The sequence below is a fragment of the Carettochelys insculpta genome, chromosome 5 (assembly GCF_033958435.1).
Source record: "Carettochelys insculpta isolate YL-2023 chromosome 5, ASM3395843v1, whole genome shotgun sequence".
In the NCBI taxonomy this organism is placed as follows: Eukaryota; Metazoa; Chordata; order Testudines; family Carettochelyidae; genus Carettochelys; species Carettochelys insculpta.
This window is the reverse complement of record NC_134141.1, coordinates 1,411,305-1,482,297: the sequence shown is the minus strand read 5'-3', so window position 1 is coordinate 1,482,297 and position 70,993 is coordinate 1,411,305.

Below are 70,993 nucleotides of genomic sequence, written 5' to 3'. Positions count from 1 at the left end.
GCAGCCATGTCCGTCTGTGTCTTTGAGATCAACAAGAAGTCCTGTGGCACCTTATAGACTAACAGCTATTTTGGAGCATAAGCTTTCGTGGGCACAGACCTGCTTCATCATCTGACGAAGTGGGTCTTTGCCCACAAAAGCTCATGCTCCAAAATATGTTAGTCTGTAAGGTGCCACAGGACTTCTTGTTATCCTAGCATGGAAACCTGCTGTAACACCCTACTCCTGCCTCGCCAGCTTGCGTGCTGATCTCTCCAGCTGTTCCCTGTCCCTGATGTCTGCCTGCTTGTCTGCTCTTCTGTCTGGGATAAGACGCTACGCTCCTGGGCGGAACTGCCCCTTCCTGAAGGAGGAGGAAATGCTTAGCAAATTGCAGGGGCTCCCATCTACTCTGACTCCTGCCGAACGAGGCGCTGGCTTCATTCAGAGACCTGCCGCAGCGATTTAACACCCAGGGGCCCGGCTGTTGGGTCACAAATGAGTTTTCTTAGTGACAGAATTTGCCTGCGCTGCAGAGACCAAGTTTTCCCTTGCGAGGTCACAGCCAAGGCTCCTTTTGGGAGGGGCTGCATGGAGGGAAGGAGCAAGCAAGGGCCAGCAAGTGCACTGAATGACTCCCCTTTCCCATGCCCTAGCCTGCACGCATGAGGCAAAGGGGCCAGTTAGGTCTGGGATGTGTCTGAAGGGCAGCACGGCGCATCAGACAGCGCAGCATCTCCTGCTCCGCCCTCCTCCTTATTCTGCAGCGGGAAACAAGCGCCAGCCCCAGGGCAACGGGGAAGGGGAGTGACCTGGGGGCAAGCACTGCCCTGTGTGCAACGATAATGAGCCTGCCAGTCCAGTCAGTCGAATGGAGGCCAATTTTCCCTTCCCACGACTGCGGCTGCAGTGCCGAGTGGGCTCTCTCCCTCCACAGTGCCCACTCGTCTCAGCTGCTTCAGAAGACAGTAGGTCCCCACCCCTGACTGACAGCAGCTCCTTCACGCAGGGGCTCTCAGAGAGGAGACACCCAGGCTGCCCACTCCCGCTGTCCTGCGTGCCGCGAGGTGCCGGCCTGTGGTGCTCGCACGTCTCTGCCGTGCTGCGTAGCCTACGCCTCCCAGCGCAGAAACTCGCCGCTCCCCGGAGCACCCGGCAGTGCAGGGAGTCCTTTGTTCCAGCCCCTCATCAGCCCAGTACTTTGTTAGAGTCCCTCTGCACGTGCCCAGCCTGCACGCCACATGTGTGTAATTGTGGTCTCTTGCTCCTGAGCTCCCAGGAAGATGAGCTCTTCGGGTCATACGCTGTTCCAAACGCATACATTCATGTCCACAGGCTGAGACAGTTCCAGCCCTGCCAGCAAGGAACTGGCATCGCACAGCCACAACTCAGGAATAAGTGCACCGCCCTCTTGTAAGGCAGTGCTCCCTGTGAGCCCAGCGCTTGGGCAGTGCCCAGGAGGGACTCAGGTGCTGCCCAGCTGACTAGCAGAGCGCCCACAGCCGGCACGGTGTGTGTCTATTGGTGGTGCATGGCTGCACAGGCCTCCGTGCACAGAACCAAATTTATTCCGCCCTGGGTGGAGAAAAATTAGCGAGAACCCTGGGAACCAAGACGGGCTGCGTTTCGCCTGCGCGTGGGAGGAATTGATTTCTCGGGGCTTTCCTACGTTGGCGAGCACAGTAGTGATCCCCAGCTAGGCTGGAGCCCCACTGCACACTGGGAATACTCCCTGAGGGGCCTGGCCTGTGTGACAGATGGCTCAGACCACAGTGGTTATCCTGGGTGGTGAGGACTTGGTCTCCTGAGCCGTAAGAGCAAGAGGCAGATAATGGCCAACAAGGTTATAGCGTGAGAATGGATTGCAGAGCTGCTCAGCAGTACGGCAGTGGGCAGCTAACCAGTGCCACCACAGGCCGACGCCAGAGCAAAGGTACTCCCTGGCACTTGTATCAGTCCCCTCAGGGACCCGGGGGGCCAGTTTTTCTCCTCCTCCTCCTCCTCCTCGTCCCCCGGCGTCACCACCAGCAGGGCACCCTCTAATTTTTTCCATCCATTTTGTTCTGTGCTCCAAGGCACGGGTGGCCGTGCACCACCAATAGATGCACACGCCGGCTGCCGGCTGCTGGCTGCGGGCGTGCTGCTAATCAGCTGGGCAGCGCCTGAATCTCTCCTGGGCACTGCCCCAGCGCTCAGCTCACAGGGAGTGCTGGTTGTCACCCTGGTGTGTCCCACGGCATGCAGGCCAGCCAACGTCTCAGGCCAACCTGCTAGTGCCCCTTGTACTCATTCACATTTACACACCTACTTGGGCTTAGCACGTTGCGGACACCCTGTGTCTGCCAAAGTCCCAGAAACACGTGTATCAGCCTTCCCTGGCACACCGCGAGACGTTCTCTAAACACCAGCGCCTAGCACATCCATTCACTGCAGCCCAAGGGTTACAGGCGCCGGATATGTATCAGCCAGCCACTCATGTCCCCCTCGCTCCAGTCTCAGGCCCTGCTTGCCTAGGCTCACTATTTCACAGGTCTGGTGCCTACAGGACTTAATCCATACCAGCATTTTACCCGCGGGCCTGCAATCAGCAAAGACGCCCTTGTCAGTGCAGCCGCCCAGTACAGCTATCCGAGTCTCACCCTAGAGCTGTTTTAAAATTAGCTCCTAGTCCCAGTCAAGTCCCAGGCTTGTGTCATTCAGACTGACGCAGGATGCAGAGCTGCTTGTGTGGTGTTCCCGCAGCGGGGCTATTAGCGCCCCTGCTCCTGAGCAGAAACAGCTCGGTTCAAGCCCATTCTGTCTGCCTGGGGGAGCCTGAAAGGTCGCGTCTTTGTGGCCCTGTGGGATGAAAAGGAAGGAAACAACCCTGGGAGCGGCTGTGAAATCGCACTGCCCTCCTGCCACTGGCTCTAGGAGCCAGCTCACTGGGGAAGGAGCTTCTCGGGTGCCCAGTGCCCTGGGAGGTTCTGTTGAATTACCAGGCTGGGCAGCATTCCATTGCTTTGAAGTAGGTTTCATGGCTAGCATTGTTGTTTATTTTTAAGCAGTTTTTATTTTGATCAATTTCAGTTTTCACAGTTGTGGGGAGTTCTGTTTTTGGGTGGGAGGTGGAGGGGGTTTGGCTATGAGGAAGCAGACAATAATTATTTATCCACAGTACATGTTAAAATTCAAAATTTAAACTTTTATAGCCATCAAATTGTCATCATGGCACCAAAATACACAGAGCAAACATCCTTAAACCAGACTCCAAGTTCTCCAGCAGCTCTTTTTGTGCTTTCTTTTTTTTAATTTACTTTGTCTATCTGTAAATTTCAATTGTTATAAATAGAAATACTTTTTTCATTGATTTGTGCATGTTTGGCAAAATCAGCATTCACAGACCTTTACCCATATACACATCTAATCTTTCCAAACCTATGGATTACTAGCACTGGATGATTATAATCTGGCCCTAAAAGTGTATTCTGCATGAACAACTGGGATTTCATGACCATGTGCTGCAGCTCAGCGTTAAGGATATTTTTCTTATAGTTTGCAAATAATACCAAGAGATATCTTTGGATCTTTTCTTGGCTTTAGATCAATCTACATAACTGACTTGCTAATAATAATCATTAAGAATAATTTGCTCTATCTTATAATATTGCTATTAAGAGGAGTCAATCATATTTTTACAATTATTATTTCTTAATCTCTGTAATGATAAAAATCTCCCAGAAGACCGGAAATGAAATTTGATTCCTTAATGAGATGTTTTACCTCCATCACACTCTTCTTCCAGTGCCGGGCAGGAGGCATTGATTTTTTTCTTAGCAAGAAAGATCATTGAAGCATTTATTTATTTGCTTCCCAGAGCTGTAGATAAAGAGTTACATGGACTTTGTATATAGAGACAAGGAAAAGGTAGTTTAACATTCGGGGGCTTTTACTGCCATCGAGCGTGTCTCTAAATGGAAAAGAACACCAGTGCAGGTTGGTTACTGATGGCTTTGTTGGAAGAAAGATGGGCTTTGCGTTCCAGTTTGTCAACTTGTTTTATTTGTTCTTTTTTTCTAGTTTCATTAGCATGGTCTGCAGTGAAGGATTTATTCAGAAGATAGCAGGCTATTGACTGCTGGCATACAAATAGACCTATAGGACCACCTTATTGATAGCCACTTTACTGCAGATTGCCTGGAGCGGTCTCTCCCTAGAGTGTGAACACTATGGGTCAATATTTGCGGTATGGTTACAGCCTGCCCCTTGTGGCAGCTGCTGCTGCAGCACTGGAGGCTGTGTTGGTCTAGGGGACAGCAGGCAGTGACGTGTATGGGCCAGGTGAAGATCCTCTGTTACTGTGTGACCTACACCAGCTGAGGATCCTTTCTGAGTCCACAAATTCCAGGTGCAAACAATTGTGGGCCCAGTGTTACACTTGCAGCTGTTTGTATCCATGACAACCGTGAGTTACAAAGACACCTGGATACTGTTTAAATATCCCAGGAGCCTAAGCTGTAAGGGCAAGAATGGAGGTGTGGTGGGAGAGAGGTGGAAAGCTGAGTTTGTTGCTGGGGAGCTTGTGAGACACAAGAGACCCTGCAGCAGGGGAGGGATGACGCAGAAATTAGCCCCAGCGCAGCACCGGCTCCTGGGGACTTGGGGAGTATGAGCACAGGTGGGGCAGAGCAGTGGGAGCAAGAATAGATGAGCCGGAGATTAACTGGGGGAAGCTGTAGGGCAGTTTCTTTGTTTGAGAGGGGGGGTTTTAACCCGGTGCTCCCAGACCAGAGCAAGGGGGAGGACAGGTGATGGATGAAGCAGGGAGGGACGGAAGCTCATTCAGAAAAGCACCAACAGGCAGAACTGCAGGCAGGTGGTGGGCAACCTGGCACCTGCCAGCCCTAAAGGGCACCTGGGCCCAGCCCTGTAGAGCAGATTGCTTGGGTGAATCTGGGGGCAGCAGGGGCAGTCGCTTGGCCTGTGCCGGGAAGGGGCCAGAGTGGGTGATCCTGGAGGTGCCTTCTGGCCTCCAAATCTGGCCCCAATCCCACCGCTTCCAGGCTCGCTGGTGTGGGGGGAGGCTGTGCGGTGGGGCCAGCTGTCATGGCCTACTCGGAGGAAAGCTAAAGGCATCACTCTCAAGGGCTGTGTGCTCCGGTCCTTTCCCTGCCGTGAGGGGCCCACGTCCCACGCTGTGAAGGGGGCAGGCAGGAGCCCGGCCTTCACAGCTCCATCCTGAGACAAGCTAAAGCCTATGGCTGCAAGGGGGGACCTTGTCCGAAGGAAGAGACTGGGTCTGGCCCCTGTTGAATGCACCTTAAGGAGTTAAATTGCTCTGAACGGGGGCGGCAGTGTGGCCTGAGGCATAGGACTCAGGAGACCTTGGGTGTACATCCAGTCTGCTGTTGGCCTGCTGGGTGATCTGAGACAAGTCATTTCCCAGCTCAGTGCCTCAGTTTCTCCACCTGTAAAGTGAGGCAGTGACCCTGACCTCCTTTGTAAAACACCTCGAGAAGCACTGACGCTGATTCCTATGGGTTGTTAGCATTCACCAGTCCTCTGTTAGCCCAGTCAAGAATGATATAGCGTATAATAAGCCCCCGGTCTGGGGCTGTTAAGGTCTCTGGGAGTGGGCTGACTTATTCTAGGGCCGGCACCCCTCCTTCCAGAGCCCCGTTTGCTCCCACGGCTGTCTGGGCTCGAAGCTGGTTTTAATAGGATGCATCCCTGTGCTCGTGGGACACTGGGAGAGTGGGGAGGCGTGTTCAAGCTGGAAAGAGAAATTGCCTCTGCTCTGGCAGGAAGCATGTGTGCACAGAGCAGGGGAGTTTGCAGGAGCATTCGCCTTCCGTGGTGGCAGGCGTGGCCTGGCTGACTTAGTGAGGCCGGCCGTGCAGAAACCATCATTTCCTATAGCAGCTGAGAAACCACAGCACTCTGTCGGAGCGCCCTTCCCAGACTGGATGGGCAATGATACAGCATGAGAGAGAGCACAGGCTTCGTCTTCCTGCTCTGCCCACACGGGAGGGGGTGAACTTTTAGAGAAAATCGGTCCAGGCTTTTGTGTTGAACTGTGCTGAGCCACACCAGCTAGAGTGCTGTCCCCGTCCGTGCGTGCTCTCTCTCGCGCTCAAGCACACCGCAGGCAGGCCGGCAGGCCCCGCAAATCGAATCACATTGAAATTAGAACTAGCAGAAATGGATTAGGTCACTTGACTGTGACAAATCTATTTAATCTTTGTGGATCAATAGTATCAGAAACCACCCCGGTGAGTTACATTATCTGCCGGCCTAAGAAAAACAAACAAGCTAATTAAAGCGGAGGAATCCAGCACAAATATGTCCAGCCATTTTAGCATATCAGGCTAACAGCCCTGTGCAGCTTTGAGAGATGAACTCACCGCTCCTCATAGGAAAGCCGATGAATGAAACCACTCACGTCAGCAATGACCAGGGCTTTGTACACGACGGAGTGTAACCCTGCTGACCTCATCTGAGACTTGATGGTCATAAAGAAATCTTTCTGAATGTGAACTGCTGCAGTGCCATCTCACTGAGCCTCCGGATGGCGATCCTGAAGCAATAGTGCTGGGAAATGTGCACCGTCCATGCACCACATCAGTCTGTTAACCCTGAAGCCTAGTGACAACAATCTAAACCTGAGCAGTGATTATTTTCACTGCTGATCATTTAGGTTTTTTCTGAATTTGTATGTGGATTCTGGGCTTGGGGAAGAGCTGTGGGTGAGAACCAGCTCTGTGCAGGAGCAGTCGAAAGAGAGCTAGACATTTATTGTGAGACTAAAGATGTTTTGTGTGAACAGGTGCCTTGAGGGGGTGAGTACTACTCCTGATATGCCCTGCTGGGTGGTTAGCAAAGACTGGCAGTGCCCCCATGCTGACAGGGACCTCCGGCCCTGGACGAAAGTCCGAGCAGAGGCTGAAGCCAGGTTGCTGTCTGGCATGTGGCAGGCAGGTGCCTCAGGAAGGGGCGATACATTTACAGGCGGCACTCCCCAGCGACCACATAACTGAGGTCTAGCAGGGCAGCTCAGGAGAAGCCTGGACTTTAGAGGCTGTGTTGTAATTAGGCCTTACACGTTGCTCCAGGGCCCAAGATCAGGGGTTCCTTTCAGCCTATTGCCCCGTGTTCCCTCACAAGGGATCGGAGCAGCTCCAGACGCCGCAAGGCTGGGACCAGCCCTGTGGGGAGACAAGCAGCTCCATGGCTTTGACAGCCGCAGCTTTGCTGAGCTGCCTGTGACAGCCATCACCTCGGGCAGCACCAAGGACTGAGCCGGGGACCTCCCCAGGTAAAGACAAGTCTCTGCAGCAGCGGTTCTCAACCCCAGCCCGTCACCATGCCACTGTGGCCTCGCCTGTGTGCTGAAGGCTGCTGGCTACTGCTGGCCCCATGGTTCCCGGCTGCCCTGCCCCACGGCTGACTCTGGGGTCCCAGTGAGGTCCAGGGTTGTGGTTGCTGCCCAGTCCCCCACTGCAAGGGCCAGGTATGGGCAGCCAGTGGCCTGCCAGCTCCCCACAAGGAGGTCTAGGAAACCACCCTCCTTCTGGCCCCACACAGACGTATCTGGAGTCAGCGCCCTGGTCCTTCTCTCAGCCTGAGGGGTCAGGGTCCCTGCCGCTGCCCCTCACCCGGCTTCCGGCCCCCCTCTGGGGAGGGTCCCTGGGTGGAGGGCACTGAGCACAGAGGGTGGTAGCAGGAGGTAGGTAGGTAGGGGGTACAGTGGCCCTCAGTCTGTGGGAAGGTAACACCTTATGACCTCATCTGCAGCCCACAATGATGAATCTCTGCCCCACAGCCGGAGGTAACGAGGCAGGCCCTGCATGGAGCAGCCATTACAAACTCACGTCCTCTATGGTCAGCCACACAGGTGGCAGGCAGCCCACGCTCCCCAGGGGTGACCTCTCCAGTGAAAAGCCACCCTGTGTTTCCTCTCGTGCGCTCCTCCTCCTGGGCCGTGCCAGGCCGGCTGCGTAGCAGGGCGGTCGTTGCCTGTCTTCTCCCGAGGGCAACGTTGCAGCAGCGCTGTGAGAGTTTGAGTTTTTGCGTTCCTGTGCTGGCCTGGCCTCACCGACCCCTGCAGGCGACTCTGGGGCTGGGAGGCTAATGAGCCCCTGCAGGCGATGCTGGGGGCTGGGAGGCTACTGAGCCCTGCCTTTGACACCGGGGGGATTTACTTCAGGAAAGGTAACACCTAATGTAGAAACTGAGCAACCTGCTGTCCAGCTCCTCGGAGGACTCTCAGCCTCTGACTCTATGGGTTTCAATGGGACTTAGGGGGCCAAATACCTCTGAGGATCTGGGCCTACTCCCTCCACTTCCCTGGGGTTCCCCCACGTGCCAGCATACCAGTGAACACAGCTGAAAGTGCCAGTCATTTTAAACAGCAACTGTGGTGTGAAAGCCGGACACCATCCCATGGCCCTGGGGGTGTTGTGTGTGTCTGTGCCTCCAGCGCCAACAGCTGGTGCTTTAAAGACCCAGGAGACACTTGGGTTTGGATGCAGCAAGAGCACGGCCAAGTTCCGTCTTTCGCTCTGCAACAAAGGGCCCTTGCGCCCAGCACCTCCGGAGCAGGATCCTGGAGGCCTGTCCCTTATCTGCAAGCCCTTTCCTGTGACGTGTCCCTGAGACAAGGCCCGTCTGCAGCACAATGGAGAGGCTGTGTGGGTCTGGACTGCTGCGTGTCTGCAGCATGAGCTCATCTCTCCGTTATCAGGGCAGTGCCTCCCATCCGCAGGCCAGCCTCCTGCTGCCCTCCCAGGGCACTCCCAGCCCAAGTAAATGAGATGAGCATGCAGTCAGACGGAGAAAAGCCCCATTCCTCGCATCTGGCTTCTGGCCTATTGCCTGATCCATCTGCTTCAAAGCCCAGGTGGGGATTTAATTAAAACACTCTTGTCCTTATTTTCATGTAATAAAAAGAATCCATTTTCCTGGTCACTCTGCTAAATTATGGACTCCCTGAATAAGATGTGCAGCAGCTTCTGCTCCTTTCTGTTGGGCTGTGAGCTCAAGCTGGAGCCTTTTTAGACTTGTGCAGATGTTTTCAACAATTACATTTGTCTGTAGCTCTCATTGCGGGGGAGCAAATGCACTTGTGGCACTATTCATTCCGGCGGATGTCCTCTCAGCTGCAGCGTGTAGAGAAGAGCACAGACCCCCGGGGTCCGTCCATCGGTTGGGTTTCCTTGTCCTCAGGGAACGCTCCTGCGCCTTCTGTCTGTGAAATGGAGGGATTCCCAGCACCCTGCGCGCCGGGAGGCCAGGACTCTGCTTTGCCCCAGAAGAGGGAAGAGCAGTTCCACCGGCCGGGCGGCGGTGCCAGATCGCCCACACTGTTCAGCCAGCAGGTCGCATCCCTGTTCGGACAGAGCCACAGAGTGTCACTCAGCCTCACACCCCATTCACCCCTCTTGCTGCTCAGACCACGGCAGATTCACTAGCGCCAGCACTGGCTGGGCCGCCTGCTGATTTTACAGCCAGCGTGGTACCAGCCACCTCCGGATGAGTCAGGGATGTCAAGGCTTGGAAGGACTAGCCTGCCTGACTCATGCATGCCCCTGTGTAACACACACACACACACACACCCGTCCCACTGTGTAACACCCCCCCCGCACATCCCAACTCCCAGATCAAGCCCAGCCTGCCAGGCACTACTGACTACTGCTGACCTGTGCCGGAGGCAGTGACTGGTGGCAATTGCTCCACAGTCCATTAGCGACCTGTCAGGCACCCTTCTCTGGCTCTTTGTGCACAGTCCGAATCCCTCTCCTGGCTGCAGCGGGAGGATGCTGCATGCTGCCTTTCCGTCCATGAGCAGGGCCCTCGCAGGTCCAGTGGTGATCACTGGCCTTCTCCTGTCCTGCTCCCAGGAAGGGGTAACAGGCGAGGGGTTAGCGCCCGCGGGAGCTTTGCTCCATCCACCACGGGTCGGTGATTTTTGGACAGTGCCGGTTCACTGCAGCAACAGCAGAAATCAGTGCAAGCAGTCCCTGCTGGCCAGGACTGAGCTATAAATTACAAGGTGCCCTGGTAGGAACCACCTGACCCAGCTCCTAGACGTGACACCAAGATACCATTTTCTGCAGGCCCCATAATCCACGCAGCAGCAGCACAGGTCTGGCTCCAGTCCGCCCAGGCTGCTGTCACCTCTGGAAAGCTCCATCTCCAGGCTGGTGCTGCTGGGAAGACCAGCACTAGACTGGCACTCAGCTAAGAGAGGAGGACATAGAGGCAATGCCTACAAGCTGTGCTGCTCCCAGCACAGCTCAGCTGGCAGTGGTGGGCCATGAATGTGCTACTGAGTCCGCGTCTCACACCTCTGGAGTCTGGAGTCTTGTCCTGAGCCACAGCCTAGAGCAGACTGCAGGCAGCTCTAAGTTACACTGGCTGCTGGCAACCCCGAGGGGTCAGTGCAGCTGCTGGGGATGAGCAGGGCCCAGGGGCTCCTTCCCCGTCCCTAGCAGCGCAGCTGCTAACAGACACCGGAGCTGTACTCCCTGGGGCCAAGGCGTGTTACCTGCCCTGGAGCCCAACCCAGGCGCCGTGCAGGATGTGTTGTGCATGGGGAGGCCAGAACCAGGCGGGTCACCACGGGCCGGTTCTCCTGCGCTGCTGCTGGGGCAGGCTCCCTCTGGGGGCTGAGGAGAAACTCCCTTGTTTTCCACAGGCTTCTGGGCGCATTTGGCAGTGCCCGTGCCTGGCTGCCCTGCCAGTGGTTGTGTGCACCGCCCCCCACCACCTCAGGAGAGCCCAGCCGTGGGGACAGGTGGGGAGCTCGGTCTCTTATGGCTGTAGGCTCAGTGGGGGCTGCTGGGTGCCCGGCCCTTGCAGCCACGGTCCTGCCCTGCCTGGGGTCCAGACGTGGGCGGAGGAGCGTAATGCTCAGCAGTGAGCCACAGCCCTTCTGCCAGCCGTGCCACTGGTGTTTGAGGGGCGAAGCCCCAGCCTCCAGGCCTGCGGTGGCATCCCTGGGCTCCTTCGTTTCCCCCAGCGCTGAACAGCTGTTGGCTGGTGGTTAGTGGCTGCTGTGATGCTGCATTCTACCCAGGCTCCTGGCGACCGAGAGCTCGACCCTGCCACCAGCCCTCTGAGACAACTCATCCTGGCAGGGGGACGCTTCCTCCAGGGAGCAGCCAGAGCTGCACTGTCCTGAGAACAATCGCGTGACACGCTGCTGCTCTGCCCGCATGGGCCTGGCGTTCCCTCGGTCACTCGGGCATGTTGGCGGCCTTTTCCTCTGCTTCTGGGGATGTGCAGCCACATCAGAGGTGGAAGGGACGCGGGGCGTGACCCAGGACTGCTGCAGCTGCTGGTGGACACGCGGGGGCATTTATAATGGCACTCGACGATGCCGTGGGGTCCTGGCAGGAACACACAGTAAGAGGGTGGGTTCAACAGCTGCCTTGCTTGATGAGTTTATTCTTTTCAGTACCTGTCTGCTGAAAGTCAGGGCTCCTCATGCGCCTCGTCAGCCTCGCCAATGTCCGGTTAGAGCGGCTGGGATTGCGCTGCGCGGTTGCTGCACTGGAGCCACTAAAGGGGGGCAGAGCTTTTCCGGGGTGAAGGATGGGCTAGATGGTGCTGTATTGACCCTAGAGGCATGTCTTATGGAAACGGCAGCACAGCTCAGCCCTGTGTGCCTGCAGCAAGGGGCGGCACAGCTAAGGAACATTGCCAGGTGCTTGGAACCCAGGGCCAGCGCTGCCCTTTCCTGGATCCTACCTCAAACAAGCCAGACCTGGGGTCATTCTTAGCAGCTCACCTGGGTCCCATTGGCACAGTACGCTTCCCAACCTGCCATGCAGGTAGCCGCCTGCTCCCTGGGAGCGTGGGGTAGGACAGGTCTGTGGACAGAGGAGAGCTGATAATCAGAGAGGCTAAGAGCCAGTGTTACAAAGCTGGGAGGATTTTCGCTGATCTCAAAGGAAGCCAGGTACCTAGGTCCCTTTGAAAATCCCATAAGGCACCTGCCTGCATCTTACAGCCCTAAATACCTGCAAAGTCTGCCCCTGCATGACTTGCCCAAGGTCACATAGGACATCTGTGGCAGAGCCAGGAACTGAGCCAGGTCTCCCAAGACATAAGTTACTGCTCTACCCACTGCACCCACCTTCCTCTCCTCAGGCTGCACCACAAGATTTGGGTTTTCTCTGCTTTCTGGCTGTATGAGCCCTGCCGTCCTGCTCTCCTCAGAGGCTGTGACCCCAGAAGGGACCTGTGCAATCACTAATCACCCTGCACGCTGCAGGCCACAGAACTTGGCCCACCCACTTCTGCCGCAGGCCTGTACGTTTGGGCTGAGTCACTGGCACCCTCAGTCGCAGTGTGAGCAAGGTGTGTCAGGGAAGGCGGGCGAGGGGTGTGCTGTGCACCTTACAGCTGTGGAGGAGGAAGAATTGGGATAACCTGGTGTTCAGGTGGTTTCCATTCAAACTCAGCCTGTGATGTTGTCAGGCCTGTCCTACATCAGCCTCTACATTACATGCACTTGACAGCGAACACAGGCTGGTAGGTCCTGACCCCTCCAGCAGCACTTCACAGCTCTGGCACCACTCGGGATGCCTGGCCGGCAGGTCTCGCCCCGTCGCTGCAGCGAGATATTCACACAGATAAAATCATTGTGGCGGTGCACAGGCATTTCAGTACTGCTCTGGGGCTGACAGGTGTCCTCTTTGGCTGGCAAGAGGCAACTGGGGGAAATGGTAAACTGTAAGGCTGAGCCTGCAATTTGTGTTGTCTTCTGATGCTTCGGTGTTGTGTTCCACAGCAAAAAAAGAAGAAAAAACCCTGCATAAGGGAAGCAATGATGAGTAATGAGTTACATTCTGCTCTCACACCAGCCAAAGGTTTGAAGTCGAATCTTCTCCCCAGCCACCTCTTTGCTTGTGCTACCAGACGCGGCTGAGTCTATTGTTCTGATGCAGAAGCTAATGCGTCAGTGAACCTGATCCATCGCTCTCTGAAGTCGGCGGGAAGGGCTCCCCAGTATGTCGCTGGAAGCTGCAGAGGTGCAGTGTGGATTTAGTGAGTGGTTGGTGGGATTCTCTGTGCCCTAGGCTTCTCTACAACACTGAGAGGAGCTAGGCAACGTGCCCAGGTAGAAATCCCTGCCCACTGCTGACCTGCGTGAGCTGTGTGGGTGCTGTCATCCCAAGGCATCAGGAAAAGGGCCATTGAATTGTGGTGGCTTTGGACAAGCTCTTCTTTTGCCACCAAAATCCAAACACAAAGGAATGGTCCCCAAAGAAACACTGAACTCTCCTCCATGGCTGAGAACAGAGAGGGGCGGGAGACGGATTTCCACTCAGTGGGAAATTAAGAATAAAAGAACATAAGAACAGCCATATTGGGTCAGACCAAAGGTCCATCTAGCCCAATATCCTGTCTGCCAACAGTAACCAATTCCAGGTGCCTCAGAGGGAGCAAACTGAACAAGTGATGATCAAGCAATCTCTCTCCTGCCATCCTTCCCCAGCATCTGACGCACAGAGGCCAGGGACACCATTCCTCACCCATCCTGGCTAACAGCCATTAATGGACCTAACCTCCATGAATTTATCTAGCACGTTTTTAAACCCTGCTGTAAAATTCCAAGATTTGGTTTGGCCTCAAAGCAGTTATCTTCAGACTGTGCTGCAAGGCAATGCTTCCAAAACAATTCGTTTGGGGGCAATTAAACATTTCCTTCCCATTTTAAATGTTTCTCTTCCATTAGGAGCTATTTCTCAGCCTTATGGGTTTAACTTTGTGGCAGAAGCTCAGTCCAGTCCCAGAGGGGGCCCACCACAGGACACAGCCACTCCAAGCCGGCCTACGTAGACAGGCACTTGCAGCTCCGCAGTTGGTTGTGCCTACAGCAGGCTGCAGCCCTTCTCACCTGCTCACACAGATACCTTAGTCCTGCAGCTCTCTCCCTCGGGCTCCCCTCCTCTCTGGGTGCCAGGCTCCCTCCCACCCTGGTTGTTTGTCATAAGCCAGGGGAGAGACAGAGCCACTTCCCTTCTTCCCCCAGCATGGCTCTCTCCTTCCCGCAGCCCTGCTCCTATCCCCACTTCCTGTGGTCCCTGACTGGGGCCTTGTGCCCTCCACAGCCCCACGGACGGATGGCGATAGCCGCAGAGGCCAACCCTTCCTCCTGCTACAGTAGGACTCAAAGGGCTTCTCTAGGGTCAAAGGGAAGACTCCAGCTGAGGGGTGTTGATCAGCCCCTCAGTCCCAGACCTTCCTGCATGGATCTGGCACAGAAGGGGGGTGTATTGCACACTCGGGAGTGCCCCCACTATACACACGCACTGGGGACAGGTGTTCAGGCCGCTGAAATAACATTTCCTAGTGCTCTGAGTGCTGTGCATTTCAACCCCGCTTTTCTGAGCGGGCCTGATCCGTGCTCTTTGTAGGGCATTTCAGTCCTGGCAAGTCTCAGCTCATTTCCTTCAGCCAGCAGCAGGCAGGTTGCTCATTTCCACCTCAGCTGCCAAGTCTCTGTTCCTCTCCTTGCCTGTCTCATAACCCTACCACTCTTCGTTCTCATCCCAGTCAGCTGTGAATGAATCACTGGTACGCAGCTTCTGGCACGTAGCATTACTCTGGCAGTGGCAGTCTCTGCGGGCTGGGTGATGTTTTGCTGCATAGCTTTGTGAGTCAGTGTCTAACGGGCATTGTACCTACCCACGTGAACCTGGGGAAAGTTATCCTGATACTTGAGGAGTTCAGAGGCACCTTTCTGGCCAGCCAGTGCTGAGGAGTTGGCTGGAGGGAACCGAGCCTGGCTTTGAGAGCCCCGTCTGAGTTTGTGGGGTTGTGGTTCAGATGGGTCGGATTCTAATACTTGCCATCACTTGGAGTAGCGTGTTGGGGCTGTCTGTGGAGTGGGCACTAGTGAGCAAGGCCCCCGTGAGTACATTTGGTCTGGATGGCATCAAGCCCTGAGCAACAAAGAATTTCCCAAGCCTGGGCTGAACCCAGTTGTCTACCAAGGCTCACATTCCTTCTCCCTTGCTGTCTTGCCCCCAGGAGTTTCGTGCAGCTAGTGGACAGCTTTCCTTTCACCAAACTGAGCTCTGCTCAGCTGGTAAACTCAGCCTGCCTGCAGATGGAAAGGAAAAACTAGAGGTCTCATTTACAAATGGTCACTGGATCCCTCTTCAAAATCCCAGGGTGGAAAAAGTCATCACAAAAGACACATAACTTTGCAATACTTGAGATCTCTTCTGCAGCTGTATGTACACCCGCCTCGCTCCCCCACATATCTCTGGTAGAGTAGGGTCCTTGTGTTTGTGAAAGTCGGCACCAATGCAGTTGTCACCAGACTCGGTGGGAGTTTTGCTGTGGACTGGACCAGGCTTCCTCAGGGACCAGTGGCTCTGGAACCAGTGTTTGGTAAGTTTATGGAGGGGATAGAGTGCTGGGACTGCTTATGGTGGCATGTGGCCCCTCTGACTGCTGGCAACGACACCCCCAATGGCTGGTGATGGGACACTCAATAGGGAGAGCTCCGAGTCACTGCAGAGAATTCTTTGCAGGTGTCCAGCTGGTGGGTCTCACCCTCATGCTCAGGGTCTAACTGATCACCTATTGGGGGCTGGGAAGGAATTTCCCTGCAAGTTAAATGGGCAGAGATCCTGGTGGGCTTTTGCTTCTGGCTCGTGGGGCACGGGCCCTTGCTGGCTTGAACTGGGGTCAGTGGTGGATCCTCTGTCACTTGGGGTCTTTAAATCCTGATAGGAGGAGTTCAGTGACTCTGCCAGAGATGTGGCTTGGTTACAGGAGGGGTGGGCTAAGGTCTGGGGCTTCCAATGTGGAGGAGTCAGAACAGATGGTGATGATGGCCCCTTCTGGCCTTAAAGCCTGTGACTCTTTAAGAGCCTAATCTGCCCCATAGCCAACAAGCAGCTTCTTCTGCCAGCTCCTCTCAGAACTGACCCAGTATGTCAATCAGATGCAACCCAGCAGCTAAGGGCCACATGCATTCCAGCAGGACAGAGTCTAGATCAGCGGTATTTATAGAAGACGCCCATAGGCCACCCCATCACCCATCAGTGGCCCTGCACGGCACTGAGACAGTGTCGTCCAGCCAATAGCTTTCTCTGAGTCCAAGACCCCCTGTAGCTTGTAAACATCCCCAAAGGGCTGCCAGCGGCCTTGGTTTGATTTGGTAGCGCGAGGCCTTCTCCAGGAGCAGGCGGTCGCCGTCTCACATGTATTGGGTGTTGATTTAAATGCGTATTTCACTCCAGATGAATGCAGACAGCCATGTTCGCTGGTGGCTCTATTTGCCTTCAGAGGTTCACGGAAGGGTTGCCACTCCCACCTCCGGTCAGCGCGGCTATCACCCTGGGGTCCCGGTGGTGCAGGGCGGCGGCAGGCTTGGCACATGGCCTTGTGCCTCAGAGAGTTGACAGCCACTGCTCATCGTCCCAACGTGCAGCATGATGTGACCCCGACAGCCAGGGTGTGTTCCTTGGGCCCACAAGCTGTGCTCCGCCCTCTGCGGCTGCCCTGTGAAGTGGTTCTTGCTATATCCCACAGCAAGCCGGCCTCCACGGATCCCTCCTGCTCCCCACCGATTCCATCCTCCTTGCAGACACGAGGCAGATTGTGTGTCCTGTGCTTGCAATGCTGATGACGGCTGTGCAGGCGCCCGGCCTCTCAGAGAGAGTGGAGAGCACGGAGGGTGGGGTTTGGTAAAATGCATGAAAATGATGGGCTAAGGATGAGACTGGGGCTGATCGCTTGCTCCCAGGGGCCTCTGTATGACTTGTTTCTACCCCACTCTGCATTGCCAGCAGCTCCTGGAGGACAGCAGGCTAAACGGCTGTGAGGTGCACACTGATGCCCCTAGCCGTGGCGCGCTGCCTGCGCACTGATACAAGCACGCCTGGCGAGTTCACGCAGCGTTGGCAGAAGAAACCAACCAGGTGTGTGCACAGGCAGTTTACCCACCGCTGTAGCTTTGTGCCAGCATAACCTGCATCAACCAAAGTTTGGTAACTTGTGTCATCCAAGGACATGGCCCTACATGCTGAATCTTCTTAGTGGCCATCCCAGGCAACGCCCCACCCCAACCCACCACGGCTCCGTTCTGTGCCAAAGGGCCACGGCTGGCAAGTCAAAACCGCAGAAGGACCACACTGAAATGGAACCAGTTTCAGGCTGGCTGATGACCTGTGGGCACATGGCCAGCCACCAAGGTCTGGAATGTCCATTCGGGCATGGCTCCCATCCTGCAGCTGCACAAAGGGAAACGGGTCTCAGCACCAGCTCCCTGACGTGGTGACAGAAAGTGCCTGGGCGGATGGAAATAAGGAGCTGTCAGGGACACCTTCCCCCCTCCCTGGCTGAAGTCTGTTTTTCCAGCACATGCAGACGCTGTGGCTGAGCACAGTCCTCTGGGAATCGTGACTTTTATAGTCAAATGCTTCGATTTAGCTCCTGTCGTGCTGCAAACTGCCTCCCTCAAAAATAGCGTATTATCTCCAGGTGCTGTTAAGGGCGCTGCCAGCAGAGGGTTGGCTGCCCGGTGATGCACTGTAATGGAATGAAGGAGGAATGGGTCGCACACACATGGGGCAGGCATCTGGCAGCTGGGAACTCTCACCCAGCGAGGGGCTGGAGCGCAGGTCCCCCAGATTATAGCATGGAGGAGAAGCAAGCAAGAAGCTGACCCAGCCTGGACTCCTTGCCCGGTGGAGCAGTGCCAACCTGATCTCCCTGCCTGCGGTCAGTTCCATAAACTGCTCAGTCTCCATCTGGTCTCAGCACTCCAGGGCGCGGCTGGGGGGTGCAGGGCCCACACGAGGAGGTTACAGGCCTTGGGTGCTCCCCACTGGGTCCGGAGGGAGGGCATCTGCCAGCCCCCGGGCATGGGGAGAGTAGATCTAGGGGCAGTGCCCAGGCGAGGTGCCGGTGACCTCAGCCCACTGGGTCCAGAGGAAGGGCATCCGCCAGCTGATCTCCCGTGTGCTCTGGGCAGGGCCATGCTCCGGCCCCGGGGGTGCTGGTCAGTGCACGCTGTGGGGCTCTCTCTAGACTCCAGAGGGAGCTATGGGGCGGGGAGGTCTGGGCTGGCTTTAGCGTGTCGGTCGGGGGACTGTCAGACTGACTTCATAGGAGACGTTTTAGAACATCAGTTCAGCAAACCCAGCAGTCAGCTGTCAACAATAACCTCATTTGCATGACAATGATGCAGTTATTGGTCTTGCCTGATGCAAGTGGGTGAAACCGATCCAGATTCAGACCCAGTGCAAGTGGCTGCAGTTCCATTCACAGCGGAGGAGTGGTACCGGGTTGCACCAAGTCTGTCTTTGGCCCACTGAAATCAATAGACCCTACACTGATTTACACCACTGGGGGCTGGTCCAGAGTCTGGAGGTGGAAGAGCTGAGGCTGTTTCCATAGTGACACCACCACGCTGTGTGCGTTAAACACCATTGTGCACCTGGGAGCAGCTGGCCAGGCCTGAACTCCTGCTGGGAGGCCAAGCGGTGCCTGACAAAGGGCTGACTCCCGCCCTCGGCCCTATTGCCAGGTTCCTGGCTGTGGCTGGGCACAGCCCTGAGCTCCAGAGAGACACACGCCAGCCTGCCCTGTGCAAGCACGGTGCTGCAGGAAACACTGTTTGCCTCCCCAGGGAACACGGGGCTCCAGAGACCTTCCTGGGCAGGTGACCCTGAGAGAGCAGAGTCGCCTCTTAGCACCAGCACCCGAGAGCAGTGAGGTCGGTAGGCTCCGTAACCTGCTACCACTAGGGCCCCCTTCCTTCTCTCCTTCCCATTCCCAACCAATGCTGATGTGGTGGGGGTCCCATCCTGCCAGCGCTGGCCGAGCTCCACGGTCCTGGGCCCAGCCACATCTCTCCCCGACCCTTTGGCGACAGGGATTGTGCAGGGAACATACACGCTAGCCGATCAAAAGCAGAGCGCACACCATTCGGCTGTCTCAGGCCGGACTAGTGGGGCGCAAAGGAGACCGACTGGGGCTGACGTCCCAGGGACGTGCAGGTACCTTTCGTACACGCACCGTCCAATGGTGTCTCGCCACTCTCTGGGCAGAGCCAGCATGGCTCCAGGGCACTTGTAACTCCTCTTTTCCTGCTCCGTTCTGCGCCTTTCCGCAGGGGGCGCAGAACAATCTGTGCACTGGTGGAAGGGAACGTGCCGGTCTCCAGAATCCCTCTCCCTTCCAATGCCTGAAGGACTAGCCCTGTGGATGGGGGCCCAGCCCTGAAATGGTGCAAACCGGCTCTGCTCAGTTACCTCAGAGGCACTACAGCAGCTGAGGGTGTGTCTCCTGAGGAGGCTGGAAAGAGAAGGGGGCTGGGGTCAGAGAGACCTCGCAGGAGCAGATGATGTGGGTAATGCTGTCCCATGGTGTATGATTTAACCCTCTCCCTGCTGCGTTGCTCCCGGACGCCAGCGCAGGGGACAGAACTGGCTCTGCAGAGCGATCTGGCGCTGTTGTCTGAGCTGGGCGAGCTGCAGAACCAACCCCAGAAATGGTGACGAGCTCATCGGATTTGTAACGTTCTCTGTAGTGACACAGTGCCAGGGCCCTGCTCCGCCCTCGGGGCACAGACCCACATTCTCTAAGGTGTCTTGGCACCCAGCCCTGACTCCCCAAGCCCTGGACCCACCGAGCTTCTGAAGGGCGCACCTCCAGTTCAGGAGGCCTGGCTGGGCCTGCTCTGTTTCAGGCCCACTGGCTCTCTCTGCCCAGGGAGGTGACATTAAATTGGAACCTGACTTTGGGACCTTCAGCCAGGAGGAAATGCACTTGAAGTCGGAAATGTCAGTGATTCTGACGGCTGATCTGCTGCCACCAGGCCCTGCCTTTGGACTGTCTACTCCTAGCTCCCCTCCCTTTGCACATCAAACAGACACACAGCTATTGCCTGTCAATCATTAAACTAGAACATCCCAGCGCTGAAGAACTAAGAGCTGTGCGGAGACCAGACTTGGTTGTCAGGGCCCTGACCAAACTTGACTCCACAGTATTTCCCTTTGTCCACGAACTGAGGCCAGGCAGGTGATGACTCTGACGGTTTGGAGAAAGCAAATGGGGGGCGAGGAGGCGAGTAATTTCCCTTGTGTTCTGTGTTTAATGAAAGGTCCCAATGAGCAGTGGCTGTTCGTGACTTGCGGACGCTTTTAGGTGAACAGTTCTGTGTTTGATCTGGTGCAGCGAGGAGATGCGAAGTCAGCACTGGGTCATTTTTCAGTGAAATTGAAGTAAAGTTCAAGGCGCTGGAGAGGGACCCTGGAGACTATAGCCCTGTGGTAAAGCCATAGAGTGAAGCTCCAACACGGACAACTGGTGAGTCTCTGTTCGGGTCACTCCCTCTGGGGTCCCTGGCATTGGCCACTGTCGGCAGACAGGACACTGGGCTGGATGGGCCTTTGGCCCGACCCAGTGTGGCCCTTCCTGTGTGCTTACAGTAGTAGGCTCCCAACTGTGGACCACTGTAATGCTATAGAATCCAGGAGGCGTCAGTCCAGTGACTCCTTTCCACTGCTCCAGGTAACGTGGGAGCAGGCCTCTAGTGTCCTCAGAGAGGAGCTCTAGGAGCAGGGAGGTAATTCAGTTTCACTGCCCGTGTGGGCCTCGCCTTTCCCACTGAGGCAGCTCACCACTACTGTGGGGGTGTTTTTATTATTTTGTTTTTTTGCGGGGGGGGAGTTGTGACTCTACTAGAAACCTGGCTGAGATGTCCAAACTTGAGATTAAAAAGCTGCTTGCTGAACTGACCCAGGCTGGGTGCAAGCCAGGGACCTTGAGGTAGAACACCCCACAGGTCATTATCAAGCATCTTCAGTGAGGGTCTTTAGGATTCACAGGGATGCAGCTGGCAGTAGGAACTGTTAATTTATGATGTATCAAGCAATTGTCTTGACAGTGACTGTGAGTAGGATTTGAAAGAACTGGCATGGGGGAAGCTGTAGGTTCTGTCAAAAGTGCCAGAGGGGCAGCTGTGTTAGTCTGTATCTGCAAAAACAATGAGAAGTCCTGTGGCACCTTATGGACTAACAGATATTTTGGAGCATCAGCTTTCGTGGGCAAAGACCTGCTTCATCAGGTGCAATGTCGTCTGTCATATAATCTGGAGAAACAGCCACCCTTTTAAACAAGCCTCATCGCCACATGGCAGGATCATGTGCGCACATGTGAAATCTCAGTCTGGTATCCTCACCATTCTTGTCACCGGAGCCTGTCCACATAACCAGTGAGACAGCAGAGGCAGTAATAATAATAGTAACCTCGTAGGGAAGTAGTAATAACCCTTCAGCATTTCTCATTGTTCGGCAGAATTTAGCTGCTCCACTAGCATTAACGAATGTTCTCAGGGCAGGAGAAGATTCTGAGACCCACATTGTGCTCTGAGCCCAGGTGTATACATGCCCCAATGAACTGCGTCACACGCCGGATGCTCCTGAGAATCGCTCTGCCCACATGTCCATATGTGTGTCCAGATAGAAACCTCAGAGGGCCAGGGGGTAACTGTTCTCTCTTCCACGGATGGCCAACACCACGGCTATTTGTGATCCCGGGTGCACAGAGAGAAATAGCGTCGGGCACTTGGGGTTTGCATTGCTAACTGGGAGCTGGGGTCTAATTTTTATCTTTTCCATTAGTGACACAGTCAGAGCTTGTCAGCGGGGCTGTGGGAGCTCTTACCTTGGAGCTGGGCCGGCTGCCGCTGTGGCGCTGCAGTTGGAGCTCCCGGCAGAAATGACATTTCGAACTAACAGAACAAATTGGTTTTCATTTCACTGAGGAAAAAATGGTCAGATTCTGGTTTGGTTCCCCAGGGACCTTCTCACCCCTCCCGCTCCCCGACTGGTCAGTCCCTCCCCTGAACCGAACGCCAGGTGAGCACTCAGCTGTCGTCCTGGCCAAGCGCACAACAGACATGGGGAATCCAGCCCAAACTCGCTCACCATTTGGCTCTCAAAGGGACCCACCTGCGAAGAACTAGCCCTAGAAACCCCCAGACCGCCTGGGTTTGCTGGCAGCCTGTGCTGCCTGCAGACCTGGGGCAGCACCTCCAGCACCAACAGCAGGAAACAAAGGCTGATTCTGACAGGACTGAACACCACGGACTTCTCTGCATCTGTGCTACAGGCCAAGGGAACCTTCCCTATCGCCGCTAGTGGGGCTTCCCGGCCCCACCTGAGGGGGCTACCCCGGGTGATCACAAACAACAGGTGTCACTTCTGACTGAAACTGCGACACCCCTACAGACAGGGACTCTCCCCTTCCTCCTGTGCACACAAAACAGTCCAGACCGACACAAAGAAACCCTCTTAGAGGTGTCAGCCCCCCACATGCTTGGGCGAGCCCACAGAGAAGCAGCCCAGGTCTGAGCACACACTCCTCTCACCGAAGCCAGCCTCTCAGACCTGGTGCAGTCCGGGTTCAGGCCAGACAAGAAAATGACCCTGCTTTCGTGGCACTGATGGCTGATTTCCTCCGGTCTATGGCTGCAGGACAGCCATCCAGCCTCATGCTTCTGGGCCTCTCTCTGCCACTGGCGCTGCTGGCCACAACATTCAGCTGTCTCACCTGAGAGAGGTGGCAGGGATCCACGGTCATGTGCTAAAATAGTTTGCGTCCTTCCTGGAGAGATGCACCAGTGAGTTGGTGGGAAATTGGATCTCCGCCATGACCTGTCGCCATCACACCTCCACCACGACACCTCCGCCATCACACCTCCGCCATGACCTCTTGCCATCACACCTCCGCCATCACACCTCCACCACGACACCTCCGCCATGACCTCTTGCCATCACACCTCCGCCATCACACCTCCACCACGACACCTCCGCCATGACACCTCCGCCATCACACCTCCACCACGACACCTCCGCCATGACCTCTTGCCATCACACCTCCGCCATCACACCTCCACCACGACACCTCCGCCATCACACCTCCGCCATCACACCTCCACCACGACACCTCCGCCATGACCTCTTGCCATCACACCTCCGCCATCACACCTCCACCACGACACCTCCGCCATGACCTCTTGCCATCACACCTCCGCCATGACACCTCCGCCATGACCTCTTGCCATTACACCTCTCACATTACACCTCCACCATTACACATCCACCACAACACCTGTCGCCATTACACCTGTTGCCATTACACTTCCACCATGACCTCTTGCCATGACACCTCCGCCATGACACCTCCGCCATGACCTCTTGCCATTACACCTCTCACATTACACCTCCGCCACAACACCTCTTGCCATCACACCTCCGCCATCACACCTCCGCCATGAGCTCTCACCATTACACCTCTGCCATGACACGTGTTGCCATTATCCCTGTCTCCATCACACCGCTCATGGCTGGGCTGCCATGAAGATCACTTCTGTCTCTGGCCACTTCCAACATCTATGTGCAAACCTGAGAGGAGCTGGTCGAAGGCTGTGGACTCAAGGGCCTGCAGTATGCAGCCGATGATCGGCTTTTCCTGTCCTTCACCCCATATGCCCACACCACTTCCACCAACACGGCCCTGTGTGTCACTGTGATCAGAGCAGGGGTAAGGACCAACTGGCTGGTGCTCACATCCAGCAGGACAGCTGTGACACTGCTGGGCAGTGGAAGGTATTTTGTGGCAGTCACAGCCCTGGTGCAGTCACCACTTGTTGAAGGTTCACAACCAGCGAATCAGCTCAGGCCATAGTCCGGGAGATTCTCTGCTAACAATGAGCCTCTACAGCACAACTGGTGTGAGTAATGGGGCCTACATTCCCTGCTGGGCTAGGAGACTCCACCCTGTCCTGATGGACATAGGCCTGGGCTCCCGGTTTCATGCCTCAGTCACCTCCCAGCTATCCCACAGCAGTGCCGTGCACCTGGACGTGAAACCTGCCGTGCTCAGGAGCCTCTGATCAGTATGAAGCACCTCAGCACATCTCCTGAGCAATACGGGCTGCGGTGAGCTACTCGCACTTGCTCCCCACTTTCTGTGCTGGACTCCTGGAAAATTATGAATGAAGTTGAAAAGGTTAGTCCTTATCTTCACAGCTCTCTATGGCCTGCACCCAGGGTACCTAAAAGAGCTGTGTAGAGCTCTGGGACGAAGGCCAGCTCTCAGGGCAGGAGACACTACCTCCTTCCGGGATGACGTGAAGCTGTGCAGTGACCTCCTGGAGAATAAGGGACCACCACAGACCTCGCCACGTTTCTTCGACCTCGCCTGATGTAATCTACACACACGGCCGCAAGTCTGTTTAACCCACGTAAAGAAACTAACCCAGCCCCGAGACGTTCCCCTCCAAGCACGTCACTCTTGGGGGTGCAGGATGCGAGAACAGAACATGATGGACGTGCTGTCCCATTGCTTAATACAGGGGTGCGTAAAGGGGGGGGTGACATTTCACAAGGGGGGGCACAGCTCGATCAGCTGCTGGGTCTCAGGCTCATCCAGCTCCTTACAAGTGTTGAACTCTGTTCCCAGTTTTATGTCTGTGTATTCACATTTCTGTACTGATTCATGAAGATTTTTCGTTCTACAGCCTGATTTTCCTACACCTGCTGAAAGGGTTTTGTTTTTTTCATATGAACAAAGCTGAAATGTCCGTCAGTGTGGATGACATCAGACAGGCTGGGGGCTGCTAACTGCAGGGGTGAAAACTGGGGCCCAACGTAAAGAGGTTGCTCACCCCCTCCCACCTTAATCCACTGCTGGCAGGTGCTCGGGTGAGACCAGAATGACCCCGGTGTAAAACCTGGTACAGGAATACAAACCAACAGCACTGGAAACTACTCACGGCCTCCCTGTCGCTCCTAACCCGAAAGTGAACGCGGCAGAGCCGCTGGTTGGTGTTAATAGTCAATGCCTCAGACGCTGGTCCGGCCCTCAGCCTGCACTAGAACACCAGTGGCTTCAGCACTGTCTGGAGGAAGTGGTGGGAACAGACCCACAACTCAGCTGTCAGACACATGCGCACAGCGTCACTTCCCCTCCCCTCAGGCCCTGGCCCTTCATTTGCTCACTCTCCCTTTGCTGGCTGCTAACCCCGCTGCTGGTGGTTGCCAGAGCTACTCTGAGTGCTGGCTGTTTCATTGTAGGTGTTTCTGTAACTTGGGTTTACGGCTGGGGCGCTTGGTTCTAAGCCAGCTCCTTTAACCTCAGGGAGAGATGATCCAAACGTGGCTGGTCTCTACCCTTTGACCTGCCCCGACCCTTCCAAGGGCTGGAGCGCCAACTGGCCTGGCTCTCCTATGCGCCACCCAGAGCACAGAGGCTTACAGAAGAAGCAGGACGAAGACGGCGTGGAACAGCTTCCCGTGAAAACCAGCGGTGTGTGGCTGTGCCCGTCTCGTCCTGCAGCAGGGACCTGCGGCAGCCTGCGGTGTACTGGGGTCAGACTAGATGGGGTGGAAGGGGACAAACTGGGGCTTGTGAGACAAGTGTAGCTCATGGCATCCCCTGTCCCCCACTCACTGGGGGGAGCTCAGGGCTTCTGCCCTGGGATGGGTGGTGGGGGTTGGAGCTTCTGCCAGGATGACTAGTGAGTGCTGCCACGGGGGGCACAATTTAAAGGTTCAGCCCCCCCCAAAAGTTTGAGTCACAGCCCCCAGGCATGCGACCTCCTCTCCCTCCATGGCCCCCACCTGCAGCTCCCGGTGTCAGCGCTGCATGGAGAGGTAGCAGCTGGTGTCTGGCGCTGCAGGGAATGGCCTCAGCAATAGAGACAGCAGCCAAAAGCAGCTGCGCTCCCAGTAGCTCCCAGTTGTTTGCTGCCTTCAGCCAAGGTGCAGCACCCAGCTCACCCGCTCCAGCAGCAGCCCTGCAGCACGGGCTGCCGGCAGCACCATGTGATTGTACAGGGCCAGCAAACCCGCTAGCAATCTGGGGGAGCCTGTGACCCCTCCTTCCCCCCAGTGTTGCTCTGGAGAGGCTGAAGATTGGCATATGAAGCTTGACGTTTGGCCACCACTGGGCTGTGGCCTTGGGGCCATGAGACAGGTAGGAACTGATCCGCCGTTAGGTGTCTCACGTTTCCGCCGGCGTACTCTCCGCTCTGGGTGAGCACCGCTGTTCTGGTTCTCTGTTCCTGGCCCGGGCTGCCGTGCTGCTTGGGTGTTTTCTTTCTCCCCTGGCTCAGCTGGTGGTTTAGTGGATCCTGTGCTCATGGTTTCACACCACCGGGAATGTCCCCATGTCTGTCTTCCAACTCCCTCTGGGATTCAAAGCAAACTAAGCCCAAGCCGTTGGGTCAGCACAAAGACGAACAGGCGCCAGGCCAGGAGACACCTTTGCTCTAGGGGGAGTGTGTGGAAACCACCTCCTCCTCCCAGTGTCCCTGAGAGAGACTGACTGGCCCACCGTGGCTTGGGGCACCCAGCAAGGCCAGCGTGCTCCCGCTGCTCCTTCAAGGCACAGAAATCCTCCATAGGGGAGCAACCCCAGCCCCCTCCCCTTGAACCCAGCTCCAGGCCCCAGAGCCTGGGGCTTTAGTTGCGGTGTGTGCGCTGGGTGTCGTGTCTCTGCTGCTGCTCCCCTGCTCCCTGTTTGCGACAAGTTATTGATGTGCTGGTTTCCCAGCCGGCAGGGAGCTCTGGCCTCCAACATGACATTATCATATTTTCCATTTAGAGTCGAAATTACGAGCGAGTACCAGCATGCAGGGCTGCTGAAGGATGACCTGTGCAGCTGCTGGATTTATGGGATGCTCAGCGATCCTGGCCCGTAAAACAGAATTATAACCGTTTCTGCTTAGAGCTGGGATTAGTATCTGCCAGGTGCCTGGAGAGTCTGGGATCTTTACTTGTATGTGCTTGGGAGCAGCAGCTGAGCTGAGCTGACCTGCAGGGAAATCTGGCCCACGCAGTCAGATCATACAATGCCACACTTGTCCCATACAGAAGGAATTGCTGCTGTCCGAGTGGTTGCCATGTTGACACAAAATAAACCCCTCTGGCCCCCCGCGTCCCCCCCCAGCCCTGTATGCCTTTCCAAAGTCCTGGTCAGCTGGAGGCCTCATTTCACCTGCGGGATGGGGGAACCTGGAGCTGCGCTCTCCACCCCGCGGGGAAGTGGAAGCACCGGACCTTTGTCCAAAGGCTTCAAGAAGCTGGCGGAAGCTTGGCTTCCAAACGTGAGAGAAAACGTCAGGAGGCCCCTTGTGCCTGGCCTGGTCCATGGAGTGAGGGGACCAGAGGTCGGACATTTACCTGTCGCCTGATGCCTACCAGCTGGAGACTCTTACAAAAGCTGTAACCAAGGAGCAAGCTGCGGGGCAGCTGGCCTGGGAGGATGTGAGCACGCGCTCTAACCCTGGGGCAAGACCACTTAGGTTAAACTTTTAAACAATCTGTCATAACTAATTCTCAGGTCAGCTCTCATTCCCACAGCCTCTGCCCTGTGCCGCTGCACAAGCAGCTGCCTGATGAGATCGTCCACCCTTAGTTTCACATAGTGCATGTCAGTAGAGCTGCAGACTTATTTGCACTGCGTGGGCATTTCGTTCCCAACAACAGACTGCATCCCAAGGTGTAACTGGGGAGCACGTTTGACAGGAAATCCCAAATCTTTGCTTGGTTCCAAATAAATGAGCTTGACCCCGGTTAACTTTCTACCCAGTACCTGATCTCTGCTCCAGGTGGCTCTGATTAGGGGCTTTGGTCACACAAGAAGAATGTTGTCTGGTGTATGTTTTATTTAGACCTGGTATTCCTGTGGCTTCTGCCTGGAGTCTGTGGATGGTGCAGATAAGCATGCCTCACATGTGGCTCTGAGAGGTGAGTCACAGCATTGCAGTAGATCAGGGTTGGAAAAGACCCCAGGAGGTCATCGAGTCCAGCCCCCTGCCCGAAGCAGGACCAGCCCCAACTCAATCACCCCAGCCAGGGCTTTGTCACACCAGGCCCTGAGACCCTGTAAGGATGGAGAGGCTGCCACCTTCTTCGGCAGCCCATTTCAGTGCTTTGCCACCCTCCTGGTCTTGCTGCTCCTCTTTGCTGGACGGAGAAGGATAGTTCCTTTGGCTGTCACCTGCTCAAGAGCCCTGTTGTCTGTTTCAGGTCATTCTTGTTACACATGGTAAGGTCCTTCACCAAATGACGCTGCTGGGTATGGGCAGGAGCCTGGGACCCTGTGCGTGGGACTACAGAGCACACCTGGTAGGCTGGGGGAGGAGAATCACAGGGCTGGAAGGGACCTCAGAAGGTCATCTAGTCCAGCCCCCTGCTTCAAGCAGGATCAACCCCCACTAAGTCATCCCAGCCAGGACCTTGTCTAGGCGGGACTTAAACACCTCTGAGGATGGAAAATCCACCACCTCTCTAGGCAATGCATTCCAGTGCTTCACCACCAGCCTGGTGAAGTAGTTTTTCCTAATATCTAACCTACACCTCCCCCTCTTCAGCTTCAGACCATTACTCCTCGTTCTGCCATCTGACACCACTGAGAACAGTTTCTTACCCTCTTCTTTAGAGCTCCCCTTTCAGGAAGTTGAAGGCTGCTATTAAATCACCTCCAAGTCTTCTCTTCTGTAAACTAAACAAGCCCAGATCCCTCAGCTTCTCCTCATAGGTCTTGTCCTCCAGCACCTTAATAATTTTTGTTGCCCTCCGCTGAATCTGCTCCAGCAAATCCACATCCTTTTCATACTGGGGTGCCCAAAACTGGACCAAATTCAGGCCATCTCCAGACTAAATAACAGCATTCGCAGAGGGATCGAATGTGCTTTAGCTAATCAGTTTCAAGTTCACACTTGTAGCTAATTCAGACCAACTTTCCTGTGTCCAGGTGTAGTCAGGCCTCGAGCCTTAAGGACGTATTCGATGGTGGTTGTGCCTCTGCCACCAACATAGAGACAAAGGTAGTAGCGCCTCCCCCTTGTCCAGCCAGATTGGGTCTGTCCTTTTGCACGGCGAGCCTTGTGCCTGCGTGCTCTGGCCTGTGGGCAGCGGCGGAAGGAAGTGCAGCGCACCTGTTCCTTTGGAAGGCGCATTCAGCTCTTAGGCACTGGTGTGAAGGGAGGGTACCATCTGCAGGTGTCTGGTCAAGTGCTCACGCAGCTCATGTGACAGCGGAGCCAACTCACTGGCTTTGGGCTTGAGCTCTGAGCTGAAGTTACCCCAGCATTAGAGTGGAGGGAAGAGACCAGCAACACAGCTCCTGAGCAGGCTCCTGCTGCCTCTGTCCTGCCTTGTTTCTGCCAAGCAGTCGGGCTTCTGCCACTTCCCAAGTTACTGGCCGGGATACCAGAATTCCTGGTGAGATGCTCTGGCCTGTGTCACATGGGACAGCGGAGATGAGCCACCTGGCCGTAAGCCTTCAGACCCAACTCATGGACAAGGCTGTCTTGGTGTTATATTTTAAGTTTTGCTCTCTGACTTCTAGCCCAGGGCTCCCAGGCAGGCCCCAGCCTATTGCCCTGTTGTCATTGCCACAGAAGGGCAGTTCCCTCCGGCCCAGTCACACACAGAGTTCCTCTGCATTCATCCCGTAACCTTCTTCCCAGGGACAGGCACTCATGTTTCAAAACCCCAGCAAGTGCATTGGCTGTAACTGGAGCAGGCTCAGCTCCTTGGGGCCCAAATCCATGTACGTGTCCTTAGCTCCCCCCACCCCCCGTGGTTCTGTAAAGCATTTTAAAAGCCTTTTTTATACTGCTGAGTTGCCCCCTTGGTGCACCTGGGGCATGTCGAGGTGAAAAGGCAGCAAAGGGGAGGGGACAGCTCACGTCTCCTGGTGCAGTGTGGGCATCCCAGGGTCTTGCAGCTGCTCCCGCAAGTCTGCCTGCAGCACTCATCCATGTCCGCTCAGCAGGGATAACCCTGCTCAGTCGTACTGCTCTCTGAGCGAGGGCTTGCTGTGCAGCTGGCTCCGGTGCTCTCACGTCTCAAAAATGTCACCGTTCAAAGAGAGTGCCCGGCACCCAAGAGAGACGGAGCCCCAGGGAGGAGCGCGAGCACTCAGAAGTGACGTGTGACAGAAGGCAGCGGTTTGCAGATGAAGAATTTGCCGTGAGACTCTTCCCGTTTCCCTCCCTCTCCCGTTTCCTTGGCTGTCCACTTGAACATCCGTCACTCAAGCTGCTTTGCTAACCCTGAACCACCAGCCCTCCTGCTCCCAGTTCGTCTGCGTGGAACTTCCCACATCCCTAAACCAGCGTTCCCTGTAAGCTGAGCCGTGGGCGGCCGCCCAGGAGAGAGTCAGGTGCTGCCCACTGATGAGCAGCGTGCCCACAGCCCCCCGCAGCCGGCAGCCGGTGTGTGTGTCTATTGGTGGTGCACGTCTGCACGTGCCTTGGCGCACAGAACAAAATTTATTCTCCATGGGATGCTGCGCTGGAGGTGGTGCTCTCCGGCTCTGGGCCGCAGACAGAGAACGGAGCCTGGAGGTGCCAGACTGGGATGTGCCAGCCAGTCGTTAGGCTGGACAGCACCTACAAGCAAAGACGCAGCCATGCCACGTATGGGCGCTCGTGGAAGGCAAGCCAGAGGAGGCACTGCGCAGCCCTGACAGCCGCTGCCGCTGATGAGCTGCGGTGCGCTGTCTCCATCGGGAGGCTGCCTTTGTCTTGCACGAGCTCCCTGTCACAGCTCTGCTGTGGGCCACGCCACCTCCCCCTTCGCACGTAGCTGCGCGGCGTTGCCAAAGTCCCAGCTGTGAGGGGCCCTGGGAAGATGCATTGGGAAGAGGCCTGGGGGCTGTAACTGGAGAGCTGGGAGAGTAAGTCTAAGGTTGAGTCCTAGGGTCCTTGGCCCCCTGGACCTGCCGCAGCTACTTTCCTCACCGATGTCACAGACTTGGCCCGGGGTGGTGCGGCCGTCGCCAGGCTGCTGCTGACAGGATCTCCGAAGCTTGCACCCTCCCACTTGCTGGCGCCAATCAGCTGCTCTGCCTGGGCTTCCTGCTCCGCTGGCGGGCCTGGGGCAGCCGGTCCAAACAGCAGCAGATCCTTCTCCTCCGCCAATGGGCCACGAGGCGGGGATGGGGGTGAGTGCGCACACGGCACCTCTGCCCCTCCAAAGGCAGCTGTGGGGCTCAAACGCCCACAGCTTTACAGATGGTCACAGACTCTCCGGCTGGCCAGCATTAACCCCTGAGCCACGCGAGCGGGGCGGCTTTCTTCCGTGGCCTCGGGGGCTGGGGGGCTGGGCAGACTGGGAGCCCAGCCGCAGGCATTCAGACTGAACGCAGCCAAAGAACAAAGAACTCAGACGAGAATGGAGAGCGGACCTGTGGTTCAGTGAGGACACAAAACCAGCCCGGCCAGACCGAGCAGGCACCTCACTTCGCTAAGAGCCTTCCTCTGAGGACAAGGCAAGGCCAGGGTCAGTCTCTGTCCCCCTGCGAAAGGCACTCGCCTGGCCTGCTCTTAACGGACAGACAGACAGACGGACACAGGCTGGAAGAGGGACAGGGCAGAGACAACGGGCAACATCTGGCTCTGGCTCTGGCTGCTGGGCTGGCAGCGTAGTGGCTGGGGAGTTGGAGGGGAGGCATTGGCTGCTGGTGAGCATGATGCCTGCAGCTTGGAGGCAGGTTCCCACTCCAAACTGGGCGGTCCTGGGTCTGGGCTCTTTCCGCAGAGAGGAGGCGGGGTCGGCGGCTGCACTGCCGTCAGCTGCGAAATCAGTGAAAAGCAAGGAGAATGAGAGAGGGTAGGATGGGAGCGGTAGGAAGGGATGTAACAAGGGAAGGGGGAACAAGGTGCACCTCACCTGCCTGACTCCATCAACCAAGGACTAAACAGAGACTGGGAGTGGCTGGCCCCTTACAAAGCAGCTTCTCTGCCCTGAGTGTTAATATCTCCCCATTAGACTCTGACAATGGGCCTGTCTGATCTGACTTGTTTTTTCCTCTTTTGATACGTACTACTGGTAATGGGCCATTCCCACCTTGCTGAACAGACCTTGTCAGCTCTGGCCCTCCCTCTTACTGGGACCCCGCTCTTTAAATACCCCTTTGGAGCCCCCACCACCACCACACTCATGTGGCTGATGAAGCAGGTCTTTGCCCACAAAAGCTCATGCTCCCAAATATCTGTTAGTCTGTAAGGTGCCACAGAACTTCTTGTTCTCGAAGATACAGACTAACCCAGCTGCCTCTCTGATACTTCTCCCCTGCCTGGACAGTGTCAGGCACTTGGGCATGGCACTGGCGGGCGGAGGGCTGGAGGCTGTGGTGGGGTGAGGGTTTTCAGCAGCACAGGTGAAAACAGCGTTCCTTAAACAAGAGCCAGGCCACTGGCCTCCCGCCCCCAGCTGTGCCTCCATTTCCCCTCTGACAGCCCCATGGCTGCAATGGGGGAGGGGAGCCGGAGGGCTTGGGTACAGCTGTCAAGGTAACAAGAGGCGCATATTTCTGTCTCATCGTCCACTGTCACAGGAACGCTCTACAGGCACACAAGATGGGGAACATTTTGTTGGTTTTCTTTCCAATCCCTGGCTGGGGAGGGAAGGAAGGAAGGACGGACAGAAGGAAGGAGAGAAGAAAGAACGGGAAGGAAGGAAGGAGGGAAAGAAAGAAGGATGGAAGGGAGAAAGGAGAGAAGGACAGAAGGAAAGAGGGAAGGACAGAAGGAAGGAAGGACGGACGGAAGGAAGGAGAGAAGGAAGGAAGGAAGGATGGACAGACGGGAGGGAAGGACAGAAGGAAGGAGGGAAGGAGGAAAGGAAGGAAGGAAGGACAGATGGACAGAAGGAAGGAGGGAGGGAAGGAAGGAAGGACAGATGGACAGAAGGAAGGAGGGAGGGAAGGAAGGAAGGAAGAACAGAAAGAAGGAAGGAAGGACGGACTCTGCCAATGTTTGCCCTGGCAGCCATCATGGGGTGATGTTCTAACCCACGTAAATGGTTAATGTGGAATTTCAGTGCTCCAAAGGAAAGCTACAGCCCCGCCATCCCCCCAACACTGGGTCCTTGCTAAGAGCCCCTGGAGAAGTTCCTTCCTTTGTTGTGATCTGGGTCAGAGCAGCAGCATGGCCTGGCAATAACGAAGTGCGCCCTTTCCCATCCCTTGCCCAAAGAGGCCAGCTGAGTGCTTGGTGACGCAGCGTCCCAGTGGCAGCCGTGCTCCAGTAACCCAGACAAAACTCTTGCCGTCTTTGCCGCCCTCGTCCTCCTCGGGATTAAGTTACACAAGCCAGACGCTCGCTCAGTGCTGCGTTTCGCTTGCCGTGCCAGTCCCAGAGAATGGCTCTGAGAGGAAGCCTAAAGCTTCATTAGCCTCAGGTGTGTCTCTGTCTCTGAACATCACTCAGCTTTCTGTCTGGCCCGGGGCGCTTCCCTGTCCAACCAGCAGCAATAGCAAAGTCCCTGGTGGGCTGGGTGGACCCTCTGGCCCATCTCCTGTTCCCCTCTGCTCGGGAGTTTGAGCTCTTGCTTTTAGCCTGAGTTCCCAGCCTGCCCCAGTGCAGCACTGTGGCATGACAGCCCGAGAGCCAGGCTCTAGCTGAGGCAGCTGTTCAGAGCACCTGGCGAGGCCCAGGCCCTCAGCAGCACAGAGCGAGTGAAAGCTGTCGGGCTGGCTCTCTGCAGAGGGACACATGGGCTCTGGGACGTTACCGGAGTTTTAAATTGAATACAGAAGCCATTTCAGTCACCATAGTATGCAGTGGCACCAAACCTTGTGTGTGGGGGGCCAGGTGAGGTGTCCACTGAGAGCTGGTAATTCCCTGCATCTGTTTATGCCACTTGCATGTCTGTGCCACATTTGTATGAGAAGATACAGACTTTGGCTCTAGAGCGAAACTAGAAAAGTTTTAGTGCCACGATTCACAATGGGAGCTGTGATCACCTCCCCCAGCCAGGGAATGGACTGAACAAAGGCTCAGACAAATCCACGTCTCAGGAATTTGGGACTAGTCATCCACACCAGCCCAACTGGCCAGGTGAGCTGGGCTGAGCAATGGAATTGAAATCGGATGCCCAGACATCCATCCCACACACCATGTAAATGGCCTGGGGCGTGCTAGCAAAACCAGTGACCAATGGCAGTTTGCCACAGCAGCTCACCTGGGCCAGGTGACCCTGACCCTCCAGTGCCACACGGAAAGAAGAAAGAGTTTTCCCCTCCACACGGAAAACTATAAGATGGCCCTGGCAGTGACCATCTGGTTTCCAGTTCCAGTTTGAGAGGTCCCAGTCTTCAAGAATGAAGCCAATGTAACTGGGGTCACACCTCTCATGGAGTGTGTTTTCAGAGACTTCCAAGAATCAGCCTAGAACATCGTTGGCTGCAGCAATAGCTGTAACTGACGTGAGTAATCAAAACAAAGAGCAGTCAAGTAGCACTTTAAAGACTAGCAAAATAGTTTATTAGGTGAGCTTTCGTGGGACAGACCCACTTCTTCAGACCATAGCCAGACTAGAACAGACTCAATATTTAAGACACAGAGAACCAAAAACAGTAAGCCAGGTGGACAAATCAGAAAAAGATAATCAAGGTGAGCAAATCAGAGAGTGGAGGGGTGGGGGGGAAGATCAAGAATTAGATTGAGCCAAGTATGCAGACAAGCCCCTATAGTGACTCAGAAAGTTCCCATCATGATTTAAACCATGCATGTTGAATAGTAACAAAGAGGAAGCTGTGCTAGTCTATACACTATCAAAACAAAAAGCAGTCAAGTAGCACTTTAAAGACTAGCAAAATGGTTTATTAGGAATTAGGTAAACCATTTTGCTAGTCTTTAAAGTGCTACTTGACTGCTTTTTGTTCTGATTTAAACCATGTGTTAATGTGCCAAATTTGAATATAAAAGTCAGCTTGTCCACTTCTCTCTCTAAAACGGAGCGATAATTTCTCTTCAGTAACACACATACCTTGAGGTCATTGACAGAATGCCCCATTCCATTAAAATGTTGACTAACTGGTTTGTGGATCTGGAGTGTTTTGATGTCTGTTTTGTGCCCGTTGACCCTTTGTCTAAGGGAGTTAGAAGTCTGTCCAATATACAAAGCATCTGGGCATTGTTGGCACGTGATGGCATATATGATGTTAGTAGAGGAGCATGAGAAAGTGCCCGTGATTCTGTGAGTAACCTGGTTAGGTCCAGTGATGGTATTTCCAGAGAAGATATGTGGACAAAGCTGGCAGCGGGCTTTGGTGCAAGGAAAGGTTCCAGGACTGGTATTCCTGGGGTATAGGCTGTGGCTGTTAGTGAGGATCCTCATAAGGTTGGGAGGTTGTCTGTGGGAGAGAACAGGCATGTCACCCAGGGCCTTCTGGAGTGTAGCATCCTGATTAAGAATACGTTGTAGGTCTTTAACAATTCGTTGCAGTGGTCTGAGTTGGGGGCTGTAGGTGATGACCAGTGGTGTTCTGTTCTTGGCTTTTTTGGGCCGATCTTGGAGTAGCTGGTCTCTGGGTATTCGTCTGGCCCTGTCAATTTGTTTTTTTACTTCTCCTGGTGGGTAATTCAGGTTTATGAATATTTGGTAAAGTTCTTGTAGTTTTTGGTCTCTGTCAGTTGGATCAGAGCAAATGCGATTGTACCTAAGAGTTTGACTGTAAACAATGGATCTAGTCACGTGTGCAGGATGGAAACTAGAAGGGTGTAGATAAGTATAGCGATCAATAGGTTTTCAGTACAGTGTGGTACTGATCAGGCCATCCTTGATTAGTACTGTAGTGTCCAGGAAATGTATCTCTTGCATGTTGTAATCGAGGCATAAGTTGATGGTGGGGTGTAGATTGTTAAAGTCTCTGTGGAATTCCTCTAGAGCCTCTGTACCATGGGTGCCCGCTGCCAGCTTTGTCCACATATCTTCTCTGGAAATACCATCACTGGACCTAACCAGGTTACTCACCGAATCACGAGCACTTTCTCGAGCTCCTCTACTAACATCATATATGCCATCACCTGCCAACAATGCCCAGATGCTTTGTATATTGGACAGACTTCTAACTCCCTTAGACAAAGGGTCAACGGGCACAAAACAGACATCAAAACACTCCAGATCCACAAACCAGTTAGTCAACATTTTAATGGAATGGGGCATTCTGTCAATGACCTCAAGGTATGTGTGTTACTGAAGAGAAATTATCGCTCCGTTTTAGAGAGAGAAGTGGACAAGCTGACTTTTATATTCAAATTCGGCACATTAACACATGGTTTAAATCATGATGGGAATTTTGAGTCACTATAGGGGCTCGTCTGCATACTTGACTCAATCTAATTCTTGACCTTCCCCCCCACCCCTCCACTCTCTGATTTGCTCACCTTGATTATCTTTTTCTGATTCGTCCTCCTTGCTTACTGTTTTTGGTTCTCTGTGTCTTAAATATTGAGTCTGTTCTGGTCTGGCTATGGTCTGAAGGAGTGGGTCTGTCCCACGAAAGCTCACCTAATAAACTATTTTGCTAGTCTTTAAAGTGCTACTTGACTGCTTTTTGTTTTGATAGTGTATAGACTAGCATGACGTGAGTAATGTGTCACTTTAACAATTGTTCTCTCACCTTCTTCTTTCTTTGTGAATAAATCTTTAGATTTTAGTTCTGAAGGATTGGCACAGCATGTTGTTTTGGCTAAGATCCAAGTACATATTGATGTGGGACTTTGGCTGGACCCTTTGGGGCCCAGTAGAATCTGTGTGGTTCTGGTGAAATAGGTTTTAAGAACCTCTCGTCTAAGAATGGGGGACTGTTGATCTGGGATTGTGTAGCAGCTGGGGAACTTGTGGGTTTGCCTGTATGGCTGCTGGCTGGCCAATGGGGCTGGCAGAGGTACTTTTGTGGCTGGTTGCATTTGCCTTGGAGAGAAGGAAATCCCAGCCTGGGGCTGTAAGTGGCCCGAATGTAAGCAATTTTACCCTGGATTGATTTTCTCAGCTGTGCCCAGAAACCCCATCCTACGACAGGCTCTGGGAGCTGTTAGCTGAGAGGCAGCCCTGTGAATGTGCAGGGACTTCTTACCCAGGGCTCTGATGTCTGACCCTTGCCACTCTGGCTGGGCTCTAAAGTCAAGCGAGGCATTAGAGGCCAGCGATGGCTGCGTGCTCCTCTCCTCGCCTAAGCCAGGACTCGCTCATGGCTGCAGCCACAACAGACCTTTGTTCCATCCACCTGCCCACAGGCGTCCCAGCAGCGTGGGGTGTCATTGCTACAGGCACTGGGCGGCCTGCCAAGGGACCCTGGGCAAGTGGGAGCCCTGCTGGCGGGTGATTAGCACCTTGGAGGAGCGTGGGGGCAGCATGTTAGTGCCCAGGCGGGGCTGCCGCTCACCACGACTAACGACCGTGTCGTGTGAAAGGGGGATTGGGAGTGGGGGGACATGAGGCCGGAGGAGGCAGGCCGGGGTCCAGCCAAGAGCGGGTGGCCAGCCCCTGGGCAAGCGGAGCTCACGGCAAGGAGACGGGGTAGGCGGGAAAGAGGAGTTTTAACCTGAGCGCGTGCGGGGGAGACAACTTCGGCAGCAGCCGGTGAATGTGTTATAAAGCCAGCCTGAGTGCCAGGCCCCCTTTCGCGAGAGCTCTCACGAGCACGGAGCCGCCCACTGCACCTGTGTTGTGTGTGTTGCCTGTGCCAGGGCCCAGCGACAAGGGTCCGCACGGACACCCCCGTCCGCACGCCCCGCATGGACACTGCTCCTTTGCCGGAGCCACTTCAAACCCTCCAGTCCACTCCCGCTCTCAGGCCTGCTGGCAGACTCATCACATCATCCCTCCGGAAAGGGCCTCCAGAAGTCATCAGGTCCAGTCCCTGCCCTCGCAGCAGGGCCGGGCATCACTAGCCCATCCCTGACAGGAGTTTGTCTAGCCTGCCCTTCAACCCCTCCCATGGTGGTGCGGGGGAGACGCCAGCTCTGCCCCTGTGGCTGTCCAGGCAGGTCTCACACTGCGCCCAGGCCTGCAGGACCAGGCAGGTGGGTCTGGCAGCAGTGATCTGCAGGCCAGCCTTGTCGGAGCACATCTCCCTTGCAGGCGATGGGGGCGGGGCAGTCCCGCGGGAGGGCAGGTGCACACAGAAGGTTACGGACACACATGTGACATTTGCACGCTGCCCGCGCAGACTGCAGCCCCAGAGAGCGTTGCTGAGCCGCGCCCTCAGGTCTTCAGCCAGAGGTGCTCCCCAACCAGGACCAGGAGTCTATGCAGGTGTCTGGCTGAACGGCTCCAGAGCCTGGCTCACAGCCCGTTCTTTGGGGTGCCACTGACAGCCCTTGGCAGAAGAGCGCGCGTCCCTCTACTCTGCCAGCCCACTTCCAGTCTCTTCTCCAGCCCAGTTGTTCTCTGGCCGCTCGCTGTGGCTATGTCTCTCCTAGGTCTCTGGCGAGCCTGCAGGGCCCGGTCGAGGAACCGGGATGTCTGTTCCTGGGAGAACAAGTGGGGGAAGGGCAGGGAGTATCCTCTTCTAGATGGTGCTTTCCCCTGCTTGGATCTGCACCAGCCAACAGCCCTGACCCCCTCAACTGCTCCAAGAGCTGCATCCAGGCCTCTCTCGGGACAGATCCTGGAGGCCCTACTGTAGCCTCACCTATTTCCATAGGGATGCCCATAAGAGGGACAATATTCTGTGTGCTCGGCTACGTCTACACGTGCACGCTACATCGAAGTAGCGACATCGAAATAGTCTATTTCGATGAATAACGTCTACACGTCCTCCAGGGCTGGCAACGTCGACGTTCAACTTCGACGTTGGGCAGCACCACATCGAAATAGGCGCTGCGAGGGAACGTCTACACGCCACAGTAGCACACATCGAAATAAGGGTGCCAGGCACAGCTGCAGACAGGGTCACAGGGCGGACTCAACAGCCAGCCGCTCCCTTAAAGGGCCCCTCCCAGACACAGTTGCACTAAACAACACAAGATCCACAGAGCCGACAACTGGTTGCAGACCCTGTGCCTGCAGCATGGATCCCCAGCTGCAGCAGCAGCAGCCAGAAGCCCTGGGCTAAGGGCTGCTGCCCACGGTGACCATAGAGCCCCGCAGGGGCTGGAGAGAGAGCGTCTCTCAACCCGTCAGCTGATGGCCGCCATGGCAGACTCCGCTATTTTGAAGTTGCGGGACGCGGATCGTCTACACGTGCCCTATTTCGACGTTCAACTTCGAAGTAGGGCACTATTCCCATCCCCTCATGGGGTTAGCGACTTCGACGTCTCGCCACCTAACGTCGATTTCAACTTTGAAATAGCGCCCAACACGTGTAGCCATGACGGGCGCTATTTCGAAGTTGGCACCGCTACTTCGAAGTAGCGTGCACGTGTAGACGCGGCCCTCGTCACCACAGCTACACACGAGGGAGCATTTGTCCTGCTACGCCAGCCCACGCAGGCCGAGGGCTTTTACTCCAGATGCTGCAGGTGCACAGAACCAGAGGGTCTGTTATCCACACACACTTCTTTATCCCTTCCACACTTCAGGGACACGCGCACCTTTATCCAATCCATAGGGCTCAAGGCATGACCCTGTTAATTTAAACTCCCTACTTTACCCAACTGCTAGGGCTCAGGGCATAATTTCCTGCGGGTCTGCAGGACCTGTGCCACTGAAAAAGTTACACAGTGATACTCTTATTCTCTATTCATTTCAACTACCAAGAAAGCAGAATATCAGAGAAGTAGCCATGTTAGTCTGTAGCTTCGGGAACAACAAGAAAACTTGTGGCACCTTATAGACTAACAGATATTTTGGAGCATGAGCTTTCGCAGGCAAAGACCCACTTCGTCAGATGTATGATGCAAGAAAGCAGAGTGCGTGCTAAGCACTCACTGTCGTGCTCACCAGTCCTGACAAGGCAGGCGGGCAGCCTTCCCCCGTTGGGACAGACAAAGTCACTCTCTGGATGCTGGTTGCTGCACCTCAGGGTCTTGAGGGTCTTGAGGAGTGAGTCTCCTTAAGGTGTTTCTTCGTCCATCCTTCTTCCCTTCCCTTCCTTTCCTGCCCGATGTTCTTTCCCTCCCGCTTTTTCCTTCTTGGAGCCCAGTTTAAGTAGTGAAGCTTGAGTCCTGCTTAGCTACACCTTGACCAATTATTTTAGTATAATTTTACTAACCAGTCCGAACCTACAGCAACAGAATTACCTAACCAATCATAACCCACCACCTCCACTGAATTACACCGAGAAAAATGAATTACACAGCAGACAGGAGCAATTACAAACCAGACAGAGATCAGACAGAAAACAGCAGAAGAGTGAAGACAATCACGATACGATGGGGATTCCACAACCTCAGCTATAGATAAGTCATTGCCTGCCAGACAAAATGCTGTTAACTAAGTTTTCTTTACCCATCTTGAGATCTGTTTCTTTATCTGGTGACAGCGGGTGGCATTAGGCTGTGGTCTTCTTCTTAGCAGCCTGATGTGACACTACTGTACTGAAATGTAGATGGAATATGAGTATGACCTGCAGCTTCACAGTTACTGGTGGCTGCTGCTTTTTATCCTGGCTGCAGAAGAGCTCTAGGCCTTTCAGTATGGCTAAAGAAAACCATATTGGTTATGCTCTTACAGGTCATCTGATCTAATGTCCGGCTAGAGGGAGGGTTTGTTCTCTCACCCACCGCAGACAGACAACTGTCCCACCTTCCTCTGAAAACCTCCAGTGAAAGAGACTCCCAGGCAGCCTGCTCCATTGTCCTTACAGTTGAGAAGTTCTTCCTGCCGGTTACTCCGTACAGCACTGACCACACTACTCCAGCACTGGAGAGCGCAGTCTCGCCACCTCCCAGCCTGTGCTTCTGTCCATGCTCCCTAACTCTGCATCTACTTTGTTTGCAACAGCATCGCATTGCTGGCCCATGCTGAGTCTGTGATCCACCACAGCTTCCAGCACCTTCTCCAGCGTGCGGCTGCCAAACCAGTGCGCCCCCAGTCTCCCGTGTGCCGCTAGCGGTTCTCCCTGAGTGTAGCACCTTATACTTGTCTCTGCTGAAGCTTATTCCTATTGCTCCATTCTCCAATTTAACAGGCTCTGTCTGAATTTTAGCTTAGCCTCAAAATATCACCAACCTCCGCGAGCTTTGCGTCATCTGCAGACTTGACCCCCGGGGGACGGGGAGGATGGAGACTGACCTTGGATCTGAAATGTCTGAACCAATCTGCAAACTGCCTGAAATTCCAGGCGTCTCCCTCGGTCAGCCTGGCAGCCCCAAGCCATGGCTGATGGCCACTGATGGGTGGGATGCCTGTCTTCACGTCAACCTTTTGCAGAACCGTCAGAGACTGCTCAGGTTCTCCCTTGCCCTCTTGGCACCCTGCCTTTGAGGGGCCTCTGGCTCCCTGGCCTTTGCCAAAGCAATGGCAGACACTGCAGCAGGAAGGAAGGAGTCTGTAATTCCCGGTGTGGATGAGTGACGGCTCTGGGCTCCTGCTGCCGTATGGGCGTCAGCACTGGGCCCCCAGAGGGTGATGCAGGGAGAACTCCCAGGCTCCCTTCTGTACGTGATGTGTCCCAGAACAACAATAAAAATAGCAGCCAGTGTGGCCGCGCCCCATGACCTGGCAGGACCTGGTTCTCATGTGGCAAGGGCCGCCCTCTTCCCACTGCAGAGGAGACGACTTACCCCCCTCCCCGGCATACACCTCTGTGTGCAGCCCCCTTGGTGATTAAGGTGCCTTTTCAGGCTCTCCAAGGAGTAAAGTGAAGCAACTGATGCCCTAAGCCAGGGGTTATCAGTCTGCTGCTTCAGACCCCGAGGGTCCCTCCCCAGGCACCCGTCCGCTCAGTCTCAGCCGAGTGGAAATCTGCATTCACTCCAGACTCTCTGAGCCCATCCTCTCCATGCTGCAGCACGCCCGTCTGCCAGGGAGCCTGGGGCCTCCAGGGGTCTGCAGCTGACGCTCTGTAAGCAGGCCAGCTCACACACCTGGCCTGGGGCCCTTTCAGTGCACGCTGGGCAGGGAGAAAGGGGCTCTTTGCACATGCACTTCAAGTGGGATGGACTTTCCCCATCCACCCGGAGCAGCCTTGCCAACAGCTGCCCCGCCCCAGGCTGGAAATTCTGTGCAGGCTCCCAAGGTCTGCCTCCTGGACCACGCCCTGTGCGTTCGCTCAGAGCCCTCCTTGTCCTCCGCACTGGGCCAGGCTCCAGACATCCCCTTCCTGCTGCACCAGAGCTTCTGCCCCCTCCACTCTGCCTGGCAGACCCGCTGTGCTCAGAGACTCCCTGGGGCTGGTCAGCAAAGGGCAAGACGAGGTCTGTAAAGCAGAGTGGGCCACCTCTAATTCTCCTCCCGCTGCGGCAGGTGTCGCCGGGGGAGAGCCTGGCCTATTCTCCTGCAGCGGCAGCTATGTCAAAGAACTGCCAGGGGGCCCCAGACCGGCTTGTCGTAGGGCACGGCTGCCCAGTGCTACGCCATTGGCTTTCTGGCCGTTTCTGAGACGCCGACAGGGAGGACGCTCACATGGCCCGTCCGTACAGACACAGGACCTGAAGTTCAAACACACAGCAGCTGTTTGCCCTGCTCCCATCCCAGCCACGCAAGTGTGTCCTGCTGACCTTTGCTGCGAAGCTGGGCACCCTGCGCACACGCCCTTGTGCAGCTCCGAGCTCTCCCCGCTGTTCAGAGCTATTAGGTGAAATCTAAATTCATTATCAAAGCACAATTAAGACCCTGTCTGTGAGACCCAGTCCCAGCTTGCTTTGTGCTGCTGTTGCTTGAATGAAGCTGGCAAACTGCATCCTATAGAAATGCATTAATTAGAGCTTGTCAGCTCTGGGTAACAGATGGGAGAAACTTGTCTTTCCAGACTCTGAATAGCAGATTTTTGGCTCGTGAAACCACCCAATTTTCAGCACACAGAGCGTATTCTTTATTACTTGTAGTAATTAGCTGGGCAATTCTTTTCTTATTAACGAAGCCCTGTCCCTTTATCTACCCATCTGTCTTCTCTCTTTTGCCATTGCCCATCTAGCTCTGATTATTTTTCACAGCGCCAATTGAATGACACTTTCTGGGGCCGGGGTGGCCGTGGGGAGGCCCGTGTGGGCTAGAAGTTAGGCTGCGCACTCCCCACATGGCTACCCCCTCTCTTTGCTGCGAGTTGTACCTGTGCTAACACGGTTATCTGCCGCTGGGGCTGTGGGGCAGGGTGAGCTCAGGGAAGCCGGGGTGAGTCCAATCAGGTGTCTGGGGTGGAAGAGCGCCAGAGAAAGGGCCTCTGGTCGGGGGCGAAGCGGGAGAGGTGGGGCACGTACTGCTCCCTGCTGTCAGAGCCATGTGCCCAGCAGCGGCGGATTAGCCAGCTGCCCGAGCAGACGGCTTTTGTCGCTGAGGGAGCTGGGTCTGCAAGGGAGCCGAGGTGAGGAGAAGCCAAGAGAAAGAGGCAGCGGCTGTCTGTCTTCCTTCCTGCTGGGCCGCGGGCAGCCCCGCTCACTGGGAGCAGCATCACCAGCAGCAGCCCACACAAAACACTCCCGAGGGCAGCTGCACAGCTCCCCACCTGGCCCGTGCCTCTCTCCCCTTTGTGCCCCGCTGCGGAGCTGGGGTGTGGGGGGCGGGCTGGCTGGACACACACAAAGGACACAAAAGCGACTGTTGTTGAACCTGGCTGCCCGCTCCCTGGCTTTCTGTGCGCGGCCTGCGTCAGGGCCGTTCCCCGGCTGTGCTCTGCGCTCTGCGCTCTGCACCTGCAGCCTGGCCCCAGGGCCGAGCAGCTGGCAGGAGGAGACGCTGGCGTGGGGCCCTTCCTACAACCAGGCGGGCTGAGCTTCGCACTGCGCAGGGGATGCTCTTTGCCACCCCGTGGCTGCACACATGGAGTCGTGCGTAACACGCGCCAGGCCCTGTACAGCCAGCCCGGGTCACGCAGACAGGGGGTAGGTGCCCAAATCCAACCGAGTGCCTGGCCTGGGGTGTGGGACTCTTCTTGACCTGGGCATTCCCAGCATGTCCCAGGCGGGTGCTTAGCCAGAGCTCAGTGTCTCCCTGCCTGGGACTCGCTGAGGCTGCAGTGTGTGCAGCACCAAGGCCCCGCACAGGGCTCCTCGCATGGCATGGCCAGTGGAACCTGCTCCTGCGGGGCGCCGAGTTTAACTCTCCCTCCTGAGCGCAGCAGGAGGCTGCGGGGGTGGCGGGCTCCAGCCTGGGAAGGGTCCAGGGGACAGGCTCCAGGCAGCGGAGGAGGGCGAGGTGGCAGAACCTGCACACAGGCAGTGTCCAGGGCCCAGGGGAAGCGCAGCCCTGCCCTAGTCCAGCCTGCTTAGAAGGTGTACCTGGAAATGCGCCTTGGTGGAGGGCCCCCGGGCTGGCCTTCAGCTGCCTGGTGCTCACGGTCCTGCAGATGTGAGCACATGGCCGCCTGTGCGTCTAGCCAGGCCCTCCCAGACAGACAGGGAGCACGTGGCTGGGGCTGGGGCTGTGCGTGGGATCTGCGCTGGCTCTTGCATCAGGGCTGGGAGCAGTTCGAGGCGCATTCAGCCCTGCACGATTTATGCCCTGCGTAGGACCCACGTCTCGCTGCGGCTGCTCCATCCTGGCAGTGTGGCTCAGCCGAGGCAGCAGGCTCACAGCATCCCGGCCCATCTGTGTATCTGGGGCTGGCTCATGGCGGGGGAGCTCCCCCGCTCTTCTGCAGATCAGAGCCAGAGTCTCTACCGCTGGAGCAAAGCGTCACCCCACTTACGCGGGGCTTGTGCTGAGGGATGAGCCCTTCGCCCCCCTTCGTCCTCGGTTTTGAGGGAGACCATGCTGGGTCAGACCAAGGGCCCGTCCAGCCCAGGGTCCTGTCTGCCAATGCCAGGTGCCCCAGCGGGAGTGACCGGAACAGGCGATCTCCGAGTGAGCCACCCCCATTGCCCTTGCCCAGCTTCTGACAGAAGCGAGGGACTCCCCTCCTGCCCAGCCGGGCTAGGAGCCATCGCTGGACTTGTCTCTTAGGAGCCCTGTTATAGTGGTGAGCAGTTTAACCTGCTGCTGCTAGAGTGCACCAACACCGGAGACCGATCTCTCCTCTGTCACCTGGGGCTGTGGACGTCTGAGCTTTGGAGACAGGCCAGTGCCTCTGCACATGCCGCGGGAGGGCCAGCAGAGCTCCCTGCCGAGCACTGGCGTCAGCCACATAGGTCCGCGCTTTGTGGTTTGCTGACTCTGTGCGCAGTCCAGAACCAGGTGCACCAGCTCTGTGCTTAGTGACACTGGGAAAAGGGCAACTCAGGGCATCTCAGTGAAGAGCTGAGGCAGCCGCACCGCGTCTGCTCCTGTTCTGTGCACCATGGCGTTAGCAGAGCCGCCTGCGAGCCGGCACGGAGCTCTCCAAACAGCGCCCTTTCTCGGGGGTTGCTGGCTGGGGGCTGCAGGGCTTCGCTGGAGGACTGAGGGCCCTTTGGAGCTGGAGGACTGCAGAGGCCTCTTCTGCTCTTGCTTCTCTGAACGGATTACACTGAATTTGAGCCTGTGCTGCTTTGAGACAAACTAACTTCCCTGGCAAACCCAGCTGTGCTCGTCTGGGCTTTTCCCCAGGTCAGCGTTGCTTTGGAGGTTTGCGGTCACTCTCATTCCTGGCGCTCGCAGTGGCTGCTGCAGCTCTGCCAGCAGACGAGAGCGTGGGCCCGGGGCCAGTCAAGCTTAGCAATCATTCTGAACGGGGTGGAGATGAGGGACAACTGCTGCTTCAGCCCAGATCTCACTGCTAGAGTCCCTGCTGGCTTCCATTGGCTCAGCAGCTTGTTGAGGGTTTTCTTCCAAGTTTTCCTGGTTCTGACGGGGCCTCTGCTGATCAAACACGTACAGAGCTGCTGTAAACAGAGCCGAACTCAAGAGGGGCTTGTTCGCATTTCTGCTGTAATGCCAGAGAGCTGTGCAACTGGATGGCTGCCCAGCGTTCCACGTGGCTAGCTTCTCAGTAGCCACACACTGGGCGTAGGCAAGATGCTCCATTATTAGCAGAACGAGCTCGTTACAGCCTTTGTGTCCATTCCGTTGAGTTCCATACTGCGTTATCTCCTAGGTAGCACTGTCAGAGCAGAGAACTGACCTTGGGAGATTTTGAATGGCAAACAATTCCCATGTTTGCATCACTGAGCGAGTAAGGACATCGGCAGAGGGTGAGACCTCAATGTTCTTTCTCTTTCGATTGGGTGCGGAGAAGTTTTGTCGGGACGGCTGAGCCAACGGAGGGAAATCAATAACCTGTTTCTTTTCTTGGTTCATCAGGCTAATTTGTAACATCCCTTGAGTTTCACATGTGACCCAGCTGAGCCCGGGCATTCCCTTTACAAAGTCTGCTGAGCCCGAGGGAACTGGCCTGTTTTCGGCTAGCAGAGTCCCAGGAGCTGCCAGCTGAGCCGTTCCCTGGTTCCGGGCTGTATTGTACACACCAGTGCATGTTGTTCACCCCAGTGTTCCCAGTGCGGTGCAGACTGCTCCCGGTTTCTTACAGACGTTTTTGCTACTGGAAAATGAGGTGGTCACAGAGGTCGCCGTTCACAGGTTGAACTGATTTCCGTTGGTTTCCATGCAGAGCACACAGCGGAACGGTCACTCTAGGACAGACAGACTCATGGGCCGTCCAGCCCAGGACCCTGTCTGCCGACAGTGGCCAATGCTGGGCATGTCAGAATGAGCAGAATGAGCCAAGTATGGAGTGAGCCATCCCCAGTCACCCAGCTCCCTGTTCCCGAGCTCCTCGGGTTGACTGGGCTTTGGGGGAGGTAACTTCCTTTTGCCTGTTTAAATGTCCTGCCTGTACAAATCACTAGTGCCATTCTGTGAATCGTGTTGTTTGTAATCCAGCCAGGTCCATATTGATTTCAAATGCTTGCTGCTTGCTGTATACAGATCTTGCTAGAATGGATCAGATCCAAGGTCAGTTTGGCCCAGTATCTCCATAGCAGCTGAAGAAAGTTTAGTAACTCCACGCCACTTCATACCTCATCTTGGCTTCTACTAGTTAGAGACCCTCTTACGGCCAGAAGCATGAAGTTTTATAACCCCGACAGAATTTTGGTGTCTCTCCCCAGCTGGCCCCACACTGGCTGGTGCAGGAGATAGCTCTGCTGGCTTTATGCCAGTGGGGAATGCCCTCCCCACCAAGGAATTTGCCTTCCGGCCATTTATAATTTTCTCCGCTTTTTTCCAAATGGCTGAAATTTTTCCCTGGTGCAGAGAGCTAGGAGGGGCCCATGTGCTGTGTGCACCCAGGGAAAGGCCCTGCACCTGCAAAGACACACATGGTTAACCTGCCTAGCAGTTTGGCTTCCGTGGGGATATGCCCCAGAGTGGAGTTCAGCAGGTTTGTAAGTGTTTGCAGAGCCGGGGACTAAACGCTCCCAGAGGGTGAAATCCTGGCCCCCGTGACTTCAAGGGCAAAACCACCAGGTTATCTAGGACTTGTGCAGGCCTTAACAGGATTATCTTTCCTGCTGTCCTGTCTCCCCAGCCCAGAAAGACTTGATACTCTGCCCAAAGGCTGGATCAGGCCCACTTCTTCATGGGTTCCTTAATTATCAAGCATATGTAAAGCCATCAGACTAGGGGCTCACAGAAAGTGCCAGGAACTGGACACAATGCTCCAGCTGAGGCCTAACGAGCGCAGAGTAGAGCAGGAGAACGACTTCTTGTGTCTTGTTTGCGGCACTTCTGTTAACACCTCCCAGAATCATGTTTCCTTTTCTTGCAACAGCATCACACACATTTAGCTTGTGGTCCACTTTGACCCCTAGATCCCTTTCTGCCGTACTCCTTCCTAGATGGTCACTTCCCATCCTATATGTATGAAGCTGGTTGTTCCTTCCTAGGTGGAGGACTTTCATTTGTCCTTATTAAACTTCATCCTGTGTACCTCAGACCATTTCTCCATTTTGAGTAGATCATTTTGAATTATGACCCTATCCTCCAAAGCAGTTGCAACCCCTCCCAGGAGGGTAACATCTGCATATCTAATGAGTACTTTCTATGCCAATATTGAAATTGTCGATGAAGATATTGAAAAGACACAGTCACAAAACAGACCCCGGTAGAACCCTACTCGTTATGCCCTTCCAGCGTGACTGAACAGTTAGTACCTACTCTCGCAGAATGGTTATCTAGACAGTTTTGCACCCACCTTATAGTATCCCCATCTAAATTGTATTTGCCTAGTTTATTGATAAGATCATGAGGGACTATACTAAGTGCTTTCCTAAAGTTAGATATACCACGTCCATCCCTTCTCCTTTATCCACAAGACTCATCCTTTCAAAGAAAGCTATCAGATTGGCCTGACACATGAGTTGTTCTATACAAATCCATGCTGGCTGTCATCTATCACCTTATTTTCTTCCAGATGTTTGCAGATGAATTCCTTAATTATTTGCTCCATTATCTTCCCTGGTATAGAAGTTAAACAGACTGGTCTGTAATTTCTTGGGTTGCTCTGATTTCCCTTTTTATAGATGGGCATTACGTTTGCCCTTGTACAGTTTTCTGGAATCTCTCCGGACTTCCATGAGTTTTCAAAGATGATAGATAAAGGCTCAGATACTTCCTCTATCAGCTCCTTGAGTTTTCTAGGATGCTTTTCATCAGGCCCTGGTGACTTGCCAACATCTAACTTTTCCAAGTAATTTTTAACTTGTTCTTTTTTATTTTATCTTCTAAACCAACCCCCTTTCCACTAGCATACGCTATGTTAGGCATTTCTGCATTGGCCTTCTTGGTGAAGACCAAAACAAAGAAGCACCTCAGCCATTTCTAAGTTTCCTGATATTTTTTCTCCCTCCTCACTGAGTAGCGGGCCTATCCTGTCGTTGATCTTCCTGTTGCTTCTAATGTATTTATAGAATGTCTTCTTGTTACCCTTTATATCTCTAGCTAGTTTTGTGTGTTTGCCTTTCTAATCTTGCCCCTGTATACCTGTATTTTTTGCTTATATTTATCCTTGGTAATTTGCCTAGTTTCCACTTTTTATATGACTCCTTTTGGATTTTGAGATCATGAAAGATCTCCTGGCTAAGCCAAGGTGGTCTTTTACCATACTTTCTAGCTTTCCTACACAGTGGTATAGCTTGCTTTCAGGCCCTTAATAATGTGCCTTTCAAAAATTGCCAACTCTCTTCAGTTATTTTTTCTTAGTCTTGCTTTCCATGGGACCTCACCTACCAGCTCTCCGAGTTTAGCAAAATCTGCCTTCCTGCAATTCATTGTCTCTATTTTGCTCTTCTCCCTTCTACCATGCTTTAGAATCATGAACTCTATGATTTGATGGCCACTTTCTCCCAGGCTGCCTTCCACTTTCAAAATCTCAACCAGTTCCTCCCTATTTGTTAAACTCAAATCGAGAACTGACCCCCCCAGTAGCTTTTTCAACCTTCTGGAATAAAAAATTGTCATCTATGCAGTCCAAGAACTTTCTGGATAGTCTGTGCCTCGCTGTGTTAGTCTCCCAACATATGTCGGGATAGTTAAAGTCCCCATCACCACCAAATCCTGCTCATTGCATGAGTTTGTCCATGGTCTCAGCGCCTGTCGGATTACACACAGAAGAACCCAAATGGCAACTCCCCACTCCTCCCAGTCACCTGCCTGCCAATCCCTGTTCATCAGTCCCTGTAAGCTGAGCACCTGGCGGCCCCCAGGAGAGAGTCAGGTGCTGCCCAGCTGATTACAGAGCACCCACGGCCGGCAGCCTGTGTGTCTGCTGGGGAAGCACATCCACACAGACCTCGGTGCACATAACAAAATGTGTTCCACACATGGATGATAAAAATCCCTGGGATCCCTGGCTACAAGTCAGGAAGAGCCCTGAGTTTGTTCTGGTGTCTGCCAAGAGCTTGGCGGTTGGTTGAGACTCTTGCCGGTGTAGTGCCTCAGTTTCCTTAGCTGTAAAACATGGGTCAGACAGTGACCTGCCTGCTGGGGTGGCTATGATGCTCACCAGATGAGTGTACAGTGCATTGAAACCCTGAACCAGAAGGCAAAACGTGCCCAGGGAACTGTGGGAGGCCCTGCAGGACTGTCAGTATCCGGCTGATTAACCTTGGTTTACCGGCCTGGAGGGACACTTCGCTCAGGCTCTGGTCTGTAGCAACCCTCCAAAGGGCCAGTGCGTGCCCCTGAATGGGGTGAGGGGGCTTTGTGTGTGGTCATGCAGGGAGCCGGGTGGCCCCCGCATAGAGCCCAGAGGAGACAGACCCTGGAGCAGTGTGAGGGCTTCACTACTTTCAGTTTTACACGCGTGGTTCTAATGTTCCCCATGCCGGAGGAACATGGGCCGTGCCTGAGCGGTGCGCTCTGCCTCGTCCAGGACAGCCTGCTGCCAGCCAGCCGTGGATTACAAGGGCAGCCTCAAGGCTGACAGACCCGAGTGCACAGAAGTGCATGACGGGCTTTGCTGAAAGGACGGATGGGCCCTTTCTGAGCAGGCAGCGCCCCTGTAACGTCAAGGGGGCAGGTGCCTGTCAGTGATCAGCACCTTCCCCAGTGGCTGGGGGGTTACTTGCTAAGCAGAGGGAATCTCTGATCTGCATGTCAGGAAGGGAGCCCAGCTTGAGGACCAGCAACCCAAGTAACAGAGACTCCCAGCGAGCTGAGTGGTGCTGCGTGACTGGTTCCTGGTGACTGCAGCCTGGTGGGCCAAGCGCCAGTGACATTTTCAAGAGATGCTTTGGATGAGTGCTTCAGACAGGTGACCAGGCAGCTTCGTAATCGGGCAGCAACCTCTCCTTTTCCACAGCACGTGGGGACCACGGGCTAGGATGGCCTGGGAGGAAATCTATCTCTGCATGCTGCTGCCCAGCGCTGCGTGAGACGCGTTGGCAGAGCAAGGCTCTGCCCTGGCCATCAGCCTGATGGATGCTCCCCCCCCAGAAGCCCCAGCATACGTCTCAGGCCCCCGCGCGCAGAAGTCGCGGGTTTTGCTGTGGGGGTCGTTGTATAAAGGAGAGCAGCAGAAACCTGCACCTCAAAATCACCCAACCTCGGCCCAGCGTGCTGGGTGCTGGGCCAGGGCGACCGCTTCAGGGGCTCCATATCAGTGACTGTGCATCCGCCATAACCCCAGTGCTGAGCAGGGCAGCAGCCACAGAGCCTGAGCCTGAGCAGAGCAGGGCTGCAGCCATGTCAGGGTGAGCTTGGGCGAGTGGTGCTGGACCGGGACTTGTACTGGAAGCCTGCCCGATCCAGCATAAGGACCGTGTGTCTCCTGGGCCTGTGACCTCTGGAATGGGGAGGAAACAATGGCCTGGCTGGAGGCCCCGTGAGTGAGAGATGGGCCACGTCCCCAGCAGCTGATGGAAAGGGACAGCAGACCGGGCAAGACCTGCCCCAGACGTCAGCCACAAGGAGGCGGCCCAGCTGTGCATAACCCCTGTGGCAGCCGCCCCCGTCACCGCCAGAGCAGGTGAGAGGCCTGCGGTGGTCTCTGCAGAGCAGGGCCGATGCACATCAGTGACGTAGGAAGAGGCACCTGGCATGTGGCCTGGCTGTGCTACTTCTTCCCAGTGCACAAACGCTGAGCAGCGACTGTCCGGGCTGCAAAAGCCAGCCCCACAAAGGCTGGTTCCGCATCAGCGTAGTCCTACCTGTGCAGAGCAGAGAGCAGGAGCTGTTGGGCTGCCCCGCATGCAAAGCTGCGGCAGCCCGGCGGGAGAGCAGGCAGATCTCAGCTAGCTACAACCAGAGAACAATCACCTGTGTTGTCTCCAGCACCAGCGTCACCTCCATGCAGGAGAGCTCAGTGGTGGCCAGGACCTGTCCCAGCTGTGGGTTTGGCACAGTCTGCACCAAGCCAGGCAGCTACGGTTTGGATGCAGCCCACCTGCTCCTGTGTTCTCCCAAGACTGAAGGACACAGCCACACCAAGAGCACATTCGGCTGCATGCTGTGGCCGACTGAGTCCCTTTCCCACAAGTGTGAGCACAGCCTGGCCCCCGGGGCCCAGCAGATGCACAGCACGAGAAGCATTCCCAGAGTCCTGCATCGGAAAGAGACCTACTGGTCTGCCGGACATGCTCAGTGACTGTACCGGGGCCAGCCCCTAGCCCTGCCCGGGGCGCCCTGCCGGCAGGAGGCCTTTCCAGCGGAGTCCACCAACCACAGCTCCCTTTCACCTGCCACTCACTGCCCTGCCCAGGCATAAGAGGAGTGATCACGTCAGCCATGGTGCTGTGAAACACTAAAGGCACAATTGGTGACGTGATGATGCCCCAAGGACCCTCCCCTCAGAGAAAAAGCCGTGCTATTAGGTGTGCCTCAGTCAGCAAGCTACACCCAGCACTGGTGTCCAGTCATTAGTGTGTTGAGTTGTGTTGTGCTGATTTGCTGCAGCTCTGTTGGACTAAGTTGTGGCAGCCGTGGAGGTGCTGGCGGAGAGACTTTACTTTCAGGCATGAGGTTTCCTGGTGGCTGTGGGAGCCCGGGCTGAACTGCAGCCAAGGGGCAACACCCAGGTGTGCTGAGGAGTGAGAGTGTGGCCTGTCAGGGCAGGGCGGTCACGTCCTTCTGACCCCGAGTGACAGGCCTGCAGCACCCCTGGGCTCCACGCTCAGCTTCCCCTCGCAGTTCGCAGGTCTGTGAATGCAGGAGGGCCCGGGCGGCGGGGCTGAGAACACCTCCTTCCCGTCCCTGTCTCCTGGCCACCACTGGGTTTTCCAGACCAAGCCCCCTCCCCACCCCTCCGCTGGCTATTCCCCTCTCTGGGCCATGGGCCGGACTCCAGGGGCCAGATTTGCTCCGTCCCAGGACACTTCCTTGCTGACTCCCTTCCCCCAGGGGTGGGTGACAGCCGGTCCCTGCAGCCCCTCCTGGACGCACCAGCCGGGCTTTAGCTCAGCCCAGCCGCTGCTGGACTTTGGCCCCCCAGCTCCCCGTTGGGCACTGCCAAGGAGGTAACTGGGGCTTTGGAACCGGCCTGGGCCTCTGCTGTGGGGTGTGCAGCCCATCAGAGTCGCCTCCCCTGGGGGGCTGAGTGCAGGGCTGCTTGTGGGCACTAGAAGGGCCAGAGGCACAGCACCCGCCTGCCAGATGTTCCACTGGCCTTGTCCAGACCTCCGTGCAGCACAAACCCCCAGTGCAGGTCCAGCCGGCTCAGTGCTCCCCTGTCAGCTGCTGGTGCCATGGGCAGGGCCGGGAGCTTGCCTGGACAGACGCAAACTAGGGGTTAAAGGGTAGGTCAGTCCCCACCACTCCATCTGCACTGGCCTGGATTGCAGGGGGACTCCCCAACCGGAGCAGCTACCCCCAGCCAGCGGGGTGCACATAGGGTGGCAGGGCGTTGGGAGACGCAGTGGGCGACAGGGTTCAGAGCACCACTTAGCTGCATGTGCTCCAGCCTGCACCACTACCCCGGGCCCCACAGCGAGAGGTTCTGCAGCCCAGTAGCAAGTCGTGGGCCAGGCAGGCTAGAGAAGGCGCCTCACTCCTTTGTGGGCTGTCTGACCCCAGAGTCTGGGCACCCACGGCTCGGGCAACAGGAGCCGCCCAGGCCGGGATTTTCCCAGCCACAGAGTTACAGACAGAAAACCTACACAAGACGCAGTCTCACAGGGCCAGAGGCTCCGCTGGCGTAAACTGCTAGGCTGCTGCTGACCTCACCTGCGGCACGACTGATGCCCACTGGGATGTGAGTCCTGCTGTTTGTCCCGCACTTCCCTGGCCTCCAAACCTGGACCTCGCGGGTGCCTGTAGGCCCAGCTGCTGCACCGTTACAGGCGTTCTGCTGGGGTGGCCACCCTGGAAGGGGCTGACTGCCAACAGCGGTTAGCACCTGATGATGGGCCTTTCCCTGGGGCTAGAAAACGCGCCACTTGAGAGATTGCAATTAGAAAACCCACAGCAGATTTTAACCCAGATGCCAGCGTCCCGGAGCCGCGAGTAGCTCGGGGAATGGCCCCCAAGGGCTCCCAGTGTGACCGCAGAGACAGGCGCTCCGTGTGTGCGGGAACTGGATGAACTAGGGGTAATAGTTCACAGGAAGTTCTGCACTTAGCTTTGGGGTCTCTACAATCAGCAGAACCCCTGTTCTAGTGCAGAGCCAAGGGCTCAGTGCACGTAGGGTGCCTGCTGTTCTGCCTGTTGTTCTGGGGAGGGGCCCATCGCAGGGTACCCTGTACACAGCATAACTGGCTGGTTGCTCTAGAAAGGCCCCCCCTCACGGCTACCTAGTGTCCCTGTGGGCCTGGGTGAGGCTGGGCCGTAGGCTGTGCCGTGCTCCCGTCCTCTGGCGCCCACCTCCTGCTGGGCGGCTCTGCTGTGCCTCTGCCCGCACCCAGCGCTGTGGGGACACACACAGCAGGTGGAGGATCCCACAGGGGCGTTCAGTGGTGGGGAAATCTCAGCCCCTGCCCAGCCTGGAGCCCAGCACGGCACCGGTTTTCCTTAGCCACACTGCATGGAAACGGGGCCTGCGGTTTCCCTCCCTCTAGGGCCCAGCCCCGAGAGCTCTGCTCCGAGGCTTGTGTCCCACGCCCCGGCCTCAGTGGGGTACGGCACTGACCCCCCGGAGCGCCACGCCTGGCCCCACAGAGCCGCCCCGCTGACGGGATCGGAGGCAGCACTAGGAGGCAGCCCAGACAGGCTCAGGGTATTCACTAGCTCACTGGTATCTCAGCACACCTAAGGCAGCTGTGGGAAACCCCCACCTGCCCAGCCGCCCACCTGCCCAGCCACCCGCCCGCTCACCCACTTCTCACTGCCCATCCGCCCACCTGCCCAGCCACTTCTCACTGCCCAGCCGCCCGCCTGCCCAGCCGCCCGCCTGCCCAGCCGCCCACCTGCTCACCCACTTCTCACTGCCCATCCGCCCACCTGCCCACCTGCCCAGCCACCCACCTGCTCACCCACTTCTCACTGCCCATCCGCCCACCTGCCCACCTGCCCAGCCACCCACCTGCTCACCCACTTCTCACTGCCCATCCGCCCACCTGCCCAGCCACCCGCCCGCTCGCCCACTTCTCACTGCCCATCCGCCCACCTGCCCAGCCGCCCACCTGCTCACCCACTTCTCACTGCCCATCCACCCACCTGCCCAGCCACCCGCCCGCTCACGCACTTCTCACTGCCCATCCGCCCACCTGCCCAGCCACCCGCCCGCTCGCCCACTTCTCACTGCCCATCCGCCCACCTGCCCATCCACCCACCTGCTCACCCACTTCTCACTGCCCATCCGCCCACCTGCCCATCCACCCACCTGCTCACCCACTTCTCACTGCCCATCCGCCCACCTGCCCAGCCACCCACCCGCTCACCCACTTCTCACTGCCCATCCACCCACCTGCCCAGCCACTCGCCTGCCCAGCCACCCGCCCACTCACCCACTTCTCACTGCCCATCCGCCCACCTGCCCACCTGCCCAGCCACCCACCTGCTCACCCACTTCTCACTGCCCATCCGCCCACCTGCCCACCTGCCCAGCCACCCACCTGCTCACCCACTTCTCACTGCCCATCCGCCCACCTGCCCAGCCGCCCACCTGCTCACCCACTTCTCACTGCCCATCCACCCACCTGCCCAGCCACCCGCCCGCTCACGCACTTCTCACTGCCCATCCGCCCACCTGCCCAGCCACCCGCCCGCTCGCCCACTTCTCACTGCCCATCCGCCCACCTGCCCAGCCACCCACCTGCTCACCCACTTCTCACTGCCCATCCGCCCACCTGCCCAGCCACCCGCCCGCTCGCCCACTTCTCACTGCCCATCCGCCCACCTGCCCAGCCACCCACCCGCTCACCCACTTCTCACTGCCCATCCACCCACCTGCCTAGCCACTCGCCTGCCCAGCCACCCGCCCACTCACCCACTTCTCACTGCCCATCCGTCCACCTGCCCACCTGCCTAGCTGCCCACCTGCCCAGAAACCTGCCTGCTCGCCCACCTACCCAGCCACCCGCCTGCTCACCCACTTCTCACTGCCAATCCGCCCCCCTGCCCACCTGCCTAGCCACCCACCTGCCCGGCCACCCGTCCGCTCACCCACTTCTCATTGCCCATCCGCCCACCTGCCCAGCAATCTGCCCGCTCACCCACTTCTCACTGCCCATCCGCCCACCTGCCCACCTGCCTAGCCGCCCACCTGCCCAGCCACCCGCTTCTCATTGCCCATCCACCCACCTGCCCACCTGCCTAGCCACCCACCTACCCACCCACCCGCCCGCTCACCCACTTCTCACTGCCCATCCGCCCACCTGCCCACCTGCCTAGCCGCCCACCTGCCCAGCCACCCGCTTCTCATTGCCCATCCACCCACCTGCCCACCTGCCTAGCCACCCACCTACCCACCCACCCGCCCGCTCACCCACTTCTCATTGCCCATCCGCCCACCTGCCCACCTACCTAGCCGCCCACCTGCCCAGCAACCTGCCTGCTTGCCCACCTGCCCAGCCACCCGCCCGCTCACCCACTTCTCACTGCCCATCTGCCCACCTGCCTAGCTGCCCACCTGCCCAGCAAGCTGCCTGCTTGCCCACCTGCCTAGCCACCCGCCCGCTCACCCACTTCTCACTGCCCATCTGCCCCCCTGCCCACCTGCCCGCTCACCCGCCCGCCTTCCCACCCAGCTGCCAGCCTGCCCAGCCACCCACCTGCCCGCTCACCCACTTCTCATTGCCTGCCGAGCCACCTGCCCACCCAGCCGCCCACCTGCCCAGCCAGCCGTGTTACCTAGGGCTTATCCCCCTCTGCAATTAGCAGTGCTCCCCAGGGCTGCACTTTTCCAGCCAACCCCACACGTGGCCTGGCCTCGGGGGCTCTAAAGTGTGGTGGCTGGAGGACCTGGCCGAGCTCAGGGCCCGGGGACAGGCATCCACCCCACACAGAGCCTGACTTGGGTGAGGTAGCTCGGTGGACTAATGAACTGCCCAAGCCACTGGAGAGCAGGGATTGATTAGAGAGTCGGCTCAGCTGGGCAGGAACAAGAGGCGCCTGCCTAATGCCCAGCAGCTGAGAGGAGTTGGGGGCTGCAGGGAGGTAATTTGCAGTCACTCCATGGGAACAGAGAGGTGTGTGGCTGGCCAACCTAGAGCGAGAGAAATGGTGGAAAGGCTCAGGGGGAAGAGCAACAAGGCGTGTGAACCTGGGCTGCTGAAGAAAGGGCCCTGGGCTTGACCGAGGAGTAGAGGGCAGAGCAGGGCTCCCCAGCAGCCTCTGGGGACATGGCACGGAGCCGGCAATGGAGAATGCGCTGCCTTGGCCAGTTTGCCCCAAAAGACTTTGTTCTCCTGCCAAGGGAGGCCCACGGTGACCTGGCCGAAGGGCCAAGTCGCACGGAGGAAGCTGCAGCTCCTGGAGCGAAGGGGCCCCAAGGAGCGAGAGGACGACTGGTGGAGACCCCGTCTGATGAGGGAGTAGCCCCTGCGAGGAGTGAGTCCCACAGTGGCTGGGGCCCTGGCCCCAGGGGGAGCGAGCCCTGTGATGGGCCTGGTGCCTGCAAGGACACACAGCGAGACAGGACCTGTCCCACTGAGCTTCTGGTGAAAGCAGCAGGGGCAGACAAAGCCTGGGAGTGGGCAGGGAGTGAAGGGGGGCAGTGGCGTCCCCCATTGGCCCATCCCTGAACAGGTCATGGGGCCCTGACTCCCGCCCCAGCATCCTCACTACTAGGCTCAGCTGCCTCGGGGGGAGCTTTGCTGGGGCACATGGGAACTACCTGTGAGCTATTCTGTGCACAGGGGCTGGGAGCGGCCGAGGCAAGGCCTGAGGCATGCAAGCTTGGCTGTGTCCTGACACCCTTTAAATCCTTCCCCTGCTGTGGAGTTCCGACCAGGCACCAAGTGTCTAACCAATGGCACACAGCTACTGCAGCCCGAGTGTTATCAGCACGATGTCCAAGGACGTGGAGAACGGCAATGTACGATTTCTCCAGCCACAGGCATTCCCTTTGGAAAGAGTCTTGGTTAATCAGCAGTCGCTTTAAAGGTCATCAGCCATCATTTAACGTTTCAAGTAAAATTGCCAAAGCACTTAAGTGATGGTAGATTGTGATTAATCTGCTTACATATTTATAATTGTACCTACCTTTAATTAGGTCATTACTAGCATCTACATCATTAATTAGATAGTCGACGCTTTTGTGATTTTAAGTCACACTGGGATTATCTCACAGGGTTATTAAACTGCAGTCAATTAATATTTCATTAACATAGAACTGTGCCATAATTCTAAATTAAGCATGCTTTTAGGCCCCTTCGCTAGCCATTCATTAGAAGGAGTTCTGCTTCCCTGTCCAGAGAGCTTGGTATTTGTTTTGACTGAAGGAACAAGACGTTTGCTGTGGACAAGATGGCTGAGGCGTGTGCCTTCTGTCTGACTGGTGCAATTCCACGGGGAGGATGGAGCAGCTGTAGAGCATGGTGATAAGCTTCCCCGGTCCCTTCAGCCCACCTTGAGAGCAGCCAGCAGTGGTGCCCGTTCTCTGATAAAACAGCTGTTGCCATTTGATCTGCCATGTTCCATCGTGTACCTTTGCTACAGACGCCAGCAGAACGGAAAGCTCCTCCTGTGCACCAGCTGATCACTCGAGGAATGAAATGCAGGGTGGATGCGGCAAAGGACTGCTGTCACTCGGCAGACAGAGGCAGTGGGCAGGTGTAGGACTGCTCAGATCAGCTGGACGGGCCTGGTGGACCATAAGGAGGCGTCCATCTGGTCAACGAGCTGAACGACATGAGGAACACAGGTAACTGTCGGCAGTGTGTCTGGAGGAGCTAACACAGCATTTGTGTAGCTGAACTCCTTTGTGGTCACAGAAACACAGGACAGGTTTTCCATTGCGTGAAGTTCCAGGATTTTGAATTGTTTTCCTTTCCAAAGTGGAATGAAGGTGCAAAATGCCCCTCCAAACTACGTTCCAAGCCAGCTGTCATCTGGGGTCCCTGGAAATATCGCATTCAGTACTGACTTTTTAAAGGTTATAGAGAATGAAACAAAAAGTAATTTCAACAGACAAACCTAAGTGTGCCGTTCTGAAAAGGTGGGCCTGGAGAGCTGTGACCTACCCTGGGATGCACCGGTCCCAGTTGGTACGTCCCTAATTGACATGCGGTCCATCTGGACTCATTTCCGGGAAGTGCTTTGCTGTGGATGAATGTGAATTTTCTGGTGAAGATGATTTCAGACTCGATCTCACAGACACAGGGGCACCACACGCAAAGGCTGGTTTAAGCCACTTTGATATTTATTTTACCTTACCCACGCAAGGCTCCACCCTGCACGCACACACGCATGCACACGCACACAAACACACTGCTTGCCTGCCTGCACAGTGACTGCTTGCAGCCACCGAGTGAGAGGTGGGCCTCTTTGCAGGCAGAGGGACTGAGCAGTGACTGTGCACGGGCTCAGCCCCACAAGGTGCGTCACACTTCCCATTGGCTGCTGAGTGCTGGCAGTCCCTGTGGAGCAGGATGGGAGTTGAGGTGCTCCGCAGCCTTAGCCATGAGATGGGCACACTCACACCACCAGAAAAACACTGCTGCTCCCGTTCTGCCAGTCACTAGCTGAGCCAGACTAGTTGGTGCCTAGGGGTCCTTGCAGGCACATGGGGCAGGGCTGGGGCCCTACCCACACCCTTCTCCCTCCTCCCAGCTCACAGGGTGGGGACAGGAGCACTGTGGGTTTCTGCCTTACCTGGCTGGGGGGTTTTGGGAACATGAACCCACAAAACACCTTCGATTTGGGGGAAACACACTCATGAGCTATTTGTGTCACAATACGATTAGTGAAACCCCAAGGCTGCCTCAGGGCCCTGTAGGTACTAGCCCTGCGCACTGGGGTCACAAGGAAGTCATACAATCGGCCCAGGTACCTAACACCTGCGCCCCATACTCCCTCCCCTGCCCCAGAGATTTCACTTGCAAATGGTGAGTAACTAGCCAGCCAGGAAGGTGGCAGTAGAGAAGCAGAAGGGGAACGTTGCCTACGTCTCAACAGTGAGAATCATCTGGCAAAGGAGAGCTTGTCCCTGGCCTCCCTGGAGCCTCGCACCGGCTGCCAGTCGTGCCTTGACCTCGGTCGGTGGAGGAACGGCAGAAGACCTGAGCTAAGGCAGCTCATGCCAGTGTGCTGGTTGTGGGCACCACCATGGTTGCTGGGGCCAGGCGGTCACCAGCTGGTTCCAATGGCCTTGCTTTTGCTGGGCTGCCTCACAGCCTGTGTGCCCCTCAGGAGGCAGGAAGGAGCATCTGGGAACAGCGAGGGCCCTGCTTCTGCAGCTGGAGGAAGAGAAGGCACCAGGATATCCACCAGTGGCTGGCTACATGCTGGGGCACACACAGTTCGGTAGCTGGCAAAGGGCAGAGAGCAAAGGTCTGAGCCAGGCTCCTCAGCCTGCTTGTGCCGCAGGGCGTGGGATAGGTGTTCTGCACAGGTGGCTGCAGGCTCCAGCGGGGCTCAGGGTGACCCCAGGCTGCCCGGGGCCCCTGGGTATTGTGTTGACTGGCTATGCGATGTTTCTGGGCTGCCTGAGATGCAGGGTCTCTGCATGTACCCCAGAGCAGTGGCAGCATGTCTGGGCCAGTGCATCCCAGAGGAGGGGTTGCACATCCTGTCTGCTCTGGGAGGACTCAGGTGTAAGGCTGCCAGCAGCACTGCGGAACACAGCCCCCCAAGAGGACCACAGCACCAAATACATCGGTCTTACGCTGTATAAATGAGTTACACAGAGAAAGAGCATAAAGACGTCCGCCTCCTTTATCAATGAAAGAAGGATATTCCCAGTGGCTGCTCCCCCAGTCTGCTAACAATTATTTACACGGGGCTGAAAAATAAACAAAAGTGTTTTCTTAAGCATAGAAGGTAGGATTAAGTGGATGCAAGTGAAAACAGATCAAAGTAAGCCAAACTAAACAAAACACAGCAGCTACTGTACTAATAAACCTGTTACGTGCAAATTCTTACCCTGAACAACCGTTCTTAGCTCAGGCCAGAGCCGATCTTTTGCTGCCCTGCACTCAGCAGCTTTGTCCACTCTTTGGCTGCAGTTATTTGTTCCCAGGTCTCCTCATGCGTAAGTTCTCAGGGTGAGGAGGCAATTCTGAAAGCCAGCTGAAGACAAAGTCCTGATTGTTTTCCATTCCGTAAATAGACTTTTCCCCAGGGCAGGAACCCTTTGTTCCCATCCCCGTGGAAAAGAACCAGAGTCAAGATGGCTGCCGGTACAAGGTGACATGGTCACATGTCTTTCTAGGACCAGTCACAGTTTTGGGCTTACAGAAAAAAATAAAACTAGTCCCAGATTGTTGGTTTGAGTGTTGTGCCAATTCCTAAAGTATCCCTAATGGCCTCATTAGCACACGTAGAATTACAGAGATTCTCACACGTCGTAGTCCCAGCTTTCCCCTACAAGAACGATACATGTGCAAAAAGACGTTATACAGCTGGGTCAGGTATGGGATGAGGGACAGCAGCGACACGCTTCCCCACACGCCCTCTCCGCCTGCCTCAGACCTGGTCCTGAAGAACCCGAGTGCCTGGTTTCTGCTTTTTGCATGTTCTGCTCAAGGCAACCGCAGTGGGCCAGTGTGTGACAGCTGTCACGAAATCAGGGCTGTGGCCTCTCTCCACAAGGGCCTGAACTGACACCAGCAGGGCAAAGCTCCAAAGCCATCAGGGAACATCAGAATGTCCAGGTTATTAACCTGGAATGACCTGGTCTCCCATTCCCAGACACCTTCTCAACAGCAGCTTCACGGCACCCACTGAGCGCCCCCGGTGATAGGGAGTATAAGCACAAAGCTAAGCCAAGTGCAACCTGCTCTAATAAACCCCATTGAAGTGCTTGCTTTACAACCGCACTGGGGACAGGAGCTCCATTTTGCAAAGGGTTTGGAGATTTCAGAGTTTAGCTTTGTCCCTAATTGGAACAAAACCTGAACGTTTAGAAATTCTCTGCCAAGGAAAACCTCTCACAATAAGTGCTTACAGTTATTAAGAGTTTTTTTAAAAACTTGCACCTTTATGAGAGACAATATGCAAAAGAAAAAAATTAAACAACATCACTGCAAAATGAAGGAGTGAAACGTTTTGTTCTGAAAAGGTCCAACCCAGGCTGGTTTGCTGTTGTCAGAACTTTCATTCCCGAGTTTTCTTCCAAAACAAAATTCTGTTGAAATCAGCCTGATTTCGCCTGGCGGTTTTCTACTGGGAGAGCTCCATTGTCTGACGGGAGGAAGGTAGGTGCCAGGCTCTTGCGAGCAGCACTTCTAGTTCTCAGGAGCCTCTATAGATTTACACTCCTTCTAGTCCAGACAGCTCTGTGCTTCCACTCCTATATCTGAGATTCCTGGTCTCCGTCTCGTCCTGCCAGCGCAGATATTTCCCTTTAGTACAGCTGCTGGCAGCAAGCGCGCTGATCAGGGCTCTCTGATTCTCACTGTCAGCATCCACACAAGCCTGCAGCTGAATCACCTTGGGCGGTGAGCACCTCTGACCTCTGAACCGGTATGCTCTGGTGAGAAGCAGCTTCCAAAGAGCCCACGCAGGAAAATGTCTTGATGGATATTTCCCTCCGAGGAGGCCTCACTCTTCATTATTATGGAGCATCCCCCGTGTGCTGCATTATGCTGTGAGAGGCAAGGAGCAGAGGCCCCACCTGGGAGGATTTGCCACATGAAGCTGTGACAATGCCACACAAACAGACCGTGTTTGCAGCTGGCCACCCCTGGGGCTGGTCTGGGTTCCTGGGGGCTTGTCCCAGGGCAGCACAGACTTGATCGAGGCAGTAGAAGTCAGTGGTCTCTCTCACAGGCTCAATCCCTGCCAAAGGCTGTGCAGCGCTGGAGTCAGCAGCCAGGCTGGGCCGGGGCTTTTGGAGCAGGAGGTGCTTCAGGGGAGATGGGTGCCCAGGATGTGCCTGTGATATGATGGGCTTTCTGGGCACAGCTAAGGAAATCAATCCAGGGTATCTTTGCTTAAACCTGGGCCCCTTACATTCCCAGGCTGGGATTTTCTTCTCACTAAGGCAAATGCAGCCAGCCACCACGGCACCTCTGCCAGCCCCACTGGCCAGCCAGAGGCCACACAAGCAAGTCCACAGACTTCCCAGCTGCTGTACCAGCCCAGACCAACAGCCCCCAACTTAGGTGAGAGGTTCTTAAACCTGTTTCATACAACTGCACAGATTCTTCCAGGCCCCCAAGGGCCCAGCCACAGTCGCTGGTCAATAGATATTTGGATCTTATCCAAATCACCACGTTCATCGATCCTTCAGATCTAAACAGCTAAAGGTGTATTAGTAAAAAAGAAAGAACGGGGTTAGAGAGAAAAATGGTTAAAGCAATCCTTTACGTACATCATTATAGCGACCACTGCAGGCCAGTAGCATTCTGTGCTGATACCTGAAAGTCTCTGAAAGTCCATTTCAGGTTACATAGCTTTAGTTACTGCAGAATTGGAGATCCGTCCTGCTGGGGGCCGCATGCTGGAACCCGGAGCCCTGGAGACGGGCACAGATACCAAAAAGCAAAAAGATCCAAGAGGAACCCCACAGGGTCCACATCATGGCTCCCTCCCTGGCTATGTCTACACTATCCCCCTCCTTTCGAAAGATGGATGCTAAGAAGACACTTTGGGATATGCTAATGGCTATGCAGTGCCTCATTAGCATAATGGCAGCTGCACCACTTCGAAAGTGCTGCTTTTGATCGCATGCGGCTCGTTATAGGAATAAGGGGATTTTGAAGTGGGTGGGGTCCTTTCAAAAAGGACCCCGTGTAGACGAGTCACGTGTGATCAAAAGCGGCACTTTCGAAGTGCCCTGGCTGCAATTATGCTAATGAGGTGTTGCATATTCATTGCAGCACCTCATTAGCATATCCCAAAATGTCTCATTAGCATCCCCTTTCGAACGTGGGGGGGGTGCTTGTGTAGCCCCAGCCTTTGTGTTCCGTGACCAAACCCTTCCTCCTTCCCATAGGCCCTTGAGGGTCTGTGTCACCTGACCCAGGTGCCGTTGGTGGCTGGTTTTGCCAGCACGCCCCAGTCATTTAAACGGCAGGTGGGAATGACCTTTGCTCAGCCCACGTCTCCTGACCAGTGGGCTGTGTTCTGCTGGCAAGTCCCAGCCTCTGGGACAGGGACTGGACATCTGAGCACCTGGTTTCCACCCCGTAGTTTAGCCCAGTGTCCTGGCTGGGGCTGAGTTCACACCTCCTGCAGTGAAGCTTGGCCCTAAAGCATTGCTAGTGCAGCTCCAGAGCTAAAACCCACAACGTTACCTACAGACACGGCACAGACATGGAAGGAGCATGCGGGGCATCCTCAGCTTTCATTAGACACCTCACACGCCCCGCCCCAGCACAATATTTGGGGTCAGTAGATACAATGGACACCGACTATAAAATCCAGTCACGTCACAGTGCCTGCCTGGCAGCGGGGCTGAAGAAGGGCGGGTCGGTATTGGCAGTGGAAGCCAAGGGGAGGCAGTTAAAGAGCAAGGCGACTGGTGGGAAGGGTAGGAGACTTGGAGGGGGACAGAGTGTGAAGAGTGGTGGCCAGGAAGTGGGAGGCTGTAATCGTCAAAGCCAGAATTACCCAGTGGAGGGTTATCTCCAGGCGGGGGTGGTGCAGGATGCTGTCCGACCAAAGGCTGGATGCATCCTTACGCTGGTACAAAGTGAGGGACCCTGGACCCGGCACAAAGGGGCCAGGAGCCCATGTCCTCTGGGAGCTGGCGCTTGGGTGGCCACACAGGACAGACTCCAATGCAAGCCAGTGGATTGGCAGAGTGACCAGAAGCAGGGTCGGGGTTTCTCCTGGTGGTGCAAATGGAAAATTTCATTCCACGTGGGGATGGAAGAACCTGTGCCGGGGTGGGAAGATGGGGGGGAACGTGGCTGGGAGCCTGTGGCAGCTGCAACCCCTCCAGACACACTCACAGGGTGGCTCAGCAGAGCTGGGGCGGTGTGGTGGGCAGTGCACTAGCCTGGCCCAGGAGGCTCCTGGGCTCCATTCCCTGCTCTGGTGGGGCTTTGGGCTGGATCCTCAAAGAGAGGGAGGCGTGGCCAAGCCTGGCTCCCAGGGGTCTGGCCCACAGGTAGGACCCCTTCGCCCAGAGCCAGGTGCCCGGCTTCCCCGGGCATTGCATGGGGAGCGCAGAGCACTGGAAAGGGACCCACAGCGGCACGGGCACAGCAGGGAGCTGCCCAAAGGGGCCAGTGGGGCTCAGCAGGGCTGGCACTGTTGCATCAAGGGCACCCGGGTGCACAGGAAGGTAGGTGCCCACAGCGTGGCAGGATGAGGGACTCAGCAGTGTCCCACTGCTCTGCTCCAGGCACCTGTGGTGGCAGTGAGGGATGAACACGTGTGTGGAGCTGGGCCCTGCGCCACAGAGGGTACGGCCAAGGCCCTGCTGTGCCCCTGCCACCACTAGCTATTGGAACAGGCACACAGCCTGGGCCTGGCCTCTCCCCTACGCGGCGGGAGGAGTGAGCCGCTCCCGCCTTCAGCCTCCGGCGCCTCCATCCAACTGGGCCTGGCCTGTCCCCTGCACGGCGGGAGGAGTGAGCCGCTCCTGCCTTCAGCCGCCAGCTCCTCAGTCCTGGACAAATGTGCCCTATTGTCAGGCCCCCAGCAGTGGCGTTGCCCCTCGCAGAGCGGCCAGCAGCAATGCACAAGGGGCAGTGGCTGTACGGCGCTGGGAGCAGAGCAGCCTGCGGGGGCATTTTGTGCTGACTGCCAAGGACAGGTTGGCCCTCTGGGAAGAAGGGTCTGTGGCAGGAGCCCCTGAGAAAGGATAGTGGCACAGCAGCTGGCTCACCCGCAGCCCCCTCAGGTCTCAGCGCCAGGGCAGAGTGACAGGCTTGGGCTCCAGCCCTGGCTTGCTCTCCAACACAGCCCTCCTGGGTGCAGGTCTCAGCCCTGGGCAGGCCGCTGTTCCCTGCCAGTTAACATGGCCAGGGCAGCCAGAGCTGCAGGGAAGTCCTGGCCGCGTGCCCAGAGCAGCAGCCTCCCCACTGACGAGCGGTGAGCGAGGAGCTGGGTGGTGAGGGAGGAGGAAGGGGACTCTTTGCATGCCCCCATCTTACACACCTGCCTCCAGCCCTGCGCCTTGTTCTTCTCCCCCTGGCGTTTCAGGAGGGCCAGAGATGGAGGGCAGAGGCCTGGGCTGTGTGCCCCAGTGGGGAGGGAGGGGGGCACCCTCGTGACAAGGCCAGAGACAGGACTGACTGTGTGAGTGGGGCATGCAGCTCCAGAACTGTTCCTGGGCATTGTGACGTTCCCCTCGTCACCAGTCAGTTGGGCATTATGCACTCGGTAACCCAGCCCTGGGCACAGTGTTCACCTTTGGACTCCAAATGCCCCAGTCCCCCATTCACTCACTGCTCTCTTTGGCCTGTTCTGCTCCAGACAGAGCCAGTGCAGGACAAACAGCTGGGCATGGAGATGGAGAGGAGATGGTCTGTGAGCGGCAGGGTGTCTCAGCTAAGCCTGCCGCTCTCCCCGGCAGCACTCGGTAATGAACGGCTTCGTATGATTGCATTCAGAGAACTGGCATTCCCATTTGCAAATTAGCAAGTGATAAGCCCAGATTGGCACCCTTCTGTCAGCTGTCTTACGTGATTAGGGAGATACTGTCTCACATAAGAATTGTTCTGTATTGGCCAGGGCCAAAACATACATCAGTTATGTGTCACTGGAACAAAACTGTACTGAAACACGCTGCTCGGTGGGGAGGGGTCTTAGCTCATGTTTATTGCATTAGCTCAACACCCAGATGAGGCCACTCTTCTTACAGGCAGCATTTTGACTGGTGTTAAAAACAGAGTGTGATAATTTGGAAGTCATCTTTACTAAAGCTAACCATGGCCTCCAGCACCGGCACAACACCACTGCACTGGAAAAAGTTGGTTATGGAGTGAAAAATACTCCCCGTGGGGCCAAACTTCCCACTTCCCATTCTGTAGCAGAACTCAACTGACTTCAACAGAGCTACTAAGTTCCAGATTTTCCCAAGGTTCCTGTGAGCAGAACATGACCCATCCTTAAGAATATACACCTCTATGGGAGACTCTCCCCACTCCCTGCAGAATATCAGTCTGAAGGCTTCTGAGCTTTCACATCACACTTCTCATCAGCAGATCGCAAAGTGCTTTACCAAGGAGAGCACAGTCATGATCCCCATTTTGTAGATGGAGAAACCGAGGGACAGGGAGGTGAAATGACTTGCCCAAGGTCCCCAGGAGGCCAGTGGCAGAGCCAGAATATAATGCAGGAGGCCGGAACCCTAATCCAGTAACCCATCGGCACCGCCTCCCGTTAAGGAGTGGCATTCCTAAAGCACAGCAGGCAAGCCTTAAAACAAAGGGTGAGTTGCTCATGAAAAGCATTAGATCTGCTCTTCCTGCTCTGGAAGTCGATGGAGGATTTGCCCCTGATGTCAGCCCAGCAGAGTGCGGCCTCCTGCTAAGCTGGGATGCCTTTGCTCCAACTTTGCTCAGGTTACTTACGAAGTCCGGTAACTGTGGGGGCTCGATCGGTCTCCAGCCCAGCGTGTGATTGCCATGGACAAGCTAATACAAAGTAGCAAAGACAATGAACTCCAACTCCTAGTGTGGCTGTTTTGACTGTGTTGCAAACAGGTTGTTTTCCAGGTCATGTTACAATGAGAAATGCGGGACAAACGTCCCTATTCTCAAGTCTTATGCCTGAGAGCTTCCAGGCTTTCAGTCTTTGGAAGACACCGGGATGTGCTGCAGGCGCCAGCCTCGACCGCAGCTATACATCCTGACCAGGCATGCGAGAAATATGACCACTTAGCAGAAGGGTTTACATGAGATGATAGATTCCTGCTGTTCCCAGAACATCGGAGACAGTCAGTGCCTGGAGGCGCCTCGATCCATCTTGCATAGGTAAGGGGTTTGTCCTCTGTCTTGGGCATTGCGCGCTGCCTTGGCAGCCGCCAGGGAACCGCACGGGCATGAGAACCAGGGGCAGGTCCCAGGCTGCTGCCCATGTGCATTGTGCTGAGCATAGTGGGAATTGCTCTTTACCTCCACTGCCCATTTCTTCTGCTTCTCCCGCCTCGGCCTCGTTCCGCCCTGTCCACCGCTGAGCCCTCCCTGGTGCACCCCACGCCTGTTAGGCCAGACCCCTAGCAGACGTGTTCGCTTCGTGGGCACCCCTGCACAAGACACCTTGTTCCAGTGTGCACACAGAGAACTGTTCCTAACATGCCAGTAACACACCAGTGCTCAGTGGCCCCACTGGCTGGCACAAAGCAGCGGATGTTGTTCTGCTTATTAATCCAGACAAGACAAAGTGCCTGGCCATTACCACGCATCCCCAGCAACTCCAGCTTCCAGCCCACTCAGCTTTAACCTCTGCACGGGACCCTGTGCAGGGGGCACATGACAAATATTTGGACAGCTTGAAAGAATGCGATTGAGGTCGCTTGAAAGACACGGACACTCAGAGAGCAGCATCGGCCTCCGTGGGCACCTCGTGGCAGCAGGCGTGCTAGGATGGCGCACAGCTACAGTCACACGACCCTGCGGTATGGCCGCAAAAGCTGGGCACTCAGACGACTGAAGACCAGTGGCAGAAGGACATTTTCGGTTCTTGTTGTCTTCATCAGCTGCTCTATGTTAGGCAGCAGGAGAAGCTTGGAAACGAGGCTATTCACGGCCAGTCCCTAGCAGCCGCCTCCCTCAGCAGGGCTCCGGTTTAGCAGCTTCCTTAATAAGCACATTGTATTAGGACTCCAGACAAACCAAACCTGAAGTGTGTTTTCCTAGGAATGGTGCTACCTGACCAGAAGTCCCATGGCCACCCAAAGCCTCACTGGTGAGATAAGATGGCCTGTCAGGGGACATAAGGGAGAAAAGTGACAGCAGTGACTAAAAAGGGTCTAGCAAACAGGCCTATGGGGCCACCCTCGAGGTCTATGCTCTCTGCAGTTCTCCAGCCAGTGCATTTGCTATGGCATCCACCCTAGCCACAGACCTGAACATTTGTAGCACCGCTGGTGCTAAAGCTAACGTTGACACCTCAGCAGAGGCAGTTCTCATGTCCTGAACCTGCAGGCAGCCTGGGGAAGTAGCTCTGAGAGACATGCAATGCCCCTTCACCTCAGCGTCTGTTCACCCTGAACCCTACAGACGTCAGCGTAATTTTCAAGACTGTTCGTTCTTTTGCCACTAATGGTTTTAGCAGAACCATCCAGCTAATGTGCTTGTTCCCCATGAAGCTGGTGAGAGGCAGAGAGCAGGCAGCCGAGCAGGAGCTCCTTCCCCATCCCTGAACGGGAGCTGGTTTCCTTGCCGAGAGCAGAGCAAAAGGAGGCGATTGCATGGGACCCCCGATGCTCCCAGGCCTGGCACACTGGCTGAGACAAGAGCAAGCACCCAGCAGGCAACAGAAGCCCAAGTGCCCCTTGTGCACAGAGCCAGGCCTGGCTGCAACCCGCCTGGGCGTGTCTGCAATGCAGGAGGGATTCTGGGAGCACGGCAGAGAGGGTCAGTTCAGGGTGAATTGCTTAGGCTACTTACATTCCAGAACCAGGGTCCTCCACTATGCAGCACCAAACTAGTTACACAGAGCACCTCTGCTCCCCACAGGGGCCGGCAGGGAGGCACACAAGCAATCCTCTTCAACAAGCCAGTTCTCCCGGGCTACCACTGGTACCGCTCCTCATGCAGCTGAGCAGCTATGAAAACCAAGCTCACCAAATCACAAGAGGTTCTTCTGACCCCAGGGCAATCGATAACTCAGATCTCACCCAAAAGACCATGCTGCACCGATCCTTCAGAACCTACAACCTAGAGGTTTCCTCATAAAAGTAAGAAAGGGTGAAAGACAAAATTGTGAAAAGAATCGAATTACACACACCAATTGCAAAGTTCTTAGTGCAGGTCTGTAGCAGAGAGGAAATAAACTGCTGTCTTAAATCAAGCCTCTGGAGTACATCCTCTGTGCAAGGGGCCATCAGTCCGTGCACGCTCAGCTGCTAGCAGAGATCCGTCAGAGGTGATGAGCCAGAGTGAAGACAAAGGGAGGAACCCCCAGGGCCCTTTTTACACCCTTGTCCACGCGGAGGGTCTCCCATTTCTCTCACAGTGTGACAGAGTCCTGAGATGGAGCTTGTCACAGCAGCAGGTCACCTGTCCATGCCCTACAGGGCCCTTTTGGGCAGCAGCCAAGGCTCACAGCTTGGTCTGACAGCAAAGCTCATCACCACCCCAGGGGCACTGTCAGCCAAGCCCTGCTGTCCACTCAGCTACCCATGCTGAAGAGCCCGTCCCACCTGACTCACTGAGGCGCTCGGAGGGTCTTTCCCAGGCCTGGAGGAGAGCTCCGTGGAGGCGCCAGTGGGCCCGTTTTGGAAGAAAGGCGGCAGCTCGCTGCAGCACTTGCCTGCTGCTGGTGAAGACAATGTGGGCCAGGATGGCTCTGCTCCTTCCTAGGCTAAAAGCACCACTGGGCACTAGGCTGAAACTCACCAACCCACTCAGCCCTCCTTGCGCTGCCCACAGCTTCCCCTCCCTCTAGTCTTTTCCGCTGCCCCTCCCCACCATGCTGCAGGTGACCAGTCATACCCCTATAGCCACCCTGTGGGTCCCAGCTCTCTTTGCGTGCCATGACAATGACCACACCCCTGGAGAACAGCAGCCTCACCTGCTGCAGCTCTGCTGAGACACAGCCAACTTTTATTCTTTAGGGCCAGTGATGGGGTGACATTTTTCTCAGAGCCTGGACAAAGAAACAGAGTGGGTTGGCTAGCTTGGCTGTCAATCACCCAGCTAGCTAGGGGTGGGAATTCCTTTATCCACAAAGGATTCTGGGTAGGGAGCCCTCTATAAAACTGCCTGGGGCTTCCAGCTGAGGGTTAGAGTTGCCTGGAGGAGCCTGGGCATGCTCTGAAGTTATGGCAGGGGCAGGATTCCTTCTTCTTCTAGCTGGTTTTTATATTTACTTATTTAAAGTAACTCTTGAGCCGTGTCTACACGTGCACGCTACTTCGAAGTAGCGGCACTAACTTCAAAATAGCGCCCGTCATGGCTACACGCGCCGGGCGCTATTATTTCGAAGTTAACTTCGACGTTAGGCGGCGAGACGTCGAAGTCGCTAACCCCATGAGGGGATCGGAATAGCGCCCTACTTCGACGTTCAACGTGGAAGTAGGGACCGTGTAGTCGTTGCGCGTCCCGCAACATCGAAATAGCGGGGTCCACCATGGC